The sequence below is a fragment of the Leptodactylus fuscus genome, chromosome 1, assembly GCF_031893055.1.
Source record: "Leptodactylus fuscus isolate aLepFus1 chromosome 1, aLepFus1.hap2, whole genome shotgun sequence".
Classification (NCBI taxonomy): Eukaryota; Metazoa; Chordata; class Amphibia; order Anura; family Leptodactylidae; genus Leptodactylus; species Leptodactylus fuscus.
Genome location: NC_134265.1, coordinates 325080902 through 325152990, shown reverse-complemented (window position 1 = coordinate 325152990; position 72089 = coordinate 325080902).

Sequence of the window (72089 nt, the reverse complement as noted above, 5' to 3'; positions counted from 1 at the left end):
GTTCCATGACAGTTGGAAGAATAAAAAATGAAGTCTGTCCATCCATTTAAAAGCCAAAAGGTGGATGTCCAGGCAAAATATCAGAGTCAACAAATTGGCTCATCACAAGGTCTATGAGATGGCAGTGGAGGTGGCTCGTATTCTTTGTGACAGTGAGGTCACAGGTGACACATATTGCACAAATCTGGAATAGTGGCCAAAAAAGGTGAAGAAGCCTCGACTTTAATATTGTCATAAGATGCAAAAGCTCGAGTTATCAGAAAAGTACACTGTAGAAGATTGGAAACGAGTGATTTGGTGTAATGAGACAAAAGTCAATAGACTGGGCTCTGATGGCTGCGAATGCATCTGGAACGGATCAATAAATTGAAGAAACTGTCAAGTTTTGTGTAGCCTGATGATATGGAGATGTTTCACAGCCAAAGGTGCTGGATAGTTGACCAGGATCGATGGTGGTCTCAGTGCTGAGCTATATGTGAGTATCCTACGAGACAAGTGACTTCTTACACTTGGGTATGAAAAAGATGACATAGTGTTCCAGCAGGACAACGACCCGAACCATGAGACGAGATCAGAGGTAGGTGCTGGATTGGTCCCCACAGTCCCTAGGCCTTAACCCAGGGGTCTCAAACTCAACTCAGCATGTGGGCCGCAGAGCAAGATCCCAGCCAGTCGGCGGGCCGCACCGCGGCAAATTTAGCTCCACCCACTTTTATGTTGACTCCGCCCATTCATTTTTCATGTGCCCCCACACTGTATAATCCTCCTACAGTCACCCGTAAACTATATGTCCCCCCTCCATCTTTCCCCCAGTTACATATACACCCTTCATCTGCCCCCAGATTCATGTCCCCCCATCTTTGCCCTCAGATTCATGTCCCCCCATCTCTGCCCCAGATTCATGTCCTGTCCCCCCATCTCTTCCCCCAGATTCATGTCCCCCCATCTCTGCCCCCAGATTCATGTCCCCCCATCTCTGCCCCAGATTCATGTCCCCCCATCTCTGCCCCCAGATTCATGTCCCTCCATTTCTGCCCCCAGTTTCATGTCCCCCCCATCTCTGCCCCCAGATTCATGTCCCTCCATTTCTGCCCCAGTGTCATGCCGTTCTCCCCCCTCCCTTCGTCTGCCCCCAGTGTCATGAGCCCCTTCATTCCACCTCAATGTTTAAAGAGGACCTTCCACCATTTTGCCCACAGGCAGTTCTATATACTGCCGGAAAGCCCCTCCCTGATAATGCTCGTCTATGGACGAGTACTGCGAGCAGAGGGAGGGGGCGTTCCTCCCGGCTCTCACAGCACAGCGCGATTGGCTGTGCTGTGAAGAAGGACGTCTCTGACTGAGTGTCAGAGACGCTCTTCTGACCATAGAACAGCTACGGTACCGGACCGTAAGCTCTTCACACTGGGCCCACATCGGGAAAGCCGACAGTGTGCTGAACTCAGCGCACTGTCAGCTTTCCGGCAGTATATAAAACTGCCTGTGGGCAAAATGGTGAAACGTCCGGATTCAACTTGGATCCGGCGTCCCTAGGCTTGTGCGGGCCGCACAAAATTGTTCGGGGGGCCGCATGCGGCCCGCGGGCCGCGAGTTTGAGACCCCTGCCTTAACCCAATCAAACACTTGTGGGTAGAGTTGAAGAAAAAGCTGTACTCATGAGCAAAGTATGCACCAACATTAGGAGCATGTAGAAGAGACATGGGGGAGGGAAATTGTGTCTGTTTTTCACTTTTCATTTTTTTTATTTAATAGAACAAAATACTTCTAAAAAACTTTTTGAAATAGTTTTTCCTTTCCGTTACGGTAATTTTTGTTTTGTTTTTGTGTCTTCAGGGGTGGGGCTAAAACCTGTAATAAGGGCAGGTTATTGGTATATTATTTTATTTATTTTTATAAATTATTTTACTTAATTTTTTTTTTTTTTTTACTCTTCTGTTCATTGTTATTTATTTTTAACATTGTGTCATAATAGACCTTTGGGAACATCTGATTACTTTTTCTTTGTTAGGGAGGCTGATTTGTCCTGCAACTGAGGCTGGTATATTTAGCCCCAGTTGCGGGAGGAATACAGCCTCCTGCCCGTTACTATAGAGCTGATATGGGTCCTTTAACAGACTCTCATACCGCTGGGTCAGAGGGGGGCTGCATCACAGTGGCATCCATAGTTGTGTATACAGTGCTCAGCGATTATAATAAACTTTAATAAACCTTCGCTGCTTTGTCTATAGAAGCTCTGGCTGTAGTTACAGCCGGGACCCTGTTTCTGCAACTGCACGATTTCGTGCAGCTGCTGAAAACTGCAAGGACGTACCATATGTCCTTGCAGAACTAGACAACCACTCTCTGGACATAGAAACCCAATGAGAGGTCTGGAAGTGGTTAATGAATCCCTTTATAAACACTTATAGGTCTCAGCATTCTGTATCTGAGGCCTATAAGATCTGAGGCAGATCCGCTGCCTGTCTGCTCAATGCTATGCACAAAAACCAAAGAGTTTCCTGTAGAGAACAAAGTAAAAATCATTTCCACGTAGCATAACCACACAGGTTCTCTGTTCTAATGATGTGAAAATTGTTCTTAGCTACAATACTATAAATCATCCAATTTTCCCAGCCTCCATAATATCACTATAACTTAGTCCAGCAAGCCGGAGCAAGGGTTCCTTTCTCCATCGAAGAAATCCATATTCTTTTCTCAAAATCTTTACCAGGACATGTAAGTCCTATATATCCATGCACACCAAAATGTGGCCTAAAAAGCTAATCTGTTTAAGATAAGATAAGATATTCCTTTAATAGTCCCACAATGGGGAAATTTCAGTGATACAGTTTCATAGATGGTACAGTAGTATATAACAAGAGAGAAACACATAGAAGCTCATGGCAGATAGAGAAATCCTAGGAATCATAGCAACTAAAAAAGAAAGAAACACAGACACACTGCAGGATCATTTAGTTCTCTGTGCAGGTTGATGTTAATAATAATAATAATAATAATAATAATAATAATACAGCCGACTTGGTTGTAGGACACGAGGAGGGGGGTCACAGCATGTGGATATAACAAGCAGAAATTTTTGCAGAGGTGGGGGACATATGCAGCTATCATGATAACATGTGGTAGTTCCTTTTGGTAGGTGGTGAGATCTCCTGCTCACAGCTGATAGTTCGGTATCTTGCATCAGCACTATTGTCCTTTTAACCACAAAAAATGCCCCAAATGTCCTTCATCACAAGCCGTCCTCCTCCTCCTTACCACAGTGTTCTACTGCCCCAAGGAAGTCAGAGACCATCCAGGTATACAGGGTGCTGCTCTCTTGCCAAGCTTCCATAACTCCTGGGGTAGGTGGGTGATGGTAGGTTCCCAGGCTATAGCAGAGTCCCACGTGTCCACAGTAATAAAAAGAAAGAAATACCAGTCAGCTGTAGGCATCTTCACACATCAGCAATAGACGCCAAAAATCATCTCCTTGAAGAAGAAGTCTTGTAGAAACCATGTAGGTTTCTCTTCCATGCCGCATGTTGAGCCATGCTGTCCTAGCTGGGGGGATGGTAACAGGCACATGTGGAAACCAGCTGAACCAGGTCTTGAGTCCATGCTTTACAATGGAAACAAAAGGAACAAAAAACTCCACAGGGTCTTCCATTCGATTTATAGTTGCTAAATTCATAGTGCTAGATTGCTTGGTTACCGGATTCTTGAAGATACAGAGAAAAAGAGTGAAAAAGGAAAGAAAAGTTTGCTCCCAGCTTGGAGCACTGCATCAAGGCAGCCAGCCTCTCGTCTTCTAGGGCCCCCTGGTCACAGTGCTGGCACAGTCTCTTCTCCCGTGGCTTGTACGTCTGCCTGTATCGCCCCGTCTCTATCTCTAGGTTGTGGGCGCTCAGTCTGTACCGGCTCAGGGTCTGTCTGTGCTTGGGGTGGCGTATTCTCTCCAGGTAGGTGGCCATGGTGTAGTCCCTTTGTAGGGATTGGTACACGGTGAGTTTCTTGGAGTTATTTATTTCGTTTTTCCATTCTTCAATGTACCGCTCTCTATTTGCCTCTGTGGTCGCCTTTATTTCGGCCTTGGTTATCATCTGTTGGTGTTTTTGGTTTGGTGGTTGGCTGTTGTTTGGTTGTTGAATGTCTGGTTTGCTCAGGTGGCTTAGCCATGCTTGGTGGTGGTAGGAGTTGGACTTGCTCACCTGGATGTGTGCCTGGAAAGCTAGCGCCCTCTTCTGTATGGTAAGCCATAGGGGGAGTCTGCCTAGCTCTGCCCTGCAGGCTATGTTGGTGGTGTTGCGATGGACATGGAGCAGGTATTTGCAGAACTCCAGGTGGAAATTCTCTGTTGGGCTGGAATCCCACTTTAACTGGTCTGGGTAGGTGGCTGGGCCCCAAACCTCACTGCCATAGAGAAGGATCGGGGAGATGACTGCGTCAAATATCTTCAGCCAGACCCTCACCGGTGGTTTGAGGTGGTACAGTTGTCTTCTGATGGCGTAGAAGGTTCTGCAGGCTTTTGCTTTCAGGGTTTCTATTGCTGCTTTGAAGCTTCCTGATTGGCTGAGCCCCAGCCCCAGGTAGGTGTAGCTGTTGGTTTTCTCCAGTGTGGAGCCATTCAGTGTGAATTGTGGGGTGGTGGAGGCTTTGTTTTGGCCCTTCTTCTGAAATGAGGGGCAGCTTATACTCCCTGAATACACAGCACAAGCCTGGCCCCTTCATGTCACATACAGCTGGACTTTACCAGGACTTTGGCTCCAAGATGGATGGAGAAAAGCAGATTGTTGTGTACAAAGAACCTCGCAAGGGTGGAAAAGGAGTTCCTTACATCCGCTGTCTGGTGCAGGAATCTTTTGTGTGTCATTGCGTTCTTGGGACTGATTTCAGGTCAACACACAGGTCCATGTCTCATTACCATGTGTTTTCCAGTCTTTCTGAAGGACGCTGGGAAGGAACAAGTATGGCAGCTCCTACATTTATGACTGGGACATTTCTACAAGGGCCTTCTCAAGTAGGGAACACCAACTATCAGGATTCAAGTCAGTCACAGACCAGTGACTGAAGAGTGAAAGAGTGACTGAAGCTGGAATTGGTGACATCATCTTGCAGTACCAACCACATAAACTTTTGACATGCCCCCCTCCTTCCTGACCGACACCGAAGACCTCGACCGACCAACCCCCCGCCGCATTCCTGTGCACTCTATTATGCCCCATAGTGGCCCCTGCAGACAGTATTATGTCCCATAGTGACCCCTGCACACAGTATTATGCCCCATAGTGGCCCCTGCACACAGTATAATGCCCCATAGTGGCCCCTGCACACAGTATTATCCCCCATAGTGGCCCCTGCACACAATATAATGCCCCATAGTGGCCCCTGCACCAGTGCCGCACCTCCCATGAGGCGACCTGAAGCCAGCGCTTCAGGCGCACTATGCCAGGGCCTCAGGGAGGGCGGCATTTTTGCTAACCTAAGCCAGTCCAGGACAAGCTGTCCTGGACTGGCTTATCTCCGAGTGGTGGTTTGGGGAGGCTGCTGGAGCAGCGCTGCTCCAGCAGCCTCCCCTCACGCTCAGGCAGAGAGCAGGCAGTCTGCGGGCCTACTCTCTGCCCCTTCACTCGGCCACGCCCCTGACCCACCGGCCACACCCCCGATCCGCCCCCTCCTCCCGGCAGGGGGGGGGGCGGCTTTCTGCAGTTAGCTCGGGCGGCGAAAGGGGAAGGTTCACCCCTGCCCTGCACACACAGTATTATCCCCCATAGTGGCCCCTGCACACGGTATTATGTCCCATAGTGGCCCCTGTGTGACAAAATCTTTTCAGACCACAGAGTATAATAATCGGAGACCTGGGGGGATACAAACATTAAAAAAAACACTCTTACTTACCTATCTCCGGCTCTGTCTTTGGTGATGTCGGCCCTCTTTAATGACGTCAGGACGTCACATGACCCGGAACAAAGGCCCGGGTCAGGTGACGTCAGGGACGTCGCACAACTAGGCCCAAAGCCTACCAGGAGCGTGGAAAGGTAAGTAACACGTTTATTATGTTCCTTTACCTTTCCGGGGCCTCCGATCATTATACTCAGGGGTCTGAAAAGACCCCCGAGTATAATAATAGCGCTTGTGGGGTCCACGGGGATCGGTAAGTAAATAGTGCCTGTTACCGGCTGGAGTAACTCCAGCCGGTAACAACCTATTAAGAAATAAAACAACGCAGGAGTAGTGGCTGTAGCTGGGCCCCTAATGTCCCAGGCCCTGTGGCAGCTTTACCCCGGTAGTTACGCCACTGTTGTCTGGATAACCTTTTTAAAGGGAAAGTGTCACCAAAATTTCATCAATTTCACACACCAAGATTTTATGTTAAGAATTTTTTATGTCATTTTTAAACATTTTTCATGTCACTATATTCAAAAATAGCTATTAAGTCCTGCAATATTTGTTCTCTCCACTAAGCCTAATAATAGACAGACAATTGCCATATCCTTATGGCTTTTGCTTTGCAGCAGTCACTTCATTTATATCACAGAGAAGATTACAATAGAAACACCTCTATAGATAACCCCCATGGTGACACATCATTACATCCACTACTGACAATACATGATGTCACGGCTTACCTACTCCTAGAGAACTAACCCATAGACCTCAATAACTTGGCTCCATTCTTTGTGCTGTAAAGCATAGCACTAAATAGTAGTAAAAGAGCAGAAGAGAAGCTCAGACAAGATGGCCGCCCCTATAATTGCGCAGAAAATAGAATACAATTTACAGTGGGATCCGTAATTGCCTCTTTTGCCCTCCCTATCATATGGTCCTGCACAAGCTATAGAGTCCATATTGGTCAGTACTTAATTTTTCAAAAAATGGCAAAGAACAAGTCAAACTCTTATATTTTTATATAGTTTTTATTTTATTTTAAATGCATTTTAATGCCTATGAATTTGCACATTTTCTATTATTGCACTATTTTCTCTCGAGGCTTCATTCTCTTAGGCTTAGCTGACAGGTATATGTGCACACTTGTAATTCTGCAGTGTCTTCCACAAGTGACCAGTTTAGTACATACATCTCATTGTGGTTGGAAGGCCTTGTACAGAGAGGAAATAGGTGGGAAGAGCTCAGTCTGCCTTGGTCACGCACAAGGTACAACATACCACGGTGTAAAGGTTTTACACTATATACTGGCTATATGTTGGACGGTAAATACATACAGTGTAGCTAACCACAAGAACAATGGAAGACACAGAAGTAAATATATATATTTGCTTTTAACAGGTAACACATAGACCATCGGGACTGGATCTCGGCATGCACAAGAGGTATGTGTTATGTGTTATTTGTATCTGGTGCAGCATATACCACATAGTAGGGTTATATTGGTGTGGAGATCACTGTATTAGCAATGCTATACATAGTGGTTGTCTGTATATAAGGTTACTTTGGATAATGTTGCCTTTATTACTGGGAGTGATCCGGGGGGCTACAGTAGATTCCAGATTCCCTATGGTTATCCTGCAGGAACTTTTTTTTTATGTAGATTGTGAGCCCCATATAGGGTTTACAATGTACATTTTTTTCCCTATCAGTATGTCTTTTTTTGTAGTATGGGTGGAAATCCACGCAAACACAGGGCGAACATACAAACTCCTTGCAGATATAGTTCCTGGCGGGATTTGCACCCAGGACTCCAGCACTGTAAGGCTGCAGTGCTAACCACTGAGCCACCGTGTTGCCCCGGGAACTTTCTGTACCAGCCTGCATGTTATTAAACTATTGCAGGCAAAGATCGATGTAAAGCTCTCACACGTTAGATTTATTAGATATCATCTAATGCCTATGGGGCCACAGCTTCTCCCTTGATGTCAGGTGTCAGAGAGGAGAAGGACTGAGCAGATGGATTTAATACTATGCTTTTGCTTTCAGGAGGACAAGCCATTGCCAGGGGTGTTTGACACTGTCTCACTCCCTTCTTCCCATTCAGAACACATAGATATACAAATATTCAAAGCGTGCTTGTGTACGAGCATGTGGGAGTCGGAAGGACTATCTGGAATATATGATGAACAGAAGTTAAAAAAAGTTATTTTGTGCTTGAGGTCTAATGACAAAACGAAAGCTGATGTAAATTGTTGTTAAATATGAATACAGTATGTGGGGTTGGGGGTCTTGAGGACTGTCTAGAGCAGGGGTCCTCAAACTGCGGCCTGCGGGCCACATGCGGCCCACCAAGCACTTCTGTCTGGCCCCGCCGACAACGCCGGCAGGCGTGCATTTATAATGAAGCTCCTGGGGAGCTCGGGCCAGGCCATGGAGCGCACTTCACTTTACCTATCGGAGGGCACCGCTCCCGATGTCTGTGCGACCTGCTCTGCCTCCGGCCCACTGTTTAAAAAGTTTGAGGACCCCTGGTCTAGAGCCTATGACCAAAATAAGGTCTGTAAAATTAGCAGTGAAAGAATTAAGGCTTATGTAAAGTAAGAGTATGTGGGGTCGGGAGGACTATCAGGAGTGTATGACCAGCTTTAGGGCTAGTTCACACGGGGCGCAGGATGGCGTATTTTGGTCCTGATATTGACGCGGGAAGCCACGTTGGAATAGGGCCAAAATGCACCTGCCAAGACTGTCCCGGCTTCAGACAGTCGCAGCTTCCCGCTTCGGAGTAGGCCCAAATAAATGGGTGCTGCCGCGAGGCGGACGCCGGGGCTGAATCAGTCGCGGAATCCGCCTGAAGAAAGGGTAGCCCACTTCTTTTTTCCGTGAGCGGGAACATGCCTCTCACGGAAAAAGTAAGCCAGCGGTCTACATAGACCGCTATTGTGAGGAGTTGGATTCTGACGTGGATTCAGCACCAAAATCCGCCCCCTCTTGCCCCCTGAGAATGAGCCCTTAGGCCTGATTCACATCTGTGTTCAGTGCTTCTTTTGGGGAGTCTGCGTGGGGACCCCCTGAACAGAGTACCAAATGCATTAAAAAGCAGTGAGCAATTGAAACCACACGGACCCCATAGACTATAATGGGGTCCGTGTGTTTTCTGCGCGGTGTCTGCACGAACCATGTGGAAAGAAAAGTACTGCTTGGGAGACCCCAAAAGGACTCCCCGAACAGAATACCAAATGCAGATGTGAACCAGAAGTTATCTTGTCTGTGAGAAAATTAAGGCTATGTAAATATTGCTTGTGTTTGAGTATGTTAGGGGTGGAAAGCAGAACTCGGGAAGACTATCTGGAATATATGACCAACCAAAGATCCAAAAAGTTATTTTGTGTCTGAGGACTAGTGACAAAGTTAAAGCTTATGCAAATGGTGCTTGTGGATGTTTATGTGGGGTTTTGGCTGAGACTCGGGAGGACTATCTGGAGTGTATGACAAACCTAAGACCCATAAAATTAACTTACGCCTGAGGCCTAGTGAGAATGAAAGCTTATGTTAATGGTGGCTATAAGTACGTGAGGAGGGCTATCTGGCATTTATGGCCGAAGATCTTCCTTTTGCCCCAGAGAAGGTGGGGGAAAGCTCAGATTATGCCAATATTGCTGTGAGTGCCATTAAGTGGGAGGAAAATCCAAAGTGAATGGGGCAGATGTTGGGGGGATAAGAGAATCAGGAAGTTGGACATGAACATGCCCGATGTGCTTTTTCTTGCGAGAAGCAAGCCACCACCAAAGTTGTCTGGTAGCATCTTTCTCCACTCTATTAACATATCGAGACTCATCCAAGCCAAGAGTGCATGTGTGCAAGAGCGTCAGGAGGAACAACTACAATATCTGAAGACTGTATTATTTGTAATTATGGATCTGAAATTATGGATAGTTTATGGCCCCATTCAATTCATTTTTCATGGGTCCCTATGGAGGCCGTGAACCCAAGGTGCAAAATATGGAACAAGTTCTCTTCCCGTACATTTTAGGGCTTGGGCTTAGGGTATGCTCACAGGACAAAAAGTGAAGAGAAATTTGGGTTGGACTTCCAGCTCAAAATTTTCTACATTTTCTACCCTCCTGTTTTCCACCAGGGCTTTTGTTCATGTCTTGTACCAGCCGCAGTATCCATGGCAAGATCGTGCAGGACACTTATTTTTTCCATGTCCTACTTCAGTATTTGCCTCCCATTGAATACAATGAAAGGAAGATTCAGGATGTAATTTGATGAAGGTTATGAGGCAAAATATGCCTCAAAATCAGCACAAAATTCCTCTGTGTAAACAAGACCTAATTGTAGATTTCAACACAATTGATCAATTGTTCACCCTGACTCTACTTAGCCGAATATTCCCGTTTCGGATCTTATTGCAAATCCTTTGCATTGCAAAAAGTTACCTCTAGAAATTGAGATTCAGATTGTGCAGATGAGGTTCTTTAAATTTCATCCACATCCATTTTATAGTAAATTTGAAGTCCCAGACTAAACATACTCTGAGCCTTGAGCTCTACGGCAATATTATGCACCAAGATGATCACGCTGAGCGATCACTGAATGTTATTACACCTTATGGGGGTTGCATGAAGTAGCAAGTGCACCATTTTATGTGGTAAAAAGGACAAAATTTTTTGCAAATTGTTACATTGAGACTATGAAATATCATGTACACATGGAGCCAGTCAAGGCTTATTTTAGCCTCAATATTATGTATGATCTCTCATGACTATATAGAGCGATAATCCCATCTATATCAACATTTCACAGCAAAATTGCAGGACAGTCTAAACCCGTCCCCGCCCTCAGTTTGTACATACAATTTCAGCACTGAATTTCATTATATGACAGAGGTGATTTCTGAAAAAGACGTCACTGTGAGTAGAAATGACTTGTGGTTCTTCTTTTACGGGCACAACTTGTCATGTAAATCATGTGTGGGCACTATTCAGGAAATCCTGCGTTCAATTTGGCAGATGGACCCTATAGATTCTACTATAGATAAGATTCTAAAATTGCATAAAGATTCAGTAAAAAGCCTAAATCATGAGATCGGAGCTTATGTTCCTAGAATATTAGGGAAAGTTCACACGGCGATTTTTGAACTGGAACCTGAGGCGGAGGCCACCTCAGGTTCCGGTCCAAAAACCGGGCAGCCGTGACTGATAGCCGGTGCACTGCATCCAGCCGCGCACTCTGCTCTAGATTAGGCCCAATGAATAGGCCTAGTCCGGAGGAGGGAGTGTCTTCAGTACAATCGCGAGGCGACTCAGCCTGAAGAATGAGCATCTTGCTTCTTCCGGCTCCCGGACAAAACTCCTGAGCGGCTCCCATTGATTTCAATGGGAGCCATCTTTTTGGTCAGGATTTTGAGGCGGATACGGTCTCAAAATTCTGACCAAAAAACTACGTGCGAACTTACCCTATGGGATTTACAGTACTTTTCCTATATATGCCTTCAACTTACTGCTACGTCCAACCACCAATAAGGGAAAAAACATGTCCCCGTCTGTTATAGTAAGGCCCAGTGGTTTAACATTTTTCACTTTTTTCCTCATAATTTCAACCTATATAATATTGCCATGTAGTGCCAATATAGTAGTACTATATATATAGACCTAGCGTGGTTATATCACATTGGTGTGCCCAGTGCCAAGGTTTCATAAGTGGGACCCCCCATCACCAGCACTTACAAATACCTGACTTGCACAAATTATAATGCCTCCTCAATGGCCCCCACATAATATAATTCCCCATAGTAGCCGTCACACAGTATAATGCTACCCTTGTGGCCCCATAAAATATAATGTCCTCCTCCAGCTGCCCACACAGTATAATGTCCCCCTCCAAATGCCCCCAAAATTTAAAATCCCTCTACAGTCATGGCCAAAAGTTTTGAGAATGACACAAATATTATATTTTCACATGATCTGCTGCCCTCTGGTTTTTATGTGTGTTTGTCAGATGTTTTTATCACATACAGAATATGGGCTAGTTCACACGTGGGCAAAGGGGAGGTTTTTGACAGCGGATTTCGCTTCAAAATCAGCCCCTTTACAATGGAGCCCTATGTGAACAGCTAGCTTTTTTTTTCTGCTAGCTTTTTTTTTCTGCTAGCTTTTTTTCAGCTAGCAGAAATTTATATTGACAGTTAGAATGAGTTAATGCAGCAAGTCAATATTTGCAGTGTTGACCCTTCTTCTTCAGGACCTCTGCAATTCTCCCTGGCATGCTCTCAATCAACTTCTGGACCAAATCCTGACTGATAGCAGTCCATTCTTGCACAATCAATGCTTGCATTTTGTCAGAATTTGTAGGTTTTTGTTTGTCCACCCGTCTCTTGATGATTGACCACAAGTTCTCAATGGGATTAAGATCTGGGGAGTTTCCAGGCCATGGACCCAAAATCTCTATGTTATGTTCCCTGAGCCATTTAGTTATCACCTTTGCTTTATGGCAAGGTGCTCCATCATGCTGGAAAAGGCATTGTTGATCGCCAAACTGCTCTTGGACGGTTGGGAAAAGTTGATCTTGGAGGACATTCTGGTACCATTCTTTATTCATGGCTGTGTTTTTAGGCAAGACTGTGAGAGAGCCGATTCCCTTGGCTGAGAAGCAACCCCACACATGAATGGTTTCAGGATGCTTTACAGTTGGCATGAGACAAGACTGGTGGTAGTGCTCACCTCGTCTTCTCCGAATAAGCTGTTTTCCAGATGTCCCAAACAATCGAAAAGGGGATTCATCAGAGAAAATGACTTTACCCCAGTCCTCAGCAGTCCACTCCCTGTACCTTTTGCAGAATATCAGTCTGTCCCTGATGTTTTTTCTGGAGAGAAGTGGCTTCTTTGCTGCCCTCCTTGAGACCAGGCCTTGCTCCAAGAGTCTCCGCCTCACAATGCGTGCAGATGCACTCACTCCTGCCTGCTGCCATTCCTGAGCAAGCTCTGCACTGCTGGTAGCCCGATCCCACATCTGAAACACTTTTAAGAGACGGTCCTGGCGCTTGCTGGTCTTTCTTGGGCGCCCTGGAGCCTTTTTGCCAACAATGGAACCTCTCTCCTTGAAGTTCTTGATGATGTGATAGATTGTTGACTGAGGTGCAATCTTTCTAGCTGCGATACTCTTCCCTGTTAGGCCATTTTTGTGCAGTGCAATGATGACTGCACGTGTTTCTTTAGAGATAACCATGGTTAACAGAAGAGAAACAATGATGCCAAGCACCAGCCTCCTTTTAAAGTGTCCAGTGGTGTCATTCTTACTTAATCATGACAGATTGATCTCCAGCCCTGTCCTCATCAACACCCACACCTGTGTTAATGGAGCAATCACTGAAACAATGTTAGCTGGTCCTTTTAAAGCAGGGCTGCAATGATGTTGAAATGTTTTTTGGGGGATAAAGTTCATTTTCTTGGCAAATATTGACTTTGCAAGTAATTGCTGTGAAGCTGATCACTCTTTATAACATTCTGGAGTATATGCACAATGCCATTAGAAAAACTGAAGCAGTAGACTTTGTAAAAATTAATATTTGTATCATTCTCAAAACTTTTGGCCATGACTGTACACCAGAGTTTTGCAGAAATATAGAAAAGTCTGAAAGGCTCAAAAATCTTCAGGCACTAAATATATGTATATAAACTCACACCAAAAATAAACCCAACGCACAATGGAGAGATAGAGATATTGGTTTATGTGGTTGCACTTTCCTCTACATCAATGTGCAATCGGCCTTTTCTACTTCCTTCTCACACCACTTTCCGCCAAGTTAAGGTATCATTCAAAACCCATCTTTCAGGGGATCCTGAGGGGTCTATTTCACTCAAAGACATTTCAACACATCCCTGCAGGACATAAGACCCTCGCCGAATCTACCTCTCTATGGAGCAGCCACCGCAGTGGGCTCTCAGCAGTAAAACTTCTTATACAGGAGGATTTTTCTACTTTCTTTCCTACTCTGATGTCATTGTATTTTTCTGCTTTGATCGTTTCGCCGGTTTTGATAGTCCGACGTGCATAAAGTCAGATTCTGTCAGAATTTGAGTACATTGATGTTATCAGGATAGGAAATACGTAACTCAATATCCCACCACAGTCTCGGCGGAGATGACCTTGTCATTCCTTATCTAAGTGACACTATGAAATGTTACCGATGATCCTGCCGTGGTCTAAGGCTATGTCTGTGTTCACGGATCTACGTCTAAGGGCAGCGATACACATTAGGAAATTACAGATATCATCATTTCCATGATTTGCTGTATATCTGAGCTAGTAATAGAATTAATTCACACATGTGACAACCTCAAACAGCCGTGTTACAATGGGGCAGATATATTACGCTAGGTTCACATCTGTGCTCAAGTTTCTGTTCTTTGGGTCCAAATGGGGACCCGAAAAAAGTAAACCCAATCTGCTTACAAAGCGGATAACCACGGAAATCCGCAGACCCCACCCTACTAATATTATAAATGGGAAAGTTTGGATGTTTGTGTGTTTGGATGTTTGTTCCTCAATCACGCAAAAAACGCTGAATGGATTTGCCTGAAATTTGCCACATACATAGATTGGAACCTGGATTAGAACATAGGCTACTTTTTATCCCGGTAAATGATGCCACTTCACAACCGCTAAGACCAAATTTATGTTCACACTATAGTAAAGGACCCTTGATGACGTCATCACAGGTACTTGAGTCATTCTCGGATAGGATCATGCTATTGTGTGGGCGGAGCAATATAAAATGAAACCGGACACTGTGTAAAAGCTGCAGAACATGAAGTGTAAGGGAAGGTCAGGAGAGTAGACAACATGCAGGCTGTGTGTGGGCCAGAGGACTATATCAGGTGTCGACTTTGTGTGAGTACGACAGGGAATGTGCTGTTCTGTCTCTGATGGGGGTGGGGGAGAACTGTGGCAAATTTCAGCAACATCCCTACAGCCACTTCACGTTCGTGTCTGAGTCCAGACCCAGATTCCGGATTGCAGGTTGCACCGCTAAGGAAACAGGGGAGGGAGACTATCCCTGGCACTACGGTGGCTAGCTAGGCCCTGCCTACGGGTGGTGGTCAGCTGTCCCCAAGCTAGTCTTGGCCCCGACAACTCCTGGCTCTCTAGCACGAAGACCTAGCAGACAGATAGGGCAAGAGCTATAGGAGAGCTAGGGACTGGGGTTTCTAAAGTGGTGACCCCTACAGAAATCCAGGTGCAGCTGCAGACAGACAAACAGGCTGGGAGGTGCTGGACAACGGACACGCAGCACAACACAAAACAAAACAAGAAAATGAGGAGAGGGACAGTGGAGAGGTGAGGAAAGGGTAAACAGGACTGGGGAAAACACTGGAACCCAAAACCTCTCAAACCACAAGAAAGTGCCAGGCAAACAGAGCAGAAGGATAGGGTGTGAGGGAACAAACCAGATACAAACAACAGGCAACTCTCACACCACTTCCTAATCAGTTGGAACTTTCACCAAAACAATCCTCCTCCTAGAGCCAAGAATCCTAAGGTGTAAACCACGAAAACCAGCAACATGTGGGCAGGGGTGAACCTGCTTCTTTCGCCGCCCGAGCGAAGTACAGAAAGCCGCCCCCCCCCCCCCCCCCGCCGGGCGGAGGTGGCGGAGCGGGGGCGTGGATTAGCAGAGGGGGCATGTCTCCTCAAAAGGGGGCGGGGCTTAGCGCCATTCGCCGGCAGAGAGCAGGCCCGGAGACTGCCTGCGCTCTGCCTGAGCGTGCGGGGAGGCTGCTGGAGCAGCGCTGCTCCAGCGGCCTCCCCAAACCACCGCTCCGTGCTAAGCCAGTCCAGGACAGCTTGTCCTGGACTGGCTTAGGTTAGCAAAAATGCCGCCCTCCCTGAGGCTCTGGCATAGTGCCGCCTGAAGCGCTCGCTTCAGGTCGCCTCATGGGAGGTGCGGCACTGCGATGTGGGGCCAGCCCTCTTCCTTAAAAAGTCCCCAGAATCCTCCCATAGGATGATGGCAATATTAAACACCTGAGGTTCGATTCCTGGAACCTCAAGTATGCTAAGAGGACTGACACCAATACCAAACCAGATGGTCCAGTGGCAAAGCAACCACCATCAGAACACATGAGCCCGGATCAAATACCCAGCCGATACACACACCAACATATACAAACAACCAGGTCATGACATCAGACACTCACATAAACATATCCCTGTAATCCACATTGCCGGATGTAGCAGAACTTAGGCAGTGCTGAAGCACAGCTGAGTAGGCTCTCCATATGTAAAGATGTGCATACGACTGGGTATGCTGCGCGTATGCAGCGATGTAGCAGAGCCGAGATGCGAGAGCAGGCGGATCGAACTGTGGCTAATTTGCGCAACATCCGTTCAGCCGTTTCTAACACACAAGCTGCTCAGACAATGACAAACGAACACTCCTTTAATCCACATGGCCAGATGTAGCAGAACTTAGGCAGCGCAGTAGCACAGCTGAGTAGGCTCTCCATATACAGAGATGTACAGACAGCTGGGTATGCTGCGCATATACAGTGATGTAGCAGAGCCGAGCCACGGGAGCAGGCGGATCATCAACATCAGCAATTAGGTACATATAAGCGGCTCCTCGCCAACAACAAAATGAATTCTGCCCAGTTTACGCCTGAAAAATGTGAAGAGAAAAGTCCTGCTTGCAGGATTTTTCTCTCTGCAGTTTTCAACCGGAATGGGGGACAGAATCCCTCTATGGAAAGCAAGCGCTGGTGTGAACCCAGCCTTAGACTGTGTAAAGTTAGAACTGTCTTTGTTGCCCATGGCAACCAATCACAACCCAAGCTTTCATTTTACAAACACAGAATACAAAATGAAAGCTGCACTGCAATTGGTTCCTATGGGCAACAAACACAGGATGGCTTTAAGACAATTTTCATAAATCTGCCCCAATGAGTATGTAGAAGTGTGTTCCCATGTCTGTTTTTTGACAGACAATGGTCACACTAGTGCTGTGTGATCGTTCCATCCCCCTTTCTGCTTGAAAAAATGCATTTTTGGGGGCAGAAACCTGACAGTCCCCATTATAGTCTATGGGGTCAGCGGATAACCACTTTTTTAGCGGATTGAGTTTCTGTTTTTCAGGTCCCAAAATGAACCCGAAGAATGGGGTTGAGCCGATCTTGAGATTTCAGGATCGATTTTAAAATTCAATTTCCGATCATTTTCCATTTGACCCCGATTGCGATTGTGAAATTTGCTCGATCACCAATCATGCTCTGTCTTGACTGTGTGAATACAACCTTACGTTTCGGCATCTAGAAAATCTGATAAATTAGAATAGAAGTGGCAATAAATCTAGAAAATTAAAGGAGAAGTCCATTTTGACAAACTTCATTTTGTTAAGGGGATCCACCAAACGTGTGTCTGGGTCACCCAAAGATGAGCAGCAAATCTGGCGGCAAGAGTTCACTTATTCTACAGCACCACCACAGGAAGAGTGATGAATTACATAGTGTCCATTGAAGGGAATGGGCTTTCCTGTTTGTAGCCACTTATAGTTGAAAGTCCAAAACAGTGACCCCCCCTCATATTCTGGCCATGCTCTCTTTTAGGATGTGACGGGCAAATAAAGTCGCCAAATCACACATAACATGACTATTTTCCCAGCACCCTGACAGATTTGCCAGAACATTTAGGCATCTAAGAGGTCACTCTTTATTTCGAGAGCCTTTCAGAACTTCCAGGGGATGAGGGTCTAACACTCAGTTCCCAAACAATCAGCTATGTAAAGGGTCCGTGGTGCTTGAGCCTCTTCATTGCCAGTCACAGCGCCATATGTTCTATTAGTGGCTGTTATTGGTATTGCACATAGTGTAGCTCTATCTTGCTCGCTTGAATGGTACCATGCAAAGAGGAAGGAGAGGAATGAGAAGGTGGAGAGTCCCCGAGGTCCGGTATGGTTCTGGAACCAGTCCAAAAGCTGTAGGTACAGCATGTAAAACCCCTTGGATGAAGCAAGTAAAATAAAAGACTCCTTGGGGGGGTAACATGGTGGCTCAGTGGTTAGCACTGCAGCGCTGGAGTCCTGGGTTCGAATCCCAACAGGAACAACATTTGCAAGGAGTTTGTATGTTCTCCCCGTGTTTGCGTAGATTTCCTCCCATTCTACAAAGACATAATGATAGGAAAAAAATAAAGAATAAAACAAAATGTACATTGGGATTCCTATATGGGGCTCACAATCTACATTAAAAAAAAATAAAAAAATTAAAGACTCCTTGGAAATCCCTCTAAGGCCGGGCCCCACGGGATGTAAACGCTGCAATTTGCACGCAGCGGAGACGCTGTGGGAAAAATCGCGGCGTTGTACAGTGCAAGCAAAGTGGATGGGATTCATACGGGATTCATACGAAACCCATCTCCACTTTGCAGCAAAAATCACAGCGCGGACACGCTGCGATTTGCAAAGCCGTTGCGGCTTTCCATTAGATATAATGTTAAGAAAAAGTCCGCAGAGGAAAACCCTGTGAACTTTCTCTTAAAAGCGCTGCATAAAGAACCGCAATGCGTTCACGCCGCGGTTCTTTCCGCAGCACTTTAGCACTGCGATTACGGCCCGTGGAACCTTAGCCTAAAAGTTTACAACTGATTACTAATGCTAATTCATGTCATGTTTCAGTATGATATCTCTAGGCCACTGGTGCATAATAATACGTGCAACTGCCACCTGCTGGAAAACCATATGTAGTGCACCTAATAACTTACAAGAAGACTCACAAGTCACGCATGTGATCACACAGATCTGTAAAAATTTCTGGCATTCGAAGCAATCTGAACTCTGTCTTCTTCATCATCCTCTTCTAATTTGTTTGTTTTTTTTTTCTTTGTACAGAGACCATTGGCAAGTTCAACATGAAACAGGTAAGAGATTCATGATGAAAGTTACCCTATAAGGTGTAAATCGCAAGGTTGCACATGTAGATCATGGGAATATTAAGTGATTATACTTAGGAAATGCAAATTATTAATAAATAGTAATAAATAAATATATTGTGTGTTCACTAAATACTCAATATAAAGCCTAGAAAATAATGTAATAACAATGACTAATAGTCAATACCGCCATCTAGTGCTGAATCCTGTTAATATACTAATATAAAACTCTGACTTGTCCTTGTAATGTTATAAATAACAGACGAATAACGTGCAATTCTATTTCATATATATGGAAGGAAAGCATTGCCAGTATGTAGAAAACCTTCAGTCTACTTATATCAAGTACAAATCCCACAGCGCTGTTATGATGGGTTCACCGGGTCCAGCCGTGAGTGTCGGTGAGCGTTTTATGCTCTGCGTAACCGTTTTTTTTAAAACCAGACACAGAGTACTGCATGTGCGACTCTGTGTCCGGTTTTTAAAAAATCGGTTTCGCGGCGGAGAGCATAAAACGCTCACCGGCGCTCATGGCCAGACACCTTTCAAATCCATTCAAATGACTGGGTATGAGAGAGTCCTGCAGCTTTCCGTCTCCTGCTTTGTTTTGTGCAGGAAACGGAAACCTGTATGAACGGAGACCGGGCGCAGATGTAAACGAGCCCTTATCTGGATTTCCACACTCCTGCATGGCAGCCTCTGTACTTATACAACAGCATAGGAAAAGCAATGCAACCTTAAGGCCGGGGCCCCACGTGACGTAACTGCCACGATTCGCTGCAGTGTTTTACAGTCAGGGCAAAGTTGATGAGATTTCTAGCGAATTCCATGCCCACTTTGCGGTAAAAAAAAAAAAGGCAGTGCAGACACACCATGATTTCCAAAACCGGCATGCTTTTGGAAATCGCAGCATGTCAATTATACCTACGGAAACGCTGGCGGTTTCCCCATGCACTATTATGCTCCATAGTGGCCCATGCAAACACTATTATTTCCCCATAGTGGCCCCTACACACACTATTGTTGCCCCATAGTTGCCCCTGCACACTCTATCATTGCCCCATAGTGGCCCCTTCACACACTATTATAGCCCCATAGTGGCCCCTGCACACACTATTATTGCCCCATAGTGGCCCCTGCACACACTATTATTGCCCCATAGTGGCTCCTGCACATACTGTCTGTCTAAAGCGCTGCAGGAAGAACTGCGATGTGTTGCCACGGTTTTTTCCACAGTGCTTTTTTGCTATGGGAAGCCCCCGTGGAGCCTTGGCCTAATTAAGTATTATGAGTTTCCATTCAGGAGCCTTGAAAAGCTGTATGCTGACAACTAGGCAATAGGTAAACAGAAGAGGGGATAGGGCACGTGTACATAAAAGACTAATAGAAAAATGATTACTTACAGCTATGACATGACTATTAAATTTAAGGTCAAGGCCCCACGTTGCAAAAACACAGCGATATGGCTAATCCCATCCACACTTTGCAGAAAAATATCCGCAATAGAAAATTCTTCACGTTTTTGTAAATCACAGCATGTCAATTATATCTACGAATACGCTGGCATTTTTCTATAGGTATAATAGGGACAGAAAGTCAATAGAGGAAACCTCTAAGGATGTTCTGCGAAAAGCGTTGAGGAGAAGTCTGCAGCGGAAACCCAGTGCATTTTTTCACTATGTGGGGCCTTTCTTAAAGGGGTTTTCCAGGACTTTTTAATTGAAGGTTCATGGGGGTCTGATGCCCAGGCTCTTGTGGATCAGCTGTATAAAGCAGCAGTGGTGTTCCATGAGTGCTGCTTCCATTTCATAAACCATGTGACATGTTCATACAGAGCCATTGAATGAATGGAAGCTGCCAGCACACAGACTTTGCCAGTGTCCGGCTGCTTAATCCCCTGCGTGCCGGCTGCGTCCATTCATTCCTATGGGAGCGTGCTAATCGAATAGTACTCGCTCATCTCTAATTCTGATCGCGAGTTCCAAGTGAATAGCTGATTTGCAATACCAAGCACAGCCACTATACAAATATACAGCGCTGTGCTTCATAAATGTTGAAGAGGACTCATTCGAACACTGCAGTCTCTTCATACACCTGACTGGCTGGGGTGTCAGAATATGACCATGAATGTAGGAACGTTCTATGGTCTGGGACTTGTCAGAAACCCAACCATGATGTCCTTATTGTGTCCGGGGTATCTTCTCATACATGTAGTGTCCTCCTGATAACCAGCCATGATGTCCTTATTGTGTCCGGGTTATCTTCTCATACATGTAGTGTCCCCTCCTGATAACCAGCCATGATGTCCTTATTGTGTCCGGGTTATCTTCTCATACAGATGTAACCCCCTCACAGGAGTTACTAATGGTTATTTGGCCATATAAGTGCCTTACATGTTATGATAGTTTGTATGTGTTGCCATGTGTATTCTGTATTCATTTGTGTAATGTTGTTAAGCTATTGTTCTCTGGTTTCACTTGTCCTAGTGAGCTGTGGTCTCCATAGCAACACACACTATAGTGGGTGGATCTGTAGCTGGAACAGGAAATAGTCATAGCAGAGAGAGGAAGTAGTATTATGTAAGAGCCAGGGAAGGAGAAGCCAGGAGAAGGGTGGCAGTGGCCATCTTGTGTGTCAGACACTGTGTTGTGAGGATTGCCACAGCAACAGCAGGACAGAGAAGCTGTGTGACAGCGCCCCCATCACTATCAGTAAGAGGACAGGAATTACATCAGGCTGAGCAGAGCTATAACCCTGGCAGCCTGCACCGACCTCTACAAGGTAACTGAGCCCCTGCAGTAGACCAGAAGCTGGATCTGCAGACATCTTAGACTCTCTGATAATACATGGGAAGGTGTCAGCCAGCTACAAGCCACTGTGCCACAGCTCACTGCTACAGGACAAGTGACCAGCAGGTGCCTGTTACAATAAAGCAGTGAGGACTTCTACTGATCCAGGCCTGGACATTGCCTTCCCTGTAGCTAAGCCCTGGGCAAATGCTCTTTGTTGGAGTAGAGCACTGGCACCCACATCACCATCTCAGCCCAGGGACCAGCGGGTGTCTCAATACTCCAACTGGCGTCACATCTAACTGACTCTGCCTATTTCCCTGTGCACCTCTCCTGGGAGTTCTGGTGCCTATAAGGTCACCGTGACAGTCCAGCCTCCTGCACGGTTCTCCCGGGGTGGTCGCAGTTGGCGTCACGAACAGGATTGCTGTGCCATTGTAAAAAGAAGGGAGGCACTTGAGCTGCTGGCAGGAAAAAGGATCTGTGACTGCGACACTGTGCAGTATCGCGATCTTGGCCCTGCATCGCACGCTATACCTGAATCTACAGCACAGGCAACAGCAGGTGAGCCACGTACTGCCAGTATGTTTAGGAACAAAGAAAAAAGGGATTTTGTCAGTTTTAAACACCAAGGGTTCAGTAATGAGGAAGAGGGGTGTAGTGTTTCAGCCCCCACAGCTGCAGTAATGCCAATCACAATGCCTTATTACCCAGGCGTGCCATGGCTGCCACTCTATGTAGGCGAGCCAAATACCCTAAAGGACTTTAAAGAAAAGATGCAAGCGACTTTCAAAGTTTATCCCCTCACTGCTGAGCAGAAGGTTGCTATGTTAATGGGTCAGATGGGAGGAGCAGCCCTCCGTGAAGTTAAGTCCTGGGATGTTAAGGAGAAACAAACTGTTAAGCAAATTTTTGATAAACTGCGCGCCATATTTGAAACTAAGACTCTGTCAGAACTAAAAGCTCGGTTCTTTTGCCGCAAGCAGAACGCAGGTGAAAGTCTTAGAGACTATGCTCTGAGCTTGGATGAAGCTCTCCGCCAGGTTGCGCAACTAGATCCTCATGAGCTTCACAATTATGATTGCACGCTGAAGGAGCAATTCATCGAGGGTGCTACACCTGATGCAGTTAAAATGCAACTACGTATGCTTAACTCTCAAGACCCTGACCGACCCTTCAACCTATTTAAAGAGACAGCCATCCAAATCCTTAAAGTGGACACAATGCCAGAGGAGCAGCATAATGTGCCCTCAGCTTCTACAGCACCTCCACCCTGTGTAATCCAACAACCCATTTCTCAGTGCGCACAGATCCAACCTTCTGACTCCAACCTTGAACTCCAAGGACAAATCGCTGAACTTTCAAAGAATCTAATTAAGCTTTGCAAAAAAGTGGATGACCTTCAGCTGACACCACCGAGGTCTCCCTCATCCCGGCACTGGCAGCGACCTTCGCCACGTCAGTATTCACGCAGACCGTTATTCCGACCCGGTCGCAGGGTCACGGACCAGTTTGATTCATCCGGAAGGCCCATCTGTCGAAGTTGTCATTTACCAGGACATGTTGAACGAGAATGCCAGTCTTTAAACTAGGCCGTCCTGGGGCAGAGGACCTACCCCCAGGAGACAACCACCACCATGGTCCACTATCACCTGAATGGGGCCGACGTTTCATTGGAGACCGTCCTATCCTTTCCATCAATATGAACAACATCCCACTGACTGCTCTCTTGGATACGGGATCACAGACGACCACCATGCCTCTTGCCCAGTTTGAAAAATATTGGTCTCAAGATCAGCTACAACCATGCAATCCTCATGAGCAGGTGACTCTAATTGCCAGCAATGGACAAGAACTTAAACAGGTAGGATACTTCCTAGCCACCCTTAAGATTGGCAAAACCGAACTGAAGGATCAAGGGATTGTCATTGTGGACGTTGCCAAAGACAGAGACACTCCCTCCATCATCATTGGGACCAATGTCTTAGTTAATTGTTTTGATGAAGCCATTGCTGCCTTGTCTGACACTCTTCAAATAGCCGCTCCAAAAGAGAGACACATCTACCATAAGGCCATTAAGGTTTTGGTACAACAACAACAGGTACAACTTTCCCAAGGTGAGATCGGAAAAGCTAGGGTGACTGACGCTAGACCCATCATCTTACCACCTGGTCATGTGATGATGGTCTGGTGCCGGGCCAGGTTTGGTGTCAAAGGCAGGGATTACTCCGTGCTCATCGAGTCAATGCCTACGGATCGTACAGTTATTGCTGCCCGTAGTTTGGCTAAGGTGACCCATGGACGAGTCCCTGTACAATTGTTGAATTTTGGGGATTCTGAAGTTACACTACCACGGTATACAGTGGTTGCCAAATTATCCAGAGTTCAGGATGCTGATTGCCTCCAGAGAGTCCATTGTGGAGCTCAGACCACCAATTCACAACCCACATGTAACCCCACTGGGGAGCAAAAAGAATGGTGGCAAGAGATTCACCTTGGAACCCCTGAGACGCCTTCATCTCAGCTGGAAGGGGTATTGCGGGTAGTTCACGAATTCGAACACATTTTCAGCAAGTCCCCTATGGACTTTGGGCATGTCACTGCAGTAGAACACACAATTCAAACTGGTGATCATCCTCCCATCAAGGAAAGACATAGGCCCATTCCCCCAGCACAATACCAACAAGTAAAAGGCTTACTCCAAAACATGAAGGATTCTGGTGTTATAAGGGACAGCCGAAGCCCTTGGGCTGCTCCCTTAGTACTCGTCAAAAAGAAGGACGGTACTATTCGCCTTTGCGTGGATTACCGCAAATTGAATGATATCACTCACAAGGATGCATATCCGCTGCCCCGGATAGAGGAGTCCCTTGCAGCTCTTCAGTCTGCAGCCTACTTCTCTGTCCTGGACCTTACCAGTGGATACTGGCAGGTCCCTATGTCCCCAACTGATGCTGAAAAAACTGCCTTCACAACACCAATGGGTCTGTTTGAATTTGACCGGATGCCATTTGGGTTGTGCAATGCGCCTGCCACATTCCAACGGCTCATGGAGTTCTGTTTAGGTCATCTAAACTTTGAGTCTGTCCTGTTATATCTGGATGATATAATTGTTTACTCCAGAACATATGCAGAGCATTTGGATCACCTTGCGAGAGTGTTTGAGTCTTTGGATCGCTATGGTCTGAAACTCAAGCCTTCCAAATGCCATCTCCTAAAATCTGAAATCCAATACCTGGGACACATTGTGAGCGCTGATGGAGTGTCGCCAGATCCTCAGTACACTGAACGGATACGCGACTGGCCAACTCCTGAAACGGTAAAAGACATCCGTAGATTCCTTGGGTTCGCCGGTTATTACCGCCGATTTGTAAAAAACTTTGCCCGGATTGCTGCACCCTTACAGGCTGTACTGGTAGGTCAGTCTACCACCCGATCTGGTAAGAGTCCAACTATCCAATGGACCCCTGAAATACAAAAAGCATTTGATGAGTTAAAAGCAGCCTTAGTCGGTCCAAATGTCCTTGCTTACCCTGATTACAGTAAACCGTTCATTCTGCAAACAGACGCAAGTAAAACTGGACTTGGTGCTGTCCTTTCCCAGAAACAAGAAGGTTTGATTAGACCCATTGCATTTGCCAGTCGTTCGCTTCGGGCGACTGAACGTAATGACTCTAACTATAGCTCCTTTAAGTTGGAGTTTCTGGCCTTGGTTTGGGCGGTTACTGAAAAATTCCATCATTATCTCACCGCCACTCCTTTTGTTGCATACACAGATAATAATCCTCTGACCCATCTTAGCACTGCCAAATTGGGAGCAATTGAGCAGCGTTGGGCTTCACGTCTTGCCAATTATCAGTTTACCTTAAAATTCCGTGCAGGGAGGGAGAATGTTAATGCTGACATTTTATCTCGGTTACCCCAAGAGTCAACTAATGACCTAGATGACCCTGATATATGGGAAGAAATTGAACTCCCTGACTTCTATGACAAAGTCACTCAACGTGTTAATCAAAATGTCCGGACCAAATATTGTACCCTTCAGACCGTGCGAGTTGAGTCCCTCCATCATATGGATTGGGAACAAGTCCAAAAACAAGATCCAACATTGCAAAGATTAAAAGACCTTTTAAAAGATTCTAATTCAATAGGTCCAGATAACAATGCAAGCCCTGAACTTCAAAATCTTTGGCGAGAGCGCGGTCGTTTAACCTATCTGCAGGGAAAACTGGTCCGCCGTTATGTAAATCCTCGTACCCATGAGCGAGTGTTTCAGATTGTGATACCAAGACAAGACGCTCCTTTGATCTTGGATGCGTATCATAATCAGTCAGGACATTTCAATGCCCAAAAGACAGAACGAACCATTAAGGATCGTTTCTACTGGGTGGGAATGCGCCCTCAAATTGAACAGTGGTGCCGGGATTGTGCACAATGTGCTTTGCGGAGAGGATCTTACCAACGGGCCCCTCTACAGGGCATTGTCACAGTCAGACCACTAGAGTTGGTAGCGCTTGACCACGTCAAGTTGACTCCAAGTCGGTCAGGTTACACTTATGCATTAACAATGATTGATCATTTTTCAAAATTCATGGTTGTAGTCCCAGTAAAAGATCTCACTGGTAACACAGCAGCTCGGGAATTCCAAAGACATTTTGGGCGACCCTACGGTTATCCTGAAAAGATCCTTACTGATCAAGGTCCTGCATTTGAGTCAGAGCTTTTTCAAGAGTTCTGCAACCTCTATGGGTGTCAAAAGATCCGCACTACAGCCTACCATCCCCAGGGTAATGGGCTTTGTGAAAAAGCCAATCAAATCATTATCAACATGCTGAGAACAGTTGCCCGTGAAAAACGATCTGAGTGGCCAGAGCTATTGCCAGAGATCACTGAGATCTATAATAACACCAGACAGGATTCCACAGGGTACACTCCTGCATACCTCCTTAGAGGACAGATAGGGCAGCTCCCCGCTGATCACCAAATGGGAGTGATTACAGAGGTTAGGTCCCCACCTTTACCAAATGACACTTGGGTAGCAGAAAGACTAAGGGTTAGTAGAGAACTTCAGGAACTTGTGTGTAAATCTCTGGACCAGGCTAGACACAAACAGGCTCTCCAGTATGACAAAGGAGCAAATGCTCAACCCTTGCAACCTGGAGATAAGGTCCTAAAAAGGCGACATGTTAGGCATCATAAGTTAGAGGATCGTTGGGAAGACAAAGCCTATGTTGTCCAAGAGGCACCACATGATAACTCTAAAGTGTGTAAAATTGTTCCAGAGGATGGAGAAGGTCCATCCCAGTTAGTGTCTCGAGATGATCTCAAAGTCTGTCCCTCCTCTTATACAAGTCCAAGAGTGACCCGTCGGTTACCGGCTACTCCACACGCTCTGTCACAACCAAGACGGACATTACCCTGTATACCCATTCCTGGCCAACATGGTATAGAATTAGGACTTGCTCTGGCTTCCCCTAACTTATACTTCTTTGTGAGACCTACGGTTACACCATTGCAAAGAGTGACTCGCTCTGTGTCAAGGGAAACAAGTGACTCCATTTCCTTAGAGGACTTTGTGTCAGAGACTCCGGATACTCAGGTACTCCCTGTTGACAGAGAGGAGGCCTCAGAGCCTGAAACAATTTCTCAAAGGAGATCCCAAAGGGTAAACAAGGGTAAACCCTCAGTTCGCTACAGCCCTTAAAGGAGCATGCCCAGATCAGCCATAGTAGACTGTGCATTTCAGCTGATCATCTGCCTTGGAAACTTATCTTCACTTCAACAAATAAGCCATATACCTGGTGCCATAGTGGCGACACCATGCTTGGACTGCCCAAAGTTCTACCTCTATGTTTATTATTTGTTCCTAACCCATTTAACGTTTATTCCATTTACTTTGGACTATGGAATATTTAAGCCATTGACTGTTTTCTGTGTTATTGGTAGCCCGAGGACGTGCTACATTCAAGAAGGGAGGGATGTAACCCCCTCACAGGAGTTACTAATGGTTATTTGGCCATATAAGTGCCTTACATGTTATGATAGTTTGTATATGTTGCCATGTGTATTCTGTATTCATTTGTGTAATGTTGTTAAGCTATTGTTCTCTGGTTTCACTTGTCCTAGTGAGCTGTGGTCTCCATAGCAACACACACTATAGTGGGTGGATCTGTAGCTGGAACAGGAAATAGTCATAGCAGGGAGAGGAAGTAGTATTCTGTAAGAGCCAGGGAAGGAGAAGCCAGGAGAAGGGTGGCAGTGGCCATCTTGTGTGTCAGACACTGTGTTGTGAGGATTGCCACAGCAACAGCAGGACAGAGAAGCTGTGTGACAGCGCCCCCATCACTATCAGTAAGAGGACAGGAATTACATCAGGCTGAGCAGAGCTATAACCCTGGCAGCCTGCACCTACCTCTACAAGGTAACTGAGCCCCTGCAGTAGACCAGAAGCTGGATCTGCAGACATCTTAGACTCTCTGATAATACATGGGAAGGTGTCAGCCAGCTACAAGCCACTGTGCCACAGCTCACTGCTACAGGACAAGTGACCAGGAGATGCCTGTTACAATAAAGCAGTGAGGACTTCTACTGATCCAGGCCTGGACATTGCCTTCCCTGTAGCTAAGCCCTGGGCAAATGCTCTTTGTTGGAGTAGAGCACTGGCACCCACATCACCATCTCAGCCCAGGGACCAGCGGGTGTCTCAATACTCCAACTGGCGTCACAACTAACTGACTCTGCCTATTTCCCTGTGCACCTCTCCTGGGAGTTCTGGTGCCTATAAGGTCACCGTGACAGTCCAGCCTCCTGCACGGTTCTCCCGGGGTGGTCGCACATGTAGTGTCCCTCCTGATAACCAGCCATGATGTCCTTATTGTGTCCGGGTTATCTTCTCATACATGTAGTGTCCTCCTGATAACCAGCCATGATGTCCTTATTGTGTACGGGTTATCTTCTCATACATGTAATGTCCCTGCCTGATAACCAGCCATGATGTCCTTATTGTGTACGGGTTATCTTCTCATACATGTAATGTCCCTGCCTGATAACCTGTCCACAATAAGGACAAGTCCAGTTCATGGTCATATCCATTGGTAACCGATCAAGACAAAAGATGTCACCACTAAGATGGCTAAAGGAAATCTATAAAACAACAAAATTTTTATTATTTAGATTTTAATTTAACTTTTAAGATTTATATAAGCTTATATTCATGGGAAAACCCTGTACACCTGATACTTTGATATAAGACGTCGTTCCCGTTTCTGAATGCCAACCTTTGTGTTGAGAACAAGTACTAAAGGTCACAGCCATCAAGTAGAACAATAAATCTTATTTCATCTTTTTGGCAACAACCATTTCAAGGTACAAATAGTTGCCAAGAAAAGAGATTAAGATGTAACATCAGATAAGGTGTTTGTGCAAAGAGCAAACTGCACAGAATAGAACAAAGTATTTTAGTACCAGGTGGCATCTGTAACACCCTGACAGCTCACAATACAAGTGCCAAGACTGCTGAGGTGCTACAGGTAGAGAAGGTCTGAAGTTTTACACCTTAAATTTTCGGATAGCTGCATGTAAAGGGTTAACTCCCTGGCTATATTTCCCATGTAGTAATATTGAAGCTCGACAGGTTGGTGCAGGTTGGCTTGTCGTTGTGCTACGTTTTTGGGAAATGTTGGTATTACATCATGCGTTGTGTTAGATGTCTATGTCACTTTATACAGTGCTGGTCAGTGTTCTAGTGTTTTCTGGATCACACGCTGACTCCATAGAGGTGGAACAAAGTTGTATTTGGGGTTGCTCCACAGGGTGCGACCCATTGATGTAAGGTGTTGCCCAGTGCGAGAGTGGCTCTGTATTTAAGGGCCCATTCCCATGCTCTCAGAAAATGGGCCTACTTGGGGGACAATTTGAGAATGTGGACTAAATGTAGACGAAGACAGCTTGGAATGTAGACAAGCTTGGAAGCTCATTGGAGTGCTCCAAGAGTGGAGTCACCTCATAGACGCCAGTTAGTTCCCTGGAGTAATGCACCTTATAGGTTCCTGTGCATAGCAGAGCGCCGCTAAGGTGCGCTCCATGGTGGCAAGTAGTCCATCGGTGGAAGCGTGCTGTGCGGCACTGGGGCATGAAATCTTGCAACTGGTCCTTATGTTCTACTATTACTTTTTCATCTGTCAACTATATTCCAATTAAGTGTTCTATAATATGTTTTATAGATAGGTTCCTGGGAGCCCTGACAGTGTCCTACACTATGTTTTATAGATAGGTTCCTAGGAGCCCTGACAGTGTCCTACACTATGTTTTATAGATAGGTTCCTGGGAGCCCTGACAGTGTTATACATTATGTTTTATAGATGGTTCCTAGGAGTCCTGACAGTGTAATACACTATGTTTTATAGATAGGTTCCTAGGAGTCCTAACAGTGTTCTACACTATGTTTTATAGATAGGTTCCTAGGAGCCCTGACAGTGTTCTACACTATGTTTTATAGATAGGTTCCCAGGAGCCCTGACTGTGTTCTACACTATGTTTTATAGATAGGTTCCCAGGAGCCCTGACAGTGTCCTACACTATGTATTATAGATAGGTTACTAGGAGCCCTAACAGTGTTCTACACTATGTATTATAGATAGGTTCCTAGGAGCCCTGACAGTGTTATACATTATTTTTTATAGATAGGTTCCTAGGAGTCCTGACAGTGTTCTCCACTATGTTTTATAGATAGGTTCCTAGGAGCCCTGACAGTGCTCTACACTATGTTTTATAGATAGTTTCCTAGGAGCCCTGACAGTGCTCTACACTATGTTTTATAGATAGGTTCCTAGGAGCCCTGACAGTGCTCTACACTATGTTTTATAGATAGGTTCCTAGGAGCCCTGACAGTGCTCTACACTATGTTTTATAGATAGGTTCCTAGGAGCCCTGACAGTGCTATACACTATGTTTTATAGATAGGTTCCTAGGAGCCCTGATAGTGCTCTACACTATGTTTTATAGATAGGTTCCTAGGAGCCCTGGCAGGTTTCTACACTATGTTTTATAGATAGGTTCCTAGGAGCCCTGACACTGTTCTACACTATGTTTTATAGATAGGTTCCTAGGAGTCCTGACAGTGTTCTACACTATGTTTTATAGATAGGTTCCTAGGAGCCCTGACAGTAATCTACACTACGTCTACGGACTATTATACCCCAAATCAACCCAAATCAATTTGTACTGTATATACACCATAATTTGATTTCAGATTATGACATATTCTGAATTATTAGATTAATATTGAAACTATATCAAATTTAGTTGAGAATGTAATAGGTAAATTGTGACTATTAATAGAGATGAGCGAACAGTGTTCTATCGAACTCATGTTCGATCGGATATTAGGCTGTTCGGCATGTTCGAATCGAATCGAACACCGCGTGGTAAAGTGCGCCATTACTCGATTCCCCTCCCACCTTCCCTGGCGCCTTTTTTGCTCCAATAACAGCGCAGGGTAGGTGGGACAGGAACTACGACACCGGTGACGTTGAGAAAAGTAGGCAAAACCCATTGGCTGCCGAAAACATGTGACCTCTAATTTAAAAGAACAGCGCCGCCCAGGTTCGCGTCATTCTGAGCTTGCAATTCACCGAGGACGGAGGTTTCCGTCCAGCTAGCTAGGGCTTAGATTCTGGGTAGGCAGGGACAGGCTAGGATAGGAAGGAGAAGACAACCACAACAGCTCTTGTAAGAGCTAAATTCCAGGGAGAAGCTTGTCAGTGTAACGTGGCACTGACGGGCTCAATCGCCGCAACCCAGCTTTCCCAGGATCCTGAATGGAATACACTGTCAGTGTATTCCCGTATACCCGATATATACCCCGATACCCGTTCCAACGGTGTGCCCCCCCACCTTCACCCCAGAAATACCCTGCAAGTCCCCTAGCAATAGAATTGGGGCTATATACACCCACAATTTTTACTACTGGTATACAGTGCCATTGTCTGACTGGGAATTCAAAGAATATATTGGGAATACAAATACCCTCATTTCTTGCTACTGCCATATAGTGCCAGTGTCTGACTGGGAATTCAAAGAATATATTGGGGTTACGTGCACCCACAATTTTTACTACTGGTATACAGTGCCATTGTCTGACTGGGAATTCAAAGAATATATTGGGAATACAAATACCCTCATTTCTTGCTACTGCCATATAGTGCCAGTGTCTGACTGGGAATTCAAAGAATATATTGGGGTTACGTGCACCCACAATTTTTACTACTGGTATACAGTGCCATTGTCTGACTGGGAATTCAAAGAATATATTGGGGTTATAAATACCCTCATTTCTTGCTACTGCCATATAGTGCCAGTTTCTGACTGGTAATTCAAAGAATATATTGGGGTTACGTGCACCCACAATTTTTACTACTGGTATACAGTGCCATTGTCTGACTGGGAATTCAAAGAATATATTGGGAATACAAATACCCTCATTTCTTGCTACTGCCATATAGTGCCAGTGTCTGACTGGGAATTCAAAGAATATATTGGGGTTACGTGCACCCACAATTTTTACTACTGGTATACAGTGCCATTGTCTGACTGGGAATTCAAAGAATATATTGGGGTTATAAATACCCTCATTTCTTGCTACTGCCATATAGTGCCAGTTTCTGACTGGTAATTCAAAGAATATATTGGGGTTACGTGCACCCACAATTTTTACTACTGGTATACAGTGCCATTGTCTGACTGGGAATTCAAAGAATATATTGGGAATACAAATACCCTCATTTCTTGCTACTGCCATATAGTGCCAGTGTCTGACTGGGAATTCAAAGAATATATTGGGGTTACGTGCACCCACAATTTTTACTACTGGTATACAGTGCCATTGTCTGACTGGGAATTCAAAGAATATATTGGGAATACAAATACCCTCATTTCTTGCTACTGCCATATAGTGCCAGTGTCTGACTGGTAATTCAAAGAATATATTGGGGTTACGTGCACCCACAATTTTTACTACTGGTATACAGTGCCATTGTCTGACTGGGAATTCAAAGAATATATTGGGAATACAAATACCCTCATTTCTTGCTACTGCCATATAGTGCCAGTGTCTGACTGGGAATTCAAAGAATATATTGGGGTTACGTGCACCCACAATTTTTACTACTGGTATACAGTGCCATTGTCTGACTGGGAATTCAAAGAATATATTGGGAATACAAATACCCTCATTTCTTGCTACTGCCATATAGTGCCAGTGTCTGACTGGGAATTCAAAGAATATATTGGGGTTACGTGCACCCACAATTTTTACTACTGGTATACAGTGCCATTGTCTGACTGGGAATTCAAAGAATATATTGGGGTTATAAATACCCTCATTTCTTGCTACTGCCATATAGTGCCAGTTTCTGACTGGTAATTCAAAGAATATATTGGGGTTACGTGCACCCACAATTTTTACTACTGGTATACAGTGCCATTGTCTGACTGGGAATTCAAAGAATATATTGGGAATACAAATACCCTCATTTCTTGCTACTGCCATATAGTGCCAGTGTCTGACTGGGAATTCAAAGAATATATTGGGGTTACGTGCACCCACAATTTTTACTACTGGTATACAGTGCCATTGTCTGACTGGGAATTCAAAGAATATATTGGGAATACAAATACCCTCATTTCTTGCTACTGCCATATAGTGCCAGTTTCTGACTGGTAATTCAAAGAATATATTGGGGTTACGTGCACCCACAATTTTTACTACTGGTATACAGTGCCATTGTCTGACTGGGAATTCAAAGAATATATTGGGAATACAAATACCCTCATTTCTTGCTACTGCCATATAGTGCCAGTGTCTGACTGGGAATTCAAAGAATATATTGGGGTTACGTGCACCCACAATTTTTACTACTGGTATACAGTGCCATTGTCTGACTGGGAATTCAAAGAATATATTGGGAATACAAATACCCTCATTTCTTGCTACTGCCATATAGTGCCAGTGTCTGACTGGTAATTCAAAGAATATATTGGGGTTACGTGCACCCACAATTTTTACTACTGGTATACAGTGCCATTGTCTGACTGGGAATTCAAAGAATATATTGGGAATACAAATACCCTCATTTCTTGCTACTGCCATATAGTGCCAGTGTCTGACTGGGAATTCAAAGAATATATTGGGGTTACGTGCACCCACAATTTTTACTACTGGTATACAGTGCCATTGTCTGACTGGGAATTCAAAGAATATATTGGGAATACAAATACCCTCATTTCTTGCTACTGCCATATAGTGCCAGTGTCTGACTGGGAATTCAAAGAATATATTGGGGTTACGTGCACCCACAATTTTTACTACTGGTATACAGTGCCAATTTCTAACTAGGAATTCAAAATGCGCAAGGCTCCCGGAAAGGGACGTGGACGAGGCCGTGGGCGAGGTCGGGGGAATGGTTCTGGGGAGCAAGGTAGCAGTGAAGCCACAGGGCGTCCCGTGCCTACTCCTGTGGGGCAGCAAGCATTGCGCCACTCCACAGTGCCAGGGTTGCTTGCCACATTAACTAAACTGCAGGGTACAAACCTTAGTAGGCCCGAGAACCAGGAACAGGTCTTGCAATGGCTGTCAGAGAACGCTTACAGCACATTGTCCAGCAGCCAGTCAGACTCTGCCTCCTCTCCTCCTATTACCCAACAGTCTTGTCTTCCTTCCTCCCAAAATTCCGAAGCTTTACAGAACAATAACCCAAACTGTCCCTGCTCCCCAGAGCTGTTCTCCGCTCCTTTCATTGTCCCTCAACCTGCCTCTCCACGTCACGATTCCACGAACCTAACAGAGGAGCATCTGTGTCCAGATGCTCAAACACTAGAGTCTCCTCCATCTCCGTTCGATTTGGTGGTGGATGACCAGCAACCCACCCTCATCGACGATGATGTGACGCAGTTGCCGTCAGGGCATCCAGTTGACCGGCGCATTGTGCGGGAGGAGGAGATGAGACAGGAGTTGGAAGAGGAAGTGGTGGATGATGAGGACACTGACCCGACCTGGACAGGGGGGATGTCAAGCGGGGAAAGTAGTGTGGATGTTGAGGCAGGTGCAGCACCAAAAAGGGTAGCTAGAGGCAGAGGCAGAGGTCAGCAGCTTAGGCGAAGCCAGGCCACACCCGGAATCTCCCAAGATGTTCCAGTTCGTACCCAGCCCCGAAAAACTCCCACCTCGAGGGCACGTTTCTCGAAGGTGTGGAGTTTTTTCAAGGAATGCGCCGAGGACAGATATAGTGTTGTCTGCACAATTTGCCTCTCGAAATTGATTAGGGGCTCTGAGAAGAGCAACCTGTCCACCACTTCAATGCGCCGTCATTTGGAATCCAAGCACTGGAATCAGTGGCAGGCAGCAACGGCAGGACAAAGGCCGCCTGCCGTTCACGCCACTGCCACTGCCTCTGCCACTGCCTCTGCCACTGCCACTGCTGACTGTGCTGGCGATGCACTCCAGAGGACGAGCCAGGACACCACTTCATCTGCCTCCGCCACTTTGTTGACTTCTACCTCATCCTCCCCTGGTCCTGTCTTATCTCCTTCTCCTGCACCATCAAAGGCACCATCAGGCGTTTCTTTACAACAACCCACCATCTCTCAGACATTGGAGCGGCGGCAGAAATACACTGCTAACCACCCACACGCGCAAGCCTTGAACGCCAACATCGCTAAACTGCTGGCCCAGGAGATGTTGGCGTTCCGGCTTGTTGAAACTCCCGCCTTCCTGGACCTGATGGCAACTGCGGCACCTCGCTATGCCGTCCCTAGCCGTCACTACTTCTCCCGGTGTGCCGTCCCCGCCTTGCACCAGCACGTGTCACTCAACATCAGGCGGGCCCTTAGTTCCGCGCTTTGCACAAAGGTCCACTTGACCACCGACGCGTGGACAAGTGCATGCGGACAGGGACGCTACATTTCACTGACGGCACACTGGGTGAATGTAGTTGAGGCTGGGACTGCTTCCCAAACTGGCCCGGTGTACCTCGTCTCCCCGCCAAACATTCCTGGCAGGGACACGAGAAGAACACCCCCCTCCTCCTCCTCCTCTACCGCCTCCTCCTCCGCCACCGCCTCCTCCTCTGCCACCGCCTCCTCCTCCGCTGTTAGATTGACCCCAGCTACGAGTTGGAAACGTTGCAGCACTGGCGTTGGTAGACGTCAGCAGGCTGTGCTGAAGCTGATCAGCTTGGGGGACAGACAGCACACTGCCTCCGAGGTGAGGGATGCCCTCCTCGATGAGACGGCAATATGGTTTGAGCCGCTGCACCTGGGCCCAGGCATGGTCGTTTGTGATAACGGCCGGAACCTGGTAGCAGCTCTGGAGCTTGCCGGACTCCAACATGTTCCATGCCTGGCCCACGTCTTCAACCTAGTGGTGCAACGTTTCCTAAAGAGCTACCCCAATGTTCCAGAGCTACTGGTGAAAGTGCGGCGCATGTGCGCCCACTTTCGCAAGTCGACAGTAGCCGCTGCTAGCTTAAAATCTCTCCAGCAACGCCTGCATGTGCCACAACACCGGCTTTTGTGCGACGTCCCCACACGCTGGAACTCAACGTTTCAGATGTTGAATAGAGTGGTTGAGCAGCAGAGACCTTTGATGGAATACCAGCTACAAAACCCTAGGGTGCCACAAAGTCAGCTGCCTCAGTTTCACATCCATGAGTGGCCATGGATGAGAGACCTTTGTGACATCCTACGGGTCTTTGAGGAGTCCACAAGGAGGGTGAGCTCTGAGGATGCGATGGTGAGCCTTACAATCCCGCTCTTGTGTGTTCTGAGAGAATCCCTGATTGACATCAGGGATAACTCAGATCACACAGAGGAGTTAGGGATAGCATCCGATCCGTCACAGCTGGAGAGTAGGTCCACACATCTGTCCGCTTCACTGCGTTTAATGGAGGAGGAGGAGGAGGAGGAGGAGGAAGAAGAGTTGTCCGATGATGTGATGGTGATACAGGAGGCTTCCGGGCAACTTCGAATCGTCCCATTGTTGCAGCGCGGATGGGTAGACATGGAGGATGAGGAGGAAATGGAGATTGAACTTTCCGGTGGGGCCAGAGGAGTCATGCCAACTAACACTGTGGCAGACATGGCTGAGTTCATGTTGGGGTGCTTTACAACCGACAAGCGTATTGTCAAAATCATGGAGGACAACCAGTACTGGATCTTTGCTATCCTTGACCCCCGGTATAAAAACAACATCTCGTCTTTTATTCCGGTAGAGGGGAGGGCCAATCGCATCAATGCTTGCCACAGGCAATTGGTGCAGAATATGATGGAGATGTTTCCAGCATGTGACGTTGGCGGCAGGGAGGGCAGTTCCTCCAGTAGGCAACCAAGTTCTCACCGGTCCACACAAACGAGGGGCACACTGTCTAAGGTCTGGGACACCTTGATGGCACCCCCTCGCCAAAGTGCCACCACGGAGGGTCCTAGTGTCACCAGGCGTGAGAAGTATAGGCGCATGTTGCGGGAATACCTTTCCGACCACAGCCCTGTCCTCTCCGACCCCTCTGCGCCCTACACGTATTGGGTGTCGAAGTTGGACCTGTGGCTTGAACTTGCCCTATATGCCTTGGAGGTGCTGTCCTGTCCTGCCGCCAGCGTCCTATCTGAGAGGGTGTTCAGTGCAGCCGGTGGCATCATCACTGACAAGCGCACCCGTCTGTCAGCTGAGAGTGCCGACCGGCTCACTTTGATAAAAATGAACCACCACTGGATAGAGCCTTCATTTTTGTGCCCACCTGTGTAAAGCACCCCAACATGAAACTCCATGTCTGTACTCAACCTCTCCAATTCCTCCGCATCCTCATACTCATCCACCATAAGCGTTGCACAATTCTGCTAATACTAGGCTCCCTCCAACATGATTTCCCCCAACTCTGCTGGTTAGAGGCTCCCTCCACCCTGATTTCCACCAACTCTGCTGGTTAGAGGCTCCCTCCACCCTGCTTTCCCACAACTCTGCTGGTTAGAGGCTCCCTCCACCATGAATTTGCCCAAACTGGGCTGGTTAGAGGCTCCCTCCACCATGAATTGGTCCAAACTGGGTTTTTTAGAGGCTCCCTCCACCATGAATTGGTCCAAACTGGGGTTTTTAGAGGCTCCCTCCACCATGAATTGGTCCAAACTGGGCTGTTTAGCGGCTCCCTCCACCATTAATTGGTCCAAACTGGGCTGGTTAGAGGCTCCCTCCACCATGAATTTGCCCAAACTGGGCTGTTTAGAGGCTCCCTCCACCATGAATTTGCCCAAACTGGGCTGGTTAGAGGCTCCCTCCACCATGAATTGGTCCAAACTGGGCTGTTTAGAGGCTCCCTCCACCATTAATTGGTCCAAACTGGGCTGGTTAGAGGCTCCCTCCACCATGAATTTGCCCAAACTGGGCTGTTTAGAGGCTCCCTCCACCATGAATTGGTCCAAACTGGGTTTTTTAGAGGCTCCCTCCACCATGAATTGGTCCAAACTGGGCTGTTTAGAGGCTCCCTCCACCATGAATTTGCCCAAACTGGGCTGTTTAGCGGCTCCCTCCACCATTAATTGGTCCAAACTGGGCTGGTTAGAGGCTCCCTCCACCATGAATTTGCCCAAACTGGGCTGTTTAGAGGCTCCCTCCACCATGAATTTGCCCAAACTGGGCTGGTTAGAGGCTCCCTCCACCATGAATTGGTCCAAACTGGGTTTTTTAGAGGCTCCCTCCACCATGAATTTGCCCAAACTGGGCTGTTTAGAGGCTCCCTCCACCATGAATTTGCCCAAACTGGGCTGGTTAGAGGCTCCCTCCACCATGAATTGGTCCAAACTGGGGTTTTTAGAGGCTCCCTCCACCATGAATTGGTCCAAACTTGGCTGTTTAGAGGCTCCCTCCACCATGAATTGGTCCAAACTGGGGTGGTTAGAGGCTCCCTCCACCATTAATTTGCCCAAACTGGGCTGTTTAGAGGCTCCCTCCACCATGAATTTGCCCAAACTGGGCTGGTTAGAGGCTCCCTCCACCATGAATTGGTCCAAACTGGGTTTTTTAGAGGCTCCCTCCACCATGAATTGGTCCAAACTGGGCTGTTTAGAGGCTCCCTCCACCATGAATTGGTCCAAACTGGGTTTTTTAGAGGCTCCCTCCACCATGAATTGGTCCAAACTGGGCTGGTTAGAGGCTCCCTCCACCATGAATTAGTCCAAACTGGGGTTTTTAGAGGCTCCCTCCACCATGAATTGGTCCAAACTTGGCTGTTTAGAGGCTCCCTCCACCATGAATTGGTCCAAACTGGGGTGGTTAGAGGCTCCCTCCACCATTAATTGGTCCAAACTGGGCTGGTTAGAGGCTCCCTCCACCATTAATTGGTCCAAACTGGGCTGGTTAGAGGCTCCCTCCACCATTAATTGGTCCAAACTGGGCTGGTTAGAGGCTCCCTCCACCATGAATTTGCCCAAACTGGGCTGTTTAGAGGCTCCCTCCACCATGAATTGGTCCAAACTGGGTTTTTTAGAGGCTCCCTCCACCATGAATTGGTCCAAACTGGGCTGGTTAGAGGCTCCCTCCACCATGAATTTGCCCAAACTGGGCTGTTTAGCGGCTCCCTCCACCATTAATTGGTCCAAACTGGGCGGGTTAGAGGCTCCCTCCACCATGAATTTGCCCAAACTGGGCTGTTTAGAGGCTCCCTCCACCATGAATTTGCCCAAACTGGGCTGGTTAGAGGCTCCCTCCACCATGAATTGGTCCAAACTGGGGTTTTTAGAGGCTCCCTCCACCATGAATTGGTCCAAACTTGGCTGTTTAGAGGCTCCCTCCACCATTAATTGGTCCAAACTGGGCTGGTTAGAGGCTCCCTCCACCATTAATTGGTCCAAACTGGGCTGGTTAGAGGCTCCCTCCACCATTAATTGGTCCAAACTGGGCTGGTTAGAGGCTCCCTCCACCATTAATTGGTCCAAACTGGGCTGGTTAGAGGCTCCCTCCACCATGAATTTGCCCAAACTGGGCTGGTTAGAGGCTCCCTCCACCATGAATTGGTCCAAACTGGGTTTTTTAGAGGCTCCCTCCACCATGAATTTGCCCAAACTGGGCTGGTTAGAGGCTCCCTCCACCATGAATTTGCCCAAACTGGGCTGGTTAGAGGCTCCCTCCACCATGAATTGGTCCAAACTGGGTTTTTTAGAGGCTCCCTCCACCATGAATTTGCCCACACTGGGCTGGTTAGAGGCTCCCTCCACCATGAATTGGTCCAAACTGGGGTTTTTAGAGGCTCCCTCCACCATGAATTTGCCCAAACTGGGGTGTTTAGAGGCTCCCTCCACCATGAATTTGCCCAAACTCTGCTGGTTAGAGGCTCAATCCACCCTGATTTTCAAAACAAATGTTGGTGCCAACCTCAACTTACTACAAGGGCCAAATTCACTGCTGGTGACAAGCTCTCCTCACTGCAAGTGCCAAATACACATGTTTCAAGGTGTTTTCCTACTGTCAGAGATGTGGTATTGAGTGTGTAAAGTGTGTAGTTGTTAGGCTGTGATGTTGGGGTAATAGAGGGTCTTTGGTGTGTTAGATGCCCCCAGACATGCTTCCCCTGCTGTCCCAGTGTCATTCCAGAGGTGTTGGCATCATTTCCTGGGGTGTCATAGTGGACTTGGTGACCCTCCAGACACGGATTTGGGTTTCCCCCTTAACGAGTATCTGTTCCCCATAGACTATAATGGGGTTCGAAACCCATTCGAACACACGAACATTGAGCGGCTGTTCGAATCGAATTTCGAACCTCGAACATTTTAGTGTTCGCTCATCTCTAACTATTAACTATTATTCTTACTAATGGATTAAAAATAAAATAATGTTACTATTTGTGAGTATATAAATATTCTCCAGCGTTCAAACATCCATTTGTACTTACTGTTTATCTATCTATATCTAAAATATCTACAGTTACCATTTACCGTATATGTTCTACACCAGTGCTTGCAACAATATCCTGAAAATAACAACCTGAACCTATATTAAGTTTAGGATTGTGACCATGTCTCTCCTGCTGCTTCCTGATCTGCACATGAAGAATATTTAGGACTTTGCTGCCACCTGGAGGCAACTGCCGCAACTACATAAAGACAAAGAATAAAACAAATTCATGTAACAATTAGAGATGAGCGAACACTGTTCGGATCAGCCGATCCGAACAGCACGCACCCATAGAAATGAATGGAAGCACCTGTGATGCCGGCCGGCCGCCGGCAAATTCAGCGTCACAGGTGCTTCCATTCATTTCTATGGCTGCGTGCTGTTCGGATCGACTGATCTGAACAGTGTTCGCTCATCTCTAGTAACAAAGTGTATTAGACTAAGGCTGGTCTTACATGACCGTATTGAATGTATGGTCTGCAAGTTGCTGATCAACAACACTAGTTGCTGATTGGCAACATAGGCTCCACAGATGTCTGTATCCTGCCGCACTCGCCCATAGAGTTCTATAGGCGAGTCCGTACAGTGCCGCAATTCACAGCCATTACGGACATGTCCTATAAATTGAGGACTAACGTTGCGGCCCGGCCTCACTACGGATAAAATATCCGGTGGTGTAAGAGGCCACACTGAGTATAATGTGTCCACAACTAGTCCGCAATTGAAAACCCTCGATTGTGGACCAATTGCGGACTCACATTACGGCCATGTAAGACCAGCCTTATTAGGGGGACACTGAAACTTTCTACATATCTACCTATTGTACTTATTCTTTGTACATGTCCTTTACAAGGGTGTATTTTTATATTCTTTATTTTGAGGATGATTTTCTATGTGAAGATGTAAAATATATGAAAACTTTATTCATGAAGTCAGTACTTAAGAAATGCCTAAAATATTCCGCCTCTCTTACTTATCCAACAAACAAAGTAAATGATAAGGTAATAATAGATGGCGGCATGGTAAGGAAGCCAGACTGTCTCAACAGGTTGTTGCAGCAACCTTCAATGTGTCTATGAACATGGATGACACGGCGGCTAATCTAACAGCGGCAGAGGTAGCCATGAGGCCCCAAAATGAAACTTAAATTGGAGCCACAAACAATAGTCAACAGTTTGAGTAGGTCCCCTTAGTTGTTGCAAATGTTTGCTATCCTGGTGATAGAAGGGTCCCCTAGGTGGGCAAAGAGCATTATGGGAAAACTATAGAAAAATTCTGTGTGGCCTGGTCTCTCCAGAGAGTTTTGTTAAGTTTTCTATCTGTACCCAAAATCCTAAAAGAGATATTTCAAGGGAACCTGGAAGCCATTGAAGTCAATGGGAGTCTTTTTTTTTCAACGCTGATTCTGACACGGGGTCCGCACCAGAATCAGCGCCAACTTCCTCCGTGTGAGTGGACCCTTAGCCCTATATTTTAGCACACTCCATGGCTTCCAGCACTCTCAGCCCTTCCCCTTTCTATAACTAGACAAAATGATAAGGAATTATGGTTTGGATTATAATTATAGCATACAAATAAATGTCGCTATAATACTGTATAATACTATAATACTGTAATATTGTGTCCTCTCTATGTTCTGTCTTACAGCAAAAGAAGACAATCTGGATGATTTTGTAAGTACGATAGAAGATAGATAGATAGATAGATAGATAGATAGATGATAGATAGATAGATAGATAGATAGATAGATAGATAGATATGAGTCGCCCCGGCTTGGCCTATGTAGATTCACGGTGCGAGCAGGTCCGACACCAGGGCGGCAGCGCCACTAGTTAGGAATTGATGGTCCTAAGACTGCAGCTCCGTCCCTTCAAGGTCTCATCTCACCTCTGCAGGTCTCCGGCCTCCTGTGCTGTCACACACCATGCGGCTAGAGCACACACTGCACCTCCACACACCTGCTCCTCTCTCTTGCACTCCTGCCCTCTCTGACCTGGAACTGAAAGAGAGACCCTCTTCCAGTCTGTAGCTCCACCCCTTTTCTTAAAGGGATAATGGCTGTGGAACTTTGTGTGTGCTAACAGGTTGACTGGATCTCACTATACCTTCACAGTACACAGTATAGATCACATAAGATGACATTTGTAGTGACACACTCTGTGGGGCGCTACAGATAGATAGATAGATAGATAGATAGATAGATAGATAGATAGAAGATAGACAGACATCTCTTCCAGATGAAAATGCTGCAGCACTGCCTAATGTCACCACAGGGGGCAGTCTGTCTTATCACAACCTGTCATGGCTGAGATGAGAATAGCTCTGTCTCACCTCCATGAGGCACTCTAGATTTACATATATAGCCAGATGTGTAGCTTAATGTGCTATGCTGTTTCCATAACCCCTATTTATCTTTATGGGTATAACAGAAGCAGCTGTTTCCATAACTCCCAATCATGTGATCAGGGAAAGGAACCACATATTCCCATTTAGGCCATTTTTGACCAGGATGGAAATCCCCCTTTAAGTGAGGCTCCTATGGGTGAACCCACTAAAAAGAATTCCATACGCAAAAGTCAGAAAGTTGTCCAGAGGATTTTTGTTTCCCTGGATACCTATTAGATATAAAAAAGGCAAAAAAATTACTGAAAAAAAGTAAAATAAAAACAAAATGCTACAGTGACACCATACTCACAACCTGTCATGATCAGTCCAGAATATACGCTAGTAAAAGACTAATAAAGGACCCATTTTAATGTGTAATTTAGCATGAATTTACGAAATTGAAGATATCTGTAATCAAAAATGTAGAGTAAAATAATTTTTATGTTTTGTTTTTTTTTGCATTACAACCTACGCGTCAGCAAAAGAAGTATAAAAAAAACATATCAGTAGACCTAAAAATAAAAAAAGATAGGGCCATAAATTACCATGATCCCAAATATCTAAAAAGTGACCAGTGATTTAGGAAGAAAACATTCTGGTTTTCCTATATTTGTTATAAAAAATTATGTAAACACAGGAGGGTTTTTTAGAGAACGGAATTTTTTTATTTTTTTTTACAGATCTGTATATAATATATCATATAAACATGGGATATCTCCTATAAATGTATGGCAGGCGGCGCTGCTCCGTAAACCTGTGCCAATTCCAGATAGACATAGCCCAATGTTGTGTCCCTAGCTGTCAAGGAGAGAGGACAGGAGCGGTTTTCACCACATGGGTCTTCTGTGTACTGAATAGAGCTCGCAGCTGTGCGTCCACCTCTATTAGCCCCAGTGGTCAGGTGACTCATGATGTGATCCCCAGGAGGACAGAAGAAAGAGGTCACTGCTGGGGCTAACTAGAGGCAGCACCACCCAGCAGTAATGATTTACCTGAAAGAGGGAAGATTCTCCCTGTAAGGCTCCGTTCCCACGGAGTAACGCGCCGTGCATTCAGACACATATACACGTGTCAGAGTGTGAGCGCTCATAACAGATCCCATTCACTTCAATGTGTTGGCATACGGGCGCTACCCATTGAAATCAATGGGAGGCTTTTTAACCCATTGATTGGGAAAGAATACCTCGAACGGCCTGATATTCGATCGAATACCTATTCCATCGAACGGTGTTCGCTCATCTCTAAGAGTGACACAACAAATGAATCCAGATTTTCAAAGCCATATTGGACTCTGTCCCAAATGGCTTAAAGTGACACGCCAGTATTTTTCTTCTTTTACTTTCACTTAGTCTGTGTCTACATGAAAATGTGAAAAAAATTGTTACTAAGTAAGAATGCTTTTAGAAATAGAAGTGTCGCTTACACAGTAAGTAAGCGGCCATTTTCTTGTGGCCTGTGGGCATGCGCAGTTGGCTCTGCCTGAGGCCTACAAGTTTCACTGTCTGTGCTGGAATAAGACGCGTGAAGACGTTCCTGAAGTAGGTGGAGGCAGCGCTGGAGAGTTCTCTGGCAGCAGTGCTGCGAGAGGACTAATTTGCATACAGACGAAAACTGGCATTTCTATCGAACGGAATCACAGAGAAGACATCTAAGGGTAGGAGACGAATAGCCTTTCTTAAGGCTATTCCTATGTGTTAGGGACAAAAAAATTTGATCTGAATAATAGGATCCCTTTGATGATTTATTTTTGTCGATTAACAAACTAAAGAAAACTACTCTAAATCACATCAATATTTGGTGCGACCACTCTTTCGAGGAGTCAAACCCAAAAAATATGTAAAATATATAAAACAATTTATATAACTATATAAATTAAATTTAAATCATATTTTTAAATAATTTTTGGTGATGTTGTTTTTCATTTTCTGTGTTGTTATCTATATTTAAATCTATATAGAAAAAAAATCTAAAATCAATTCCAACTCTTGCCACTAAGCCTAAAATATTTGTGACTTCCAGCTTTCTAGATATGGACAATGGGCCATAGACACAATGGTCTGGAGCAGACCCTTGACTTCTATGGGGAATTTTTCCAGGCATGCTCTTTGACCTGTGCAGAGGGGGGAGTAGATAAACTGTGAAGTCACTTGTGACTGGTGGATTCTGTGTCTTATCTACATATACATGATAGTTGTGATCATCAGTGTGCTGTAAGTGAGGTGGCTGCTTCAAAGAATTCTCCTAGAGAAAACGGGAAGTGTCAGCCTATTATTTGGCTTAGTAGTCAATCCTGCAGGATTATAAAAAACTTTTTTTAAAAAAAAAAATATAGATAATAACATGCAATTTATAAACTTTTTTAAACCCAAAATATTCTGAAAAAACTATATTTAAAAAATATTAAATCCTTTACTGGCGAAAGTTTGCATAGGTTTAACCTATATGTTTTCATCCTAGAAATTAATTGATTTGCAACAAACTCATTTATTGTGTTTGCCCTTTCCCTTAATAAAAAAATTAAAGAAAAAAATAAATTTAAAATCATTTAGAAAAATTTAATGAGATTATATTCCATTGGGTCACAGCAGGCAGAATCTGCCCTGCGCGATACTGTAACATTACTGAGTCATGTTAAATATCAGTTCAGTACAAATAAAGCGTGGGCCGACGTCCTTGACCCACATGAGAATTCAGACAAGATAAGAGTCTCATCCAGACACTTGAAAACTAAGAGCTAAGAGCTTTCTCCTTGCAGACTCAACATTAACTCATCACATGCTAAATGAGGCCTGAATTATTTATAAGTCTTCATATCTACAATGCACCTCTATAGCAATCTGTACTGTGACTGCAGGGCAATGCAATGCTATGGGAATGGCCTGCCTGGACCTGCTTATATTAATTCTTACCATATATCACTACTACAAGCTGCTGGTGTTGGAAGCAATGTCTGCTGTGTCTTATCTGGCTCCGCAGATAAGAAATAATTGTTCTGTAGGTGTGTAGAAAGGGAGCAAAGGCTTGAGAGAACAGAGAATATACCGAGTAGTTTTAAACTTAGAATAAAATATTACTATAACTCCTAGGCAGCATGCCCACTGGTCATGTTTGACGCAGACCTTTCCTTCACTCCTCATATTGAATCACTTGCACGCTCATGTCACCTCCACCTCAAAAACATCTCCAGAATATGCCCTTTCCTTACCAGAGATACACTAAAGACACTTATTGTCTCTCTGATTCATTCTCGCCTTGACTACTGTAACTCCTTACTAATCGGTCTTCCCCTCACTAAACCCTCCCCTCTACAATCTATTCTGAATGCAGCGGCCAGGCTCATCTATCAGTCTAGACGTTACAGCGATGCCTCTGGTCTGTGCCAGTCGCTACATTGGTTGCCTATTCAATATAGAATAAAATATAAAGTTATCACCCTCATCCACAAGGCTCTCCATAATGCCGCACTTCCATACATTTCCTCCCTCATCTCTGTCTACCGCCCAACCCGTGTTCTCCGTTCACTCAATGACCTAACACTTACATCCTCTATTATCAGAACCTCCCACGCTCGTATACAAGACTTCTCCCGAGCTGTACCACTTCTCTGGAATGCTCTATCCCGGACAATCAGATTAACTCCCAATTTCTACAGCTTCAAACGCAAACTAAAGACACATCTTTTCAGACAAGCCTATCACAATGTCTAACGTAAACCCTTAACCCTCCTCTGTCCCCGCTCCCACATTTCCCCACATGATATGATGCCATCTCAGGCTAACTTTATAGGTCCAAGCTCCATCCACATGTTAAAGGACACGACTGTTGACGGCTCATAAAGTTTTATGTTTGTGTAATGACAGTCACCTCTATTACAGAAGTGTCTGACCTCTGTATAAGTAATGCCGCCCCTGCTACCTCTTGTGTCACCCTCTCTACCTCATAGATTGTAAGCTCTTGCGAGCAGGGCCCTCAGTCCTATTGTGTGAAATGACTTTCTTTGTAATGTATCTTTCTGTCTGTATTTGAACCCTACACATTGTACAGCGCTGCGGAATATGTTGGTGCTATATAAATAACATTTATTATTATTATGATAGATAGGAGATAGATAGATAGATAGATAGATAGATAGATAGATAGATAGATAGATAGATGAGATAAATTGACAGATTATTCACTCCTCTACTCTCGATTATTGGGGGAACAATCATTACCCTCACACCTTTGAATCTACTGTATAGTCACAAGACATTTCCCGCTCCACCCTGTGGATATAACCATTAACCAATGAACTGTTCGACATTGTAATTCACTTCCTCTATGATGATCATGAAGGGATGGGTTTGTACCATGTAATATATCTTAATCAGAGAAAAAGTTTTATTTCTCCACTTATCTGGCTCTGTTTAATCCAAACATTATCGGAACTGCATTAACCACTTCAAAAAATATACCTGGCTCCCATAAGTGAAGTATTTGGTGTCCCCTGTGCTGCGAGAAAACTATCCAGCACTGCCTTCTTCTTGTACGTCTCCTTCTTCTTCCTTGTCCTGTCACATCTTCTTCATGTCCATCAGGAAAGAAGAGGCGGAGGCGGTGAACAAGAAGAAGGCAGCGCTGGATAGTTTTCTCACAGCACAGGGGACATCCCCAATGTTGTGAGAAAACTAATTAGCATATGGACCAGGATATCTACGGAACGGCGGCGCGGAGAAGACATCTAAAGGTAGGGGAGGAATAGCCTTTCTTAAGTGTATTCTTATGTGGGTTTATCTAAAAACAGGATTCTAATGATAGAATTCCTTTAATTCATTCCTTCCCACTTTCAGCTGTTCAGCTCCTATACACCGGGCACAACATCACATTTGTATTTTTTACCTTAGGTACTTTGTGTTTTTCATTATAATATGCCAACATATAACTATTTTATACATGTGAAGCGTTCACTCATATTATAGTTTATTCCCTATATAGGATGAAGACTCTGAAAGTTATGAGTTTATTGATGGAGATAGAACTTTGCACTTTAGCACCATGCATTTCACGAAATCCAGAGGTACACCGGAATATGCCGGTAAATATCTGAATATGATGTTCATAACGATTTTATTACTAGAATTTTCTGATACCCTAAGATACTTTAGAGATGTTGATACATAAAGTTTCCCTCAACATGTTTTTAGGACATCGTATGAAAGAGAATGAGGGAGGTTTATAAAGACTGCGCCAGAGTAAGAAGGGCCTAATCTATTAAAAGACCCATAAAATAGGGACAAATCTTACTCTCGTTGTGTCTGAATCTCAAATATATTTGAGCCATAATTTACGCCCCCTATCACTAATACAAAAAACATTGTGCAAAAGTTTTAGGTAGTGAAAAATGTAACAATACTTTCAGAAATAGAAGGGGTTAATAGTTTAATTTTGTTTATTAACAAAATGAAGAGAAGAAAAATCTAAATCCCATCAATATTTGGGGTGAACGCTTTTTATGGAGGAGGAGTCCTGGAAGTGATGATATGGCGCCAACAGATATAGCCTTGGTCTCAACATCATCCAGTCTGTCTGGGATGACATGAAGAGACAGAGGGATTAGAGCAAGCCTACATCCCCAGAAGACCTGTGCTTAGTGCTCCAAGATGGCTGGAACAAGCTCCCTGCTGCGTTCCTTCCAAAACTGTCTGCAAGTACCGAGAAGAATTGGTGGAAGGCAAAGGCCAAAGGTCACACCAAATATTGATGGGATTTAGATTTCTCTTTTGCTCATTCACTGTGTTTTCCTTGCTCATAATCTTGGGTTTACACAGGGGACCTATAAGATAGATAGATAGATAGATAGATAGATAGATAGATAGATAGATAGATAGATGCCCACTATATCTATTCCATTTATTTCATACATTTAGGTAATATTCATCATTGTTTGTATGTCAGATAAAAGGTGGTTCAAGAAAGAAACAAAGAACCAGACATTTGACAATCTGCAGCTAAGTCCTGCGGTCCATCATGTATCCAGAAGTACAATGGCAGTAAGAACACAGGTGACAAAGACTCCAATATTATCTAGTAAATTAAATGATTTGTCCAATACTTAAAACATATCTCCACCACTTCTCATGATTGAATAATACAGATGAATATTGTAACATCTCTGCCTGTTCGGGTCTCTGCGCCACCCTCTGCTTGCGTGCTGCAGTGCAGGAGGCGTGTGCAGTTTGATAATTTGCTTAAAGTTTTTAGTTGCACTGTGTGAACACGGCTCTAGTTCTATGATTGTATTTGCACCACACCCGTCTTCTGCCCTGGTTGCCTCTGTACATTAAGTGGTTAACATTTGTCTTGCCTGTGATTGACAGCCTGCCTTCCTGTCAGGTTCAGGGCGGGTTCTTCTTCCCCTATTTAATCTTGGCTCACATTCACACTGGTGCCTGTTATTGCCTCGTGCTTGCTGGCTTTCTCTTGCTGTTATTTTTCTTGTATTCTTAATCCTGACCTCTGGCTTTCCCTACTGACTATTCTTTGGACCCTGATTTGGCACTGCATAGCTCGACTGTTACCGAACCCTGGCTAGCTGACCTCATTTTGTGTATCACATATACAGGAAGGGAACATCTTCGTGGTTGCCGCCTATTATGTAGGATAGGGCCTGGCAATAGGAAGGGACAGTGGGGGGCTTCAGCGTAGGGCTCACTGTCTCTTGTGCTCCTTCCTCCAGGGTTCTCCAGCAGCTTCTGGGGAATTGTCATATAGCAATTCCCTAACAAATATAAAAAAAAACTTTATAATCTATCTTATTAAAGAAATCTGTTTACTTCTGCATTTATCAAGCTGATTTACTTTTAACATGTTAGTCTAGGGAGAGGGGAGGGGAAGGAAAAGGCTTCAAAAGACATACAAATAACTGCAGGTGCTACACTCTGCTACTCCATGGGTCAGGGAGCTCTTTCAAGACTAAACATCAAGATAAGAGTCTATCACTCCACAGACTGAGGCATTAATTCAATTAATGATCTCTTCCTCCCCTTTCTCTCTCCATAGACTTCTGTGCGTGAGGTGAATACGGAGACAAACTATGGTAACAGACTGAGTGAGGATAAGAAAGAGAGCAGACTAATAAGTGGAGGAGGAAACACATTTTGTTACTAATATATATTTAACATTTTTTATATACACCTGTACTATACATTTATGAAAGCTGGTTTGATAGTTGGAGGTACACGTTGAACATTCATTGCTTACATTTATGATTTACAGCATCGGTTTATTTGGTGGGAGTCTAAACTCTATGTGTGATTAGTTTGGTACATCAATAAGTCTAACACTTCTATCCTGAGATCTTACTCCACGTTTTGCACCACCACTTTATAAGTTAACCATTCCCACTTTTCAAAAGTTGCTGCAAAATTTACAATTTTGCAAAAATATTGTGAAAACTAACTCAAAATTCTGTAAAGCTGTGGATGACAGAAGACAATAAATTCACCTATATGTCATTATCACTACCTTTGTGAAAGATTTGATTGCACAATCACTTTAATATTTTCTTTAAATTTTGATTTACAGGTGCAAAAATTTCCTTTTAAGGATTCAAGATCAGTCAGAGGTATGAAAATATTGAATATTTTTTTATATATGGCATCTATCCATTATTTCTTATTTTGCTTATATTAAAAAATCTATTTAGCACGAAAAAAATTGTTTGTATACAATAAATGAGCACTAGAACCAACCTCAGTATTCCAATACAGTACAAGAACCAACATTATACTTGCAGATTTTCTTTCCCAGATGTCTTCAGAGCCTCACTTTTGCTGCGCATTTCTACACCATGTACCTAAAAGTAACAACATGACATACACTGCCCCCAAATATAATAGCGCCACACGCTGTGCCTCTGAATATAGCCGCTCCAAACACTGTCTCCTGAATATAATGGTGCTTCCTGAATGTATTTGTTCTATACAATGTGCCTCTAAATATACTTTGCTTAAGTTAAAAAAAATCTCTACACTATGCCACCTGATTTAAAAATACCCCCATTGTGCCACTGATTAAAAAATGGCCTGACTGTGCCCAATTCTAAAAAATATCCCTGTTGAATATAAAATGCCTAACTGTTCCACTCGATTAAAAAATGCCCCACTGTGATGATTATCAAAATGCTCCCTTTGTGCCCATTGAATAAGAAAAAGGTCAACACTGTTCCTGCAAAAAATGCCCTTCACTGTGCCCTTTGATGAAAATAATGCCCCCACTGTGACTCTTGGTAACATAATACCCCCATTGTTCCCCTGATTAATTGTGACCATCAAAATACAAATAAGACCCTGCCACCTCAGTATACATTTTTATTTTCAAGTAACTAGTGCATAGAAATATTTATATAATAATCTTATTGAAGAAATAGGTTTCCTTCTCCACCTATCAGATTGATTTAATTTCTGCATAGAAATCTATGGAGAGGGGAGAGATGAGGAGGAGGCTGTTGGAAAAGACACAAAAATAGTTGCCGCTTTAGCTGTGCTACACTGTGGGTCAGGGCGCTCTTTGAGCACTGTGGAGTTTCAAGATAAAAGCCTGATTTGCAGTTTGCCCGAATTCTCAAGTTCGCTCGAAAGAGTTCAATAGCCAGCAAGTATCAGGAGGTGGAATATAAAATTTTAACCAGATGGTACCATGCATGTTTCATCCAAACTACACAAGTTTTTCACATCCTCCTTCTCTACCTGTTGGCTTTGTGGCTCGGAGGAGGGGACTCTTTTGCACATTTTCTGAGGGTTTGCTAAGCTGAGGGATTTTTTGGGATGGTGTCCATAGGGTGACTGGCCAATTTTTCCAGGTCCCCTCATCTTTCTGCTTCACCTCTCGGTTTACTCCCTCCACTCCTACCGCAAGCCTTCCCTTCGGCACATGCTCATTGCCACCAGAGCCTGCATCCCGGCGCTCTGGAAATCGCCTAACCCATCCTCTCTCCACCACGGGATCCACAAAGTGGAGAATATCCAGGGCATGTGGACCTCACCCCGTCTCTTCAACTTTCACGGACGTCTGGAACCAATGGATTCTCTTCCAGAGTACTCAGGTTTAGAGACTTGGTGACCATACGCCCATGGACAGGGTGAGGGCCATTTGCTTTGCTCTTCTTTTCCTTCTTCTTCTCTCCCTTTCTTCTTTCTCCCTACCTTTCTCTCCTCTCCTTTCCTCCTATAATTTCATATAAATATTACATGTATTCTATGGTCATCTGTAGCTGCATGTTTAATAAATGTTTTACTGTTAATGGCATGCTCACATGGAGGAATTTGACACTTGAGGAATTTTGCTCACCTCAAAATCGGTGCCAAATTCTACCCTGAATCTGCCCATTATTCTCTTCATTGGGAGGCAAACATCAAGGCAGGACAAAAATATAAGTGTCCTACTCGATCTTGCCACGGATTCCAAGACTGATTCAGCTGCAGATTCTGCAAAGCAGATTAGGTCCATTCATCTAAGCCAAAGCGGTGGGAAAATCCATGGTGGAGAGCCAGGGTGGGTAAAAAATAGAGAGGAATTGGATGCAGAAGTCTGCGTCGAATTCCACTTCAATTTCTGCTGTAAGGACAGTCCCAAAGATTTCCATATTTGTAAATTACATTTCATATTTTCTTTTAGACCAAAGAATGTTACCCATGACAACTTTCAAAGATACGACACCGATGCAACGATCTACACCCAGTACCTGCAATGACTGTGAACGGAACGTAAGCATATAGTAAAAAATTCATGAATGGGAAATTAACTTTGATTTGAAGGAGACCTGCTATCAGATTATTATTTTCTGGCAAAAACTGCCTGGAGTCAAGCATTTTAATAAGAAGAATTTCCATAGGATCGGCCTTTGACGTATAATGCATCTGTTCATTTGTAAGAGATCCAATTTATATTAAAATAATACAAAATAATTAAAATACAAAAACTACCTTTTACTAATGTTAACACTAAGTCTTCTGTTAACTTTTAACTTCTTAGTCTATGCATACAAATATTAATATCAGTTTGTGCTGAGAAACATTGGACAAATGTATAGATCGAATTTCTAATCATATCAAATGGCAAGAAGTCTACTAAGGGCCTGTTCAGATTATCTTGTTACCACCAGACACAAAACTGTTCTTATAGTTTCTGATGGCTTCAGTCTTGGAAGGATCAGTTGTGACTTCTCACTGAGCCAATTGGGAAAAAAGGAGGTATGGAACACTTCTTTGGTTATACAGAGAGCAACATTCCCATTGAAATCACTGGACTGTCCATGTTATATGTGGAAGTAGGGATCTTTTAACTGAGAATTCCCTAAAAAAATAGCCCCTTTAACTGGAAGACAGAAAAATTCAGGTTTTGGACAATCTATATCTTCTGCCTTTAGTGGTTGGATGTGTCAGGATGTTGATCTCAGAACTGGTAGACTAAATTTACCTATGGACTTCTTATGCTTTTTTTTTACTCTAAAAGGCTGAGTTCAGACGGAGTTTTTTGGTCCAGAATTTGAGGCGGAGGCTACCTCAGATTCCAGACCAAAATATGATAGCCGCGAGTGGATAGGCCCAAATGAATAGGCCTAGTCGGGAGGGAGTGTCTTCAGGCAGATGTCCGAGGCTGAACTGGCCGCGGAATGAGTATGTTGCAAACAAACCTCTCGCGGAAAAAACAACTGACCGGCTCCCATTGATTCCAATGGGAGCCTTTTGTTGGTCAGGATTTTGAGGCGGATTCCGCCTCAAAATCCTGACCAAAAAACCCTGTCTGAACTCAGCCTCAAGACTAAATCCAAGATGTTTGGAGGAAAAAATTCTCATCTGTAAGATTTGCATAAGATGGTCAGTCAATAATGTCTTAATTTTTTTATATTTTTAGTCTAAGCGGAGCAGCAGTACAACACGGGATATTAACTCGTGGCCTGAGAAAGGTATTATATCAAGTTATTATATCAAACATATTTTAGGTTATTACATGAAGAGGTTCAGTCTATTGCTTTTCTACAGTACTGTATATCATCATTTGTTGAGCATTAAGGCCTCCACAGTTGCATGGCGATATCTCTTGTCCACTACTTGTTTGGAAGATTTATCTCCTTTGTCCAAACTTCCGTTGCTGTATGTGACCACGTTCCTTCCTCAGTTGAGACTTCGTAGCTGGGTGTCTAGGGGCCTCTATAAGATTGCCCAATTGTTTTCTGAAGAGGGACTTAAATCATTCTCTATGCTACAAGATGAATTTAATCTCCCCAAAACTGACTTTTTCAAATTCCTACAATTGCGTCACCTTTTTCAGACCCATGAACCCTCAAGATTAGTGTTTCCCAGACTTGCTCTAAAATTGTGGAACCGAACCTCGCCTGTTAAAGGTGGGACTTCCGCGTTTTACAGCTTTCTTTCTGTTCCCTCTGAGCGGGTCAAGCCCTTTCATCTGCTTCGATGGGAATCAGATCTTGCCAGACCTATTCCTCTGACAGACTGGTATGAGGCTAGTGGGTTTGTCAAATGTGTCTCTAGGGGAGCGTTGCACTGGGACACGGCCTTGAAAATAATGTTGTGCTGGTACAGGACCCCTAGCCAGCTGGCGCACATAGACCCCTCTTTTTCGAAACTCTGCTGGAGGGGATGTGGTCACGTAGGGTCTTTTATACATCTATGGTGGGAGTGCCCTCCGATCTTAGCCTTTTGGGTGGCTGTATTTCACTTTATGTCCTGTATAGCTGGTCTTACTATACGCCCCTCCCCTGGTCTAGCTCTCGGTTTTTTGGACGCTGGTCTTTTCCCCTCAGGCACACAGGTTGTGTTGGGTCAGATAGTACAATTTCTCTCTCCTTACATGGGCGAACTTCGCATCCTGATTATTGTATGGAGCAATGTTCCTATGTTTGCATTGGTTTATGCATAGCTCCTTGATGTTTTTTTTTCTGTTTCTTATATATTGTAAAATCTTTGTTTTTCTCAATAAAAATCAAATTTAAAATAAAATAAATACTTTTCTATAGTACTATCTTTACGTTTTTATTCATTACCACATTCTAAATACTTTTAGCTTTTGTGGATTAAAAAAGACCTTGTAATCTAATAATCCATGAAAGATTCAGTAGACGGTGCTAAAGGAAGAAGATAGAGAAGTGAACTATTTATGATGACTTAGAAGGGTTCTCCAGTGGGAAAAATATTGGTGGGCTCACTCATCACTTATAGCTTTCCTGCAACGATGTTGTCTTGGTTTTTTTCAAACCACTTTCAACCCATGGTCACCAAGGTTTCTGGGGTTTTTTTTCTTTTTTTTTTTAATGTTGTTAAATTTTGTGCCCATGTTAGTTAGTTTAGCTATGCCTTTTTAGGCCATGGTCACTCTGCCCCTTTCTAATGTATTCTCACCTAACATGCTCTTTTACGCTGCCCATGGACCATAGTGCAAATCATAAATACAGCATGAAGAGGATCTTCATTTAGGCCATGCCCCTTTTCTCGCCAAAAAGCAAAAGTGGTGAGAACAGCATTACAGCATGAAAAAAATGCAAATGCTTCACAAATGAGGCATAGTGCAGAAAAACACCTCAAAAAGGAGCAGTTTAGCCAAAAAAAGTTAGCTTAATAAGGGTACGTTCATACAGAGATTTTTGGTCAGGATTTTGAGGCCATATCCACCTCAAAACCCTGAGCAAAAAGACGGCTCCTATTGAAATCAATGGGAACTGCGCAGGTCTTTTTTCCGGGAGCCATTTCTTCTGGCTCCCATAAAAAAGAAGCGAGGTGTTCTTCAGACCAAGTCGACTCGCCATTCGGTCTGAAGACACTCCCTCTCCGGACTAGGCCCATTCATTGGGCCTAATCCGAACCAGAGTGCGTGGCTGGATGGCTTTCAGTCGCGGCTACATGGTTTTTGGATTGCCTCCGCCTCAGGTTCCGATCCAAAAAAAACCCGTGTGAACTTATCCTAAATGTTCTCCATTGAGGCTAAAGCCCAGCGCTGCAGAGATTTTGTTGCAGTTTTTTGAGCCAAAGCCAAGAATGGCTACAACAGTAATGGGAAAAATTATATGACGTTCTTATACCTCTCCCTTCTGCTCAATCCACTCCTGGCTTTGGCTCAAAAAACTGCAGCAAAATCTTTAAAAAAAAAAAAAAAGCTGCATTTCTGCAACATGGAGCCCCAGCCTTAGGGGGCATTCACACGGATTAACGCGGTGCTGATTCTGGTACAATAACTTGCGTAAAAATCAGCGCTGCAAAACAGAATTCCATTGAGTTCAATGGGTTCCATTTAATGTGCATAACACATTGAAATTAATGGGTTAAAAAGCCTCCCATTGATTTCAATGTGTTACGCGTGTTAAATGGAACCCATTGAAGTTAATGGGATTCTGTTTTGCAGCGCTGATTTTTACACGAGTGACGCTAGGTTCACACCTGCGTTCTTCTTTCCGTTCTGTGCTTTCCGTCTTCTGCATGCCAGAAGACGGAAAGCACAGACCGGGTCCAGCCGTGAGCGGCGGTGAGCGTTTTATGCTCTCCGCCGCGAAACCAGATTTTTTTATCCGGACACAGAGTACTGCATGTCCGACTCTGTGTCCGGATTATAAAACCCGGTTTCGCGGCGGAGAGCATAAAACGCTCACCGCCGCTCATGGCCGGACATCTCTCTCACCCATTCAAATGAATGGGTGAGAAAGAATCCTGCAGGTTTCCGTCTCCTGCCTCTGTTTTAGGCAGGAAACGGAAACCTGCATAACGGAGTTCACAACGCTGATGTGAACGAGCCCTTAGGGAGTCTTCACACGGAGTTTACGCTCGCTTATTCTGAACGTAAAATCATTTGTATGGGGAGCGCACGTATGCCGGCTCCCATAGAAAGCAATGGGACCTGTTTTAAACGCTGCTGATTCGGAACGTTTACACGTATCCTCCGTGTGAAGGGGCCCTTTGAGCCGTGATAAGTGCTAGATACATTTATTAAGCATATCTGAGTATGTAAATCCAGAGATAACGGTGATGTTTACAACAAGCAGGAGCTCCATGCAAGAATGATCTGGAGGCGAGAGGAGACAGAAGGGTTTAAAGATAAGATAAGCTTACACTTTTCAAAGACGACTCCCACTCCTCATACCAAATAAATTCTCCTAAATCCAGAGTTTTTTTTAAAAAAAAATTATATTTACACCATGTGGGGCCCTGATCTTAAAGGGATTGGTGGAAGAACTGGTTCATAATCTCCCGCCTAGACTACTGCAACACCCTTCTCCATGGACTCCCAGCTAACACCCTCGCCCCCCTCCAGTCCACCCTAAACTCCGCTGCTCGCTTAATTCACCTCACCCCCCGATCTTCATCAGCTGCTCCCCTCTGCCAGTCCCTCCACTGGCTACCCATAGCCCAGCGAATTGAGTTCAAGCTATTAACGCTAACATACAAAGCCATCCACAACCTGTTCCCTCCATATATCTCTGACCTCATCTCCCGCTACCTGCCCACACGTAACCTCAGATCCTCCAATGACCTCCTGCTCCGCTCTTCTCTCATCCGCTCCTCACACAACCGTCTCCAAGATTTCTTTCGTACATCCCCCATACTCTGGAACTCCTTACCACGACACATAAGACTGATCCCCACAATCACAGGCTTCAAGAAGGCCCTGAAGACTCACCTATTCAGGAAGGCCTACAACCTCCAATAACACTATCACCTCACCGCCATCTGTACAGTCTCCTCCTCTCCTTCTGTCTCTACCCCCCACCCTTCCCTCATAGATTGTAAGCCCTCGCTGGCAGGGCCCTCTACCCCACTGTGCCAGTCAGTCATTGTTAGTATTATATCTACCTGTATATTCTGTGTATTGTATGTAACCCCCAAATGTAAAGCAGCCAGGAATTAATGGTGCTATATAAATAAATAATAATAATAATTGGTAACTCTCCCCCAGTGTTCCTTGTGTACTGTTACAGACTGAGCAGTAAGTGGGGGCTCTTTCTGCAGCACAGGATTGGGGAATAGTGACCGACCTGCTATATATACAGGGGTGGGATTTACATTTTTAATGTAAGGCTCTTTACTTTATAAGCAATGTGACACACTATAGGTATTTTCGTAGGTTTTCAGGTATAGGAGAGATTAACAAAACTCAGATTGTTATTTCAAAAACTTCATTTTTATTATTTTAGGTCCAGTTGTAAACCGAAGTTTAAAACCACAAAAACTTACTTGTCAAGATAAAGGTAATGTAATGGAAAGCATTCGTCCATATAAGATTTGTAAAGTTTACAAACTTACTTATTTTAACAAAAGTCGAAATAATAAAGCGTTAATGCAACTGGTTGCTAGTAACATGTGACCTGACATATAGAATGCTTTGTAGGACATGGATCCATTCATCCCAGATTGCCTGAAATGACAGTAGAAAGCCGGACTTTCCTAACTTCAGTCGTGTTTTTGATTCTGTCATTATTGAGCTAAGCCCCATTCCCATGGGGGCAATATGGACCGGAAAATGCAGTCTGTGCATTGGCTAGATTTCCTGGTCAGAACCTTGTCAGGAGACGGGGCTCTTTACATCATAGTGATCTATAATGCTTGGAGTCACTGCCTCCTTGCAGCTCTACTGTCCACATTATATACAGTACAGGATTATGAATTACAGAGACTCCCGATAGTGGCCAGGCAGGGACTCCCAACACTCCTGGGACTTATGGATACAGTGTAGTACAGAGGTCTACACTGATTTCATTACCCCGACCATCAAGAACAGTTTTCTCAATGAGGTCACAGTCAGGTAAGAGGTGGAACCTAGATGGTTAATAAAGTAGGGACACCATTTCATATTTCAAGTTAGATCCCTGTATAGTATTTCTTTAAGAAGGTTGAACGGGCTAAAATGACAAATATATGAATAACACATTTTCTGACCAATAATTTCTAAGAATGTATGCAGCTGAAATGTGAAGTTGTTGATATTGTGGATGATTTTTAATAAATCTGTATTACACACTAATGACTTTTCATATACTCTTCCAGGAAGTACCCATGAAATCCACCAAAGTAGTAGAAGTGAATTAAGTTTATCCATTCAGCCAAATGCAATGCCCAATAAACCAAGTGCAAAGGTAAGTCATATTAGTGATGTACTGATGGGGCCAGCTTCTGTAGGTTGCTTCTGCCAAAGAGGACATCATAGATTTTACTTATTGTTTTAGTGCTGTTGTACTACTAGACAGTTATACGTATTTATGGAGCTGCAAATTTAGTATTTAAGGCCATGTTGCGAAAAACGCTTTGTGTTACATTACCTGCAAAGTAAAACCTCATGTTTTTGTAAATTGCAGCATGTCGGTTGCGCCCATTCTCATCTATTTTTGCATCTGTCCCCACACAGTATAATGCTCCTACAGTCATCCAAACATTATATATATATATATATATATATATATATATATATATATATATATATACAGTCCTATGAAAAAGTTTGGGCACCCCTATTAATCTTAATCATTTTTAGTTCTAAATATTTTGGTGTTTACAGCAGCCATTTCAGTTTGATATATCTAATAACTGATGGACACAGTAATATTTCAGGATTGAAATGAGGTTTATTGTACTAACAGAAAATGTGCAATATGCATTAATCAAAATTTGACCGGTGCAAAAGTATGGACACCTCAACTGAAAAGTGACATTAATATTTAGTAGATCCTCCTTTTGCAAAGATAACAGCCTCTAGTCGCTTCCTGTAGCTTTTAATCAGTTCCTGGATCCTGGATAAAGGTATTTTGGACAAACAATTCAAGTTCAGTTAAGTTAGATGGTCGCCGAGCATGGACAGCCCGCTTCAGATCATCCCACAGATGTTCAATGATATTCAGGTCTGGGGACTGGGATGGCCATTCCAGAACATTGTAATTGTTCCTCTGCATGAATGCCTGAGTTGATTTGGAGCGGTGTTTTGGATCATTGTCTTGCTGAAATATCCATCTCCGGCGTAACTTCAACTTTGTCACTGATTCTTGAACATTATTCTCAAGAATCTGCTGATACTGAGTGGAATCCATGCGACCCTCAACTTTAACAAGATTCCCGGTGCCGGCATTGGCCACACAGCCCCAAAGCATGATGGAACCTCCACCAAATTTTACAGTGGGTAGCATGTGTTTTTCTTGGAATGCTGTTTCTTTTTGGACGCCATACATAACGCCTTTTTTTTTATAACCAAACAACTCAATCTTTGTTTCCAAAATGAAGTTGGCTTCTCCAAATGTGCTTTTGCATACCTCAGGCAACTCTATTTGTGGCGTACGTGCAGAAACGGCTTCTTTCTCATCACTCTCCCATACAGCTTCTCCTTGTGCAAAGTGCGCTGTATTGCTGACCGATGCACAGTGACACCATCTGCAGCAAGATGATGCTGCAGCTCTTTGGAGGTGGTCTGTGGATTGTCCTTGACTGTTCTCACCATTCTTCTTCTCTGCCTTTCTGATATTTTTCTTGGCCTGCCACTTCTGGGCTTAACAAGAACTGTCCCTGTGGTCTTCCATTTTCTTACTATGTTCCTCACAGTGGAAACTGACAGGTTAAATCTCTGAGACAAGGTTTTGTATCCTTCCCCTGAACAACTATGTTGAACAATCTTTGTTTTCAGATCATTTGAGAGCGGGCTGTCCATGTTCGGCGACCATCTAACTTAACTGAACTTGAATTGTTTTGTAGAAAGAAATGGTCCAAAATACCTTTATCCAGGATCCAGGAAGTGATTAAAAGCTACAGGAAGCAACTAGAGGCTGTTATCTTTGCAAAAGGAGGATGTACTAAATATTAATGTCACTTTTCTGTTGAGGTGCCCATATTTTTGCACCGGTCAAATTTTGGTTTAATGCATATTGCGCATTTTCTGTTAGTACAATAAACCTCATTTCAATCCTGAAATATTACTGTGTCCATCAGTTATTAGATATATCAAACTGAAATGGCTGTTGCAAACACCAAAATATATAGAACTAAAAATGATTAAGATTAATAGGGGTGCCCAAACTTTTTCATAGGACTGTATATATATATATATATATTCAGCAAAAGTACTAAACAAATTTTTATTTTGCTGAACGTTAAATTGAAAAAATTTGGAATTGCTGTAATTGTACAAGTTCAAAACGAAACTGAGTATTTTATTTTAGAGCATACAATTTGGGAAGAAAATTTAAATAGCTAGTTTTTTTTTTTCCATTTTCAAATGAAACCATACTGATGCCAATTCTTTTGTTAGAAAACAAGCCCACAGTGTTACGATGGAAAAAATAAAAAAGCTCTGACTCTTGTTATTCGTTGATGAAAAAGTCTAAATAAAACATTGAGATTGGAAGGCCCATTGGGTCACTTAAGGTCCTTAATGAGTCGAATTAATGAGCAGGTTAAAAAAAATAAATTGAAATAAAAATATTTATTGTCGTAATAATTATTAATAGAGATGAGCGAACACTAAAATGTTCGAAATTCGATTCGAACAGCCGCTCAATGTTCGTGTGTTCGAACGGGTTTCGAACCCCATTATAGTCTATGGGGAACAGATACTCGTTAAGGGGGAAACCCAAATCCGTGTCTGGAGGGTCACCAAGTCCACTATGACACCACAGGAAATGATGCCAACACCTCTGGAATGACACTGGGACAGCAGGGGAAGCATGTCTGGGGGCATCTAACACACCAAAGACCCTCTATTACCCCAACATCACAGCCTAACAACTACACACTTTACACACTCAATACCACCTCTCTGACAGTAGGAAAACACCTTGAAACATGTGTATTTGGCACTTGCAGTGAGGAGAGCTTGTCACCAGCAGTGAATTTGGCCCTTGTAGTAAGTTGAGGTTGGCACCAACATTTGTTTTGAAAATCAGGGTGGATTGAGCCTCTAACCAGCAGAGTTTGGGCAAATTCATGGTGGAGGGAGCCTCTAAAAACCCCAGTTTGGACCAATTCATGGTGGAGGGAGACTCTAAAAACCCCAGTTTGGACCAATTCATGGTGGAGGGAGCCTCTAAAAACCCCAGTTTGGACCAATTCATGGTGGAGGGAGCCTCTAACCAGCCCAGTTTGGGCAAATTCATGGTGGAGGGAGCCTCTAACCAGCCCAGTTTGGACCAATTAATGGTGGAGGGAGCCTCTAACCAGCCCAGTTTGGACCAATTAATGGTGGAGGGAGCCTCTAACCACCCCAGTTTGGACCAATTCATGGTGGAGGGAGCCTCTAACCAGCCCAGTTTGGACCAATTCATGGTGGAGGGAGCCTCTAACCAGCCCAGTTTGGACCAATTCATGGTGGAGGGAGCCTCTAAAAAACCCAGTTTGGACCAATTCATGGTGGAGGGAGCCTCTAAACAGCCCAGTTTGGGCAAATTCATGGTGGAGGGAGCCTCTAACCACCCCAGTTTGGACCAATTAATGGTGGAGGGAGCCTCTAAACAGCCAAGTTTGGACCAATTCATGGTGGAGGGAGCCTCTAAAAACCCCAGTTTGGACCAATTCATGGTGGAGGGAGCCTCTAACCAGCCCAGTTTGGGCAAATTCATGGTGGAGGGAGCCTCTAAACAGCCCAGTTTGGGCAAATTCATGGTGGAGGGAGCCTCTAACCAGCCCAGTTTGGACCAATTAATGGTGGAGGGAGCCTCTAAACAGCCAAGTTTTGGGAAATTCATGGTGGAGGGAGCCTCTAACCAGCCCAGTTTGGACCAATTCATGGTGGAGGGAGCCTCTAACCAGCCCAGTTTGGACCAATTCATGGTGGAGGGAGCCTCTAAACAGCCCAGTTTGGGCAAATTCATGGTGGAGGGAGCCTCTAAAAAACCCAGTTTGGACCAATTCATGGTGGAGGGAGCCTCTAATTAGCCCAGTTTGGACCAATTAATTGTGGAGGGAGCCTCTAACCAGCCCAGTTTGGACCAATTAATGGTGGAGGGAGCCTCTAACCACCCCAGTTTGGGCAAATTCATGGTGGAGGGAGCCTCTAACCAGCCCAGTTTGGACCAATTAATGGTGGAGGCAGCCTCTAAACAGCCAAGTTTTGGGAAATTCATGGTGGAGGGAGCCTCTAACCAGCCCAGTTTGGACCAATTCATGGTGGAGGGAGCCTCTAAACAGCCCAGTTTGGGCAAATTCATGGTGGAGGGAGCCTCTAAAAAACCCAGTTTGGACCAATTCATGGTGGAGGGAGCCTCTAACCAGCCCAGTTTGGACCAATTAATGGTGGAGGGAGCCTCTAAACAGCCAAGTTTTGGGAAATTCATGGTGGAGGGAGCCTCTAACCAGCCCAGTTTGGACCAATTCATGGTGGAGGGAGCCTCTAAACAGCCCAGTTTGGGCAAATTCATGGTGGAGGGAGCCTCTAAACAGCCCAGTTTGGGCAAATTCATGGTGGAGGGAGCCTCTAACCAGCCCAGTTTGGACCAATTAATGGTGGAGGGAGCCTCTAACCAGCCCAGTTTGGACCAATTAATGGTGGAGGGAGCCTCTAACCTGCCCAGTTTGGACCAATTAATGGTGGAGGGAGCCTCTAACCACCCCAGTTTGGACCAATTCATGGTGGAGGGAGCCTCTAACCAGCCCAGTTTGGACCAATTCATGGTGGAGGGAGCCTCTAACCAGCCCAGTTTGGGCAAATTCATGGTGGAGGGAGCCTCTAAACAGCCCAGTTTGGGCAAATTCATGGTGGAGGGAGCCTCTAACCAGCCCAGTTTGGACCAATTAATGGTGGAGGGAGCCTCTAAACAGCCAAGTTTTGGGAAATTCATGGTAGAGGGAGCCTCTAACCAGCCCAGTTTGGACCAATTAATGGTGGAGGGAGCCTCTAAACAGCCAAGTTTGGACCAATTCATGGTGGAGGGAGCCTCTAAAAACCCCAGTTTGGACCAATTCATGGTGGAGGGAGCCTCTAACCAGCCCAGTTTGGGCAAATTCATGGTGGAGGGAGCCTCTAAACAGCCCAGTTTGGGCAAATTCATGGTGGAGGGAGCCTCTAACCAGCCCAGTTTGGACCAATTAATGGTGGAGGGAGCCTCTAAACAGCCAAGTTTTGGGAAATTCATGGTGGAGGGAGCCTCTAACCAGCCCAGTTTGGACCAATTCATGGTGGAGGGAGCCTCTAACCAGCCCAGTTTGGACCAATTCATGGTGGAGGGAGCCTCTAAACAGCCCAGTTTGGGCAAATTCATGGTGGAGGGAGCCTCTAAAAAACCCAGTTTGGACCAATTCATGGTGGAGGGAGCCTCTAATTAGCCCAGTTTGGACCAATTAATTGTGGAGGGAGCCTCTAACCAGCCCAGTTTGGACCAATTAATGGTGGAGGGAGCCTCTAACCACCCCAGTTTGGGCAAATTCATGGTGGAGGGAGCCTCTAACCAGCCCAGTTTGGACCAATTAATGGTGGAGGGAGCCTCTAAACAGCCAAGTTTTGGGAAATTCATGGTGGAGGGAGCCTCTAAACAGCCCAGTTTGGGCAAATTCATGGTGGAGGGAGCCTCTAACCAGCCCAGTTTGGACCAATTCATGGTGGAGGGAGCCTCTAACCAGCCCAGTTTGGACCAATTCATGGTGGAGGGAGCCTCTAACCAGCCCAGTTTGGACCAATTCATGGTGGAGGGAGCCTCTAACCAGCCCAGTTTGGACCAATTCATGGTGGAGGGAGCCTCTAACCAGCCCAGTTTGGACCAATTCATGGTGGAGGGAGCCTCTAACCAGCCCAGTTTGGACCAATTCATGGTGGAGGGAGCCTCTAACCAGCCCAGTTTGGACCAATTCATGGTGGAGGGAGCCTCTAAACAGCCCAGTTTGGGCAAATTCATGGTGGAGGGAGCCTCTAAAAAACCCAGTTTGGACCAATTCATGGTGGAGGGAGCCTCTAACCAGCCCAGTTTGGACCAATTCATGGTGGAGGGAGCCTCTAAACAGCCCAGTTTGGGCAAATTCATGGTGGAGGGAGCCTCTAATTAGCCCAGTTTGGACCAATTAATTGTGGAGGGAGCCTCTAACCAGCCCAGTTTGGACCAATTAATGGTGGAGGGAGCCTCTAACCACCCCAGTTTGGACCAATTAATGGTGGAGGGAGCCTCTAACCACCCCAGTTTGGGCAAATTCATGGTGGAGGGAGCCTCTAACCAGCCCAGTTTGGACCAATTAATGGTGGAGGGAGCCTCTAACCAGCCCAGTTTGGACCAATTCATGGTGGAGGGAGCCTCTAAACAGCCAAGTTTTGGGAAATTCATGGTGGAGGGAGCCTCTAACCAGCCCAGTTTGGACCAATTCATGGTGGAGGGAGCCTCTAAACAGCCCAGTTTGGGCAAATTCATGGTGGAGGGAGCCTCTAAACAGCCCAGTTTTGGCAAATTCATGGTGGAGGGAGCCTCTAACCAGCCCAGTTTGGACCAATTAATGGTGGAGGGAGCCTCTAAACAGCCAAGTTTTGGGAAATTCATGGTGGAGGGAGCCTCTAACCAGCCCAGTTTGGACCAATTAATGGTGGAGGGAGCCTCTAAACAGCCAAGTTTTGGGAAATTCATGGTGGAGGGAGCCTCTAACCAGCCCAGTTTGGACCAATTAATGGTGGAGGGAGCCTCTAACCACCCCAGTTTGGACCAATTCATGGTGGAGGAAGCCTCTAAACAGCCAAGTTTGGACCAATTCATGGTGGAGGGAGCCTCTAAAAACCCCAGTTTGGACCAATTCATGGTGGAGGGAGCCTCTAACCAGCCCAGTTTGGGCAAATTCATGGTGGAGGGAGCCTCTAAAAAACCCAGTTTGGACCAATTCATGGTGGAGGGAGCCTCTAATTAGCCCAGTTTGGACCAATTAATTGTGGAGGGAGCCTCTAACCAGCCCAGTTTGGACCAATTAATGGTGGAGGGAGCCTCTAACCACCCCAGTTTGGACCAATTAATGGTGGAGGGAGCCTCTAACCTGCCCAGTTTGGACCAATTAATGGTGGAGGGAGCCTCTAACCACCCCAGTTTGGACCAATTCATGGTGGAGGGAGCCTCTAACCAGCCCAGTTTGGACCAATTCATGGTGGAGGGAGCCTCTAATTAGCCCAGTTTGGACCAATTAATTGTGGAGGGAGCCTCTAACCAGCCCAGTTTGGACCAATTAATGGTGGAGGGAGCCTCTAACCACCCCAGTTTGGGCAAATTCATGGTGGAGGGAGCCTCTAACCAGCCCAGTTTGGACCAATTAATGGTGGAGGGAGCCTCTAAACAGCCAAGTTTTGGGAAATTCATGGTGGAGGGAGCCTCTAACCAGCCCAGTTTGGACCAATTCATGGTGGAGGGAGCCTCTAAAAACCCCAGTTTGGACCAATTCATGGTGGAGGGAGCCTCTAAACAGCCCAGTTTGGGCAAATTCATGGTGGAGGGAGCCTCTAACCAGCAGAGTTGGTGGAAATCAGGGTGGAGGGAGCCTCTAACCAGCAGAGTTGGGGGAAATCAGGGTGGAGGGAGCCTAGTATTAGCAGAATTGTGCAACGCTTATGGTGGATGAGTATGAGGATGCGGAGGAATTGGAGAGGTTGAGTACAGACATGGAGTTTCATGTTGGGGTGCTTTACACAGGTGGGCACAAAAATGACGGCTCTACCCAGTGGTGGTTCATTTTTATCAAAGTGAGCCGGTCGGCACTCTCAGCTGACAGACGGGTGCGCTTGTCAGTGATGATGCCACCGGCTGCACTGAACACCCTCTCAGATAGGACGCTGGCGGCAGGACAGGACAGCACCTCCAAGGCATATAGGGCAAGTTCAAGCCACAGGTCCAACTTCGACACCCAATACGTGTAGGGCGCAGAGGGGTCGGAGAGGACAGGGCTGTGGTCGGAAAGGTATTCCCGCAACATGCGCCTATACTTCTCACGCCTGGTGACACTAGGACCCTCCGTGGCGGCACTTTGGCGAGGGGGTGCCATCAAGGTGTCCCAGACCTTAGACAGTGTGCCCCTCGTTTGTGTGGACCGGTGAGAACTTGGTTGCCTACTGGAGGAACTGCCCTCCCTGCCGCCAACGTCACATGCTGGAAACATCTCCATCATATTCTGCACCAATTGCCTGTGGCAAGCATTGATGCGATTGGCCCTCCCCTCTACCGGAATAAAAGACGAGATGTTGTTTTTATACCGGGGGTCAAGGATAGCAAAGATCCAGTACTGGTTGTCCTCCATGATTTTGACAATACGCTTGTCGGTTGTAAAGCACCCCAACATGAACTCAGCCATGTCTGCCACAGTGTTAGTTGGCATGACTCCTCTGGCCCCACCGGAAAGTTCAATCTCCATTTCCTCCTCATCCTCCATGTCTACCCATCCGCGCTGCAACAATGGGACGATTCGAAGTTGCCCGGAAGCCTCCTGTATCACCATCACATCATCGGACAACTCTTCTTCCTCCTCCTCCTCCTCCTCCTCCTCCATTAAACGCAGTGAAGCGGACAGATGTGTGGACCTACTCTCCAGCTGTGACGGATCGGATGCTATCCCTAACTCCTCTGTGTGATCTGAGTTATCCCTGATGTCAATCAGGGATTCTCTCAGAACACACAAGAGCGGGATTGTAAGGCTCACCATCGCATCCTCAGAGCTCACCCTCCTTGTGGACTCCTCAAAGACCCGTAGGATGTCACAAAGGTCTCTCATCCATGGCCACTCATGGATGTGAAACTGAGGCAGCTGACTTTGTGGCACCCTAGGGTTTTGTAGCTGGTATTCCATCAAAGGTCTCTGCTGCTCAACCACTCTATTCAACATCTGAAACGTTGAGTTCCAGCGTGTGGGGACGTCGCACAAAAGCCGGTGTTGTGGCACATGCAGGCGTTGCTGGAGAGATTTTAAGCTAGCAGCGGCTACTGTCGACTTGCGAAAGTGGGCGCACATGCGCCGCACTTTCACCAGTAGCTCTGGAACATTGGGGTAGCTCTTTAGGAAACGTTGCACCACTAGGTTGAAGACGTGGGCCAGGCATGGAACATGTTGGAGTCCGGCAAGCTCCAGAGCTGCTACCAGGTTCCGGCCGTTATCACAAACGACCATGCCTGGGCCCAGGTGCAGCGGCTCAAACCATATTGCCGTCTCATCGAGGAGGGCATCCCTCACCTCGGAGGCAGTGTGCTGTCTGTCCCCCAAGCTGATCAGCTTCAGCACAGCCTGCTGACGTCTACCAACGCCAGTGCTGCAACGTTTCCAACTCGTAGCTGGGGTCAATCTAACAGCGGAGGAGGAGGCGGTGGCGGAGGAGGAGGCGGTGGCGGAGGAGGAGGCGGTAGAGGAGGAGGAGGAGGGGGGTGTTCTTCTCGTGTCCCTGCCAGGAATGTTAGGCGGGGAGACGAGGTACACCGGGCCAGTTTGGGAAGCAGTCCCAGCCTCAACTACATTCACCCAGTGTGCCGTCAGTGAAATGTAGCGTCCCTGTCCGCATGCACTTGTCCACGCGTCGGTGGTCAAGTGGACCTTTGTGCAAAGCGCGGAACTAAGGGCCCGCCTGATGTTGAGTGACACGTGCTGGTGCAAGGCGGGGACGGCACACCGGGAGAAGTAGTGACGGCTAGGGACGGCATAGCGAGGTGCCGCAGTTGCCATCAGGTCCAGGAAGGCGGGAGTTTCAACAAGCCGGAACGCCAACATCTCCTGGGCCAGCAGTTTAGCGATGTTGGCGTTCAAGGCTTGCGCGTGTGGGTGGTTAGCAGTGTATTTCTGCCGCCGCTCCAATGTCTGAGAGATGGTGGGTTGTTGTAAAGAAACGCCTGATGGTGCCTTTGATGGTGCAGGAGAAGGAGATAAGACAGGACCAGGGGAGGATGAGGTAGAAGTCAACAAAGTGGCGGAGGCAGATGAAGTGGTGTCCTGGCTCGTCCTCTGGAGTGCATCGCCAGCACAGTCAGCAGTGGCAGTGGCAGAGGCAGAGGCAGAGGCAGTGGCAGTGGCGTGAACGGCAGGCGGCCTTTGTCCTGCCGTTGCTGCCTGCCACTGATTCCAGTGCTTGGATTCCAAATGACGGCGCATTGAAGTGGTGGACAGGTTGCTCTTCTCAGAGCCCCTAATCAATTTCGAGAGGCAAATTGTGCAGACAACACTATATCTGTCCTCGGCGCATTCCTTGAAAAAACTCCACACCTTCGAGAAACGTGCCCTCGAGGTGGGAGTTTTTCGGGGCTGGGTACGAACTGGAACATCTTGGGAGATTCCGGGTGTGGCCTGGCTTCGCCTAAGCTGCTGACCTCTGCCTCTGCCTCTAGCTACCCTTTTTGGTGCTGCACCTGCCTCAACATCCACACTACTTTCCCCGCTTGACATCCCCCCTGTCCAGGTCGGGTCAGTGTCCTCATCATCCACCACTTCCTCTTCCAACTCCTGTCTCATCTCCTCCTCCCGCACAATGCGCCGGTCAACTGGATGCCCTGACGGCAACTGCGTCACATCATCGTCGATGAGGGTGGGTTGCTGGTCATCCACCACCAAATCGAACGGAGATGGAGGAGACTCTAGTGTTTGAGCATCTGGACACAGATGCTCCTCTGTTAGGTTCGTGGAATCGTGACGTGGAGAGGCAGGTTGAGGGACAATGAAAGGAGCGGAGAACAGCTCTGGGGAGCAGGGACAGTTTGGGTTATTGTTCTGTAAAGCTTCGGAATTTTGGGAGGAAGGAAGACAAGACTGTTGGGTAATAGGAGGAGAGGAGGCAGAGTCTGACTGGCTGCTGGACAATGTGCTGTAAGCGTTCTCTGACAGCCATTGCAAGACCTGTTCCTGGTTCTCGGGCCTACTAAGGTTTGTACCCTGCAGTTTAGTTAATGAGGCAAGCAACCCTGGCACTGTGGAGTGGCGCAATGCTTGCTGCCCCACAGGAGTAGGCACGGGACGCCCTGTGGCTTCACTGCTACCTTGCTCCCCAGAACCATTCCCCCGACCTCGCCCACGGCCTCGTCCACGTCCCTTTCCGGGAGCCTTGCGCATTTTGAATTCCTAGTTAGAAATTGGCACTGTATACCAGTAGTAAAAATTGTGGGTGCACGTAACCCCAATATATTCTTTGAATTACCAGTCAGAAACTGGCACTATATGGCAGTAGCAAGAAATGAGGGTATTTGTATTCCCAATATATTCTTTGAATTCCCAGTCAGACAATGGCACTGTATACCAGTAGTAAAAATTGTGGGTGCACGTAACCCCAATATATTCTTTGAATTCCCAGTCAGAAACTGGCACTATATGGCAGTAGCAAGAAATGAGGGTATTTGTATTCCCAATATACTCTTTGAATTCCCAGTCAGACAATGGCACTGTATACCAGTAGTAAAAATTGTGGGTGCACGTAACCCCAATATATTCTTTGAATTACCAGTCAGAAACTGGCACTATATGGCAGTAGCAAGAAATGAGGGTATTTGTATTCCCAATATACTCTTTGAATTCCCAGTCAGACAATGGCACTGTATACCAGTAGTAAAAATTGTGGGTGCACGTAACCCCAATATATTCTTTGAATTACCAGTCAGAAACTGGCACTATATGGCAGTAGCAAGAAATGAGGGTATTTATAACCCCAATATATTCTTTGAATTCCCAGTCAGACAATGGCACTGTATACCAGTAGTAAAAATTGTGGGTGCACGTAACCCCAATATATTCTTTGAATTCCCAGTCAGAAACTGGCACTATATGGCAGTAGCAAGAAATGAGGGTATTTGTATTCCCAATATACTCTTTGAATTCCCAGTCAGACAATGGCACTGTATACCAGTAGTAAAAATTGTGGGTGCACGTAACCCCAATATATTCTTTGAATTCCCAGTCAGAAACTGGCACTATATGGCAGTAGCAAGAAATGAGGGTATTTATAACCCCAATATATTCTTTGAATTCCCAGTCAGACAATGGCACTGTATACCAGTAGTAAAAATTGTGGGTGCACGTAACCCCAATATATTCTTTGAATTCCCAGTCAGAAACTGGCACTATATGGCAGTAGCAAGAAATGAGGGTATTTGTATTCCCAATATACTCTTTGAATTCCCAGTCAGACAATGGCACTGTATACCAGTAGTAAAAATTGTGGGTGCACGTAACCCCAATATATTCTTTGAATTCCCAGTCAGAAACTGGCACTATATGGCAGTAGCAAGAAATGAGGGTATTTGTATTCCCAATATACTCTTTGAATTCCCAGTCAGACAATGGCACTGTATACCAGTAGTAAAAATTGTGGGTGCACGTAACCCCAATATATTCTTTGAATTACCAGTCAGAAACTGGCACTATATGGCAGTAGCAAGAAATGAGGGTATTTATAACCCCAATATATTCTTTGAATTCCCAGTCAGACAATGGCACTGTATACCAGTAGTAAAAATTGTGGGTGCACGTAACCCCAATATATTCTTTGAATTCCCAGTCAGAAACTGGCACTATATGGCAGTAGCAAGAAATGAGGGTATTTGTATTCCCAATATACTCTTTGAATTCCCAGTCAGACAATGGCACTGTATACCAGTAGTAAAAATTGTGGGTGCACGTAACCCCAATATATTCTTTGAATTCCCAGTCAGAAACTGGCACTATATGGCAGTAGCAAGAAATGAGGGTATTTATAACCCCAATATATTCTTTGAATTCCCAGTCAGACAATGGCACTGTATACCAGTAGTAAAAATTGTGGGTGCACGTAACCCCAATATATTCTTTGAATTCCCAGTCAGAAACTGGCACTATATGGCAGTAGCAAGAAATGAGGGTATTTGTATTCCCAATATACTCTTTGAATTCCCAGTCAGACAATGGCACTGTATACCAGTAGTAAAAATTGTGGGTGCACGTAACCCCAATATATTCTTTGAATTCCCAGTCAGAAACCGGCACTATATGGCAGTAGCAAGAAATGAGGGTATTTGTATTCCCAATATACTCTTTGAATTCCCAGTCAGACAATGGCACTGTATACCAGTAGTAAAAATTGTGGGTGCACGTAACCCCAATATATTCTTTGAATTACCAGTCAGAAACTGGCACTATATGGTAGTAGCAAGAAATGAGGGTATTTATAACCCCAATATATTCTTTGAATTCCCAGTCAGACAATGGCACTGTATACCAGTAGTAAAAATTGTGGGTGCACGTAACCCCAATATATTCTTTGAATTCCCAGTCAGAAACTGGCACTAT